The sequence below is a fragment of the Carettochelys insculpta genome, chromosome 5 (assembly GCF_033958435.1).
Source record: "Carettochelys insculpta isolate YL-2023 chromosome 5, ASM3395843v1, whole genome shotgun sequence".
NCBI classification, from domain to species: domain Eukaryota; kingdom Metazoa; phylum Chordata; order Testudines; family Carettochelyidae; genus Carettochelys; species Carettochelys insculpta.
Genome location: NC_134141.1, coordinates 97,077,245 through 97,149,333, shown reverse-complemented (window position 1 = coordinate 97,149,333; position 72,089 = coordinate 97,077,245). Strand labels below are relative to the sequence as shown.

At 43.8% G+C, this 72,089-nt stretch overlaps 2 protein-coding genes and 1 long non-coding RNA gene across 3 annotated transcripts; 2 read left to right on the top strand and 1 right to left on the bottom strand.

The window, feature by feature from the left end:
* The first annotated feature begins 12,654 nt into the window (after positions 1-12,654).
* On the top strand, positions 12,655-13,351 carry HSPB3 (heat shock protein family B (small) member 3). The gene has a single exon (XM_074994290.1). The coding sequence runs from the start codon at positions 12,760-12,762 to the stop codon at positions 13,207-13,209; it is 450 nt and encodes a 149-aa protein (XP_074850391.1). The 5' UTR covers positions 12,655-12,759; the 3' UTR covers positions 13,210-13,351.
* Positions 13,352-29,212: 15,861 nt separating this feature from the next.
* On the bottom strand, positions 29,213-39,487 carry LOC142013767 (uncharacterized). Its single transcript, XR_012645784.1, has 5 exons — positions 39,359-39,487; positions 37,230-37,574; positions 36,018-36,172; positions 33,563-33,711; positions 29,213-33,109 (listed from the first exon to the last, which is right to left on the bottom strand). It is a non-coding gene; the product is annotated as an uncharacterized LOC142013767 (long non-coding RNA).
* Positions 38,642-66,620, top strand: SNX18 (sorting nexin 18). Its single transcript, XM_074995575.1, has 2 exons — positions 38,642-40,538; positions 57,444-66,620. The coding sequence occupies exons 1-2, from the start codon at positions 38,999-39,001 to the stop codon at positions 57,695-57,697; spliced, it is 1,794 nt and encodes a 597-aa protein (XP_074851676.1). The 5' UTR covers positions 38,642-38,998; the 3' UTR covers positions 57,698-66,620.
* Positions 66,621-72,089: the final 5,469 nt, after the last annotated feature.

Genomic DNA, 72,089 nt, shown 5'->3' with positions numbered 1-72,089 from the left:
TGGCTTGCCTGCCAAAAGTGGCATGTGTGCTGGTGGGGGCGGTGTGTGCCAACCCCTGCTCTAGAAACTCATCTTTCTTGGGAAGAAGCCTAGCCAGGCTTGAAAAAGTTACCCATATTCAAGCTGACACCTTGGCATTTTGCCTAGTTTTCCTCTTTCTAACAAATATTTCACATAACTCTCAATTCCTTGTTATTTCAATACAAAACACATCTTTGCTTTTAAAACAGTATTTTTTTCTTGGCAAGAAGCCAAAGTTTTGTTTGAAAAAAAGGTCCATTTTCAAGCTGAAGCTGAGACATTTTCCTTACTTTTGCTTCTCCTTAGCTGCGTCTACACGTGCACGCTACTTCGAAGTAGCGGCACCAACTTCGAAATAGCTCCCGTCGCGTCTACACGCGTCGGGCGCTATTTCGAAGTTAACTTCGACGTTAGGCGGCGAGACGTCGAAGTCGCTAACCTCATGAGGAGATAGGAATAGCGCCCTACTTCGACGTTCAACGTCGAAGTAGGGACCGTGTAGACGATCCGCGTCCCGCAACGTCGAAATTGCTGGGTCCTCCATGGCGGCCATCAGATGGGGGGTTGAGAGATGCTCTCTCTCCAGCCCCTGCGGGGCTCTATGGTCACCGTGGGCAGCAGCCCTTAGCCCAGGGCTTCTGGCTGCTTCTGCGGCAGCTGGGGATCTATGCTGCAGGCACAGGGTCTGCAACCAGTTGTCAGCTCTGTGGATCTTGTGTTGTTTAGTGCAACTGTGTCTGGGAGGGGCCCTTTAAGGGAGCGGCTGGCTGTTGAGTCCGCCCTGTGACCCTGTCTGCAGCTGTGCCTGGCATCCCTATTTCGATGTGTGCTACTTTGACGTGTAGACGTTCCCTCGCTGCGCCTATTTCGATGTTGGGCTGAGCAACGTCGAAGTTGAACATCGACGTTGCCGGCCCTGGAGGACGTGTAGACGCTATTCATCGAAATAGACTATTTCGATGTTGCAACATCGAAATAAGCTATTTCGATGTTGGCTGCACGTGTAGACGTAGCCCTTATGAATACTTGATCTAATTTTAACATTACCTCTTGTAGTACAATGTGTAATCCACAACAGAAGTGTTTTGTAAATGTTTATTTGCTGCTGTGTTTTTCCCCCTCAGACACTAGATGTCAGCACAGCACTCTTCTCTGTAATAGCACTCCACAACCTTAGCTGTTGTCGGGCAACTGTAATTCAATCTACTTGCTGTCATCTTTTTTTTTTTTTGTCTTTGTTTTGTTTTAAAAAGCCAACCTACAAGGATATCCTTGAAGCCATATAAAAATGTGTGCACAAAGAGGCCGTGAGGGTTTGACTACAAGAGAGTCCCTCAGCCCTCTCAAATTCCAATCTCAGTTTTGCACCAAGTATCTGTTTGGTCTTCTGCAATTCACTTCGCATCTGAGTCCCAGGTTCTCCCCTTTGTCAGTTGGGCAGAACACTACTTCATCACCAACCACACAGAGATGTAATCATAGAATCATCAGACTGGAAGGGACCTCAAGACGTCATTGAGTCCAGCCCCCTGCTTCAAGCAGGATCAACCTCAGCTAAGTCATCCTAGCCATGACTATGTCAAGCCAGGACTTAAAATCCTCTAGAGATGGAGATTCCACCACCGTTCTAGGTAATGCATTCCAGTGCTTCACCACCCTCCTGGTGAAGTAGTTTTTCCCTAATATCCAAACTATTTCTCTCCTTCTGTAACTTCAGACCATTACTCCTTGTTCTGCCACCTGTCACCAGTGAGGACATTTGTCGCCATCCTCTTTAGAGCACCCCTTCAAGAAGTTGAAGGTTGCTATTAAATCACCATTCAGTCTTCTCTTCTGCAAGCTAAATAAGCCCAAATCATTCAGCCTCTCCTCCTACGTCATGTGCTCCAGACCCTTAATCATTTTTTTTGCCCTCCACTGAACCTGCTCCAGCACATCCACATCCCACTCTATACCGGGGGAGGGGGCAAAACTGGACACAATACTCCAGATGTGGCCTCACCAGTGCTGAATAGAGAGGAACAACAATTTCTCTACATCTGCTCCTCCTAATGCATTTCAACATGCCATTGGCCTTCTTGGCTACAAGGGCACACTGTTTACTCATATCCAGCCTTTCATCTGCCATAATCCCTAGGTCCCTTTCCACTGCACTGCGGCTTAGCCAGTCAGTCCTGTTTTCAGTTGGAATACCTGGTCGAAAAAGGACGCTGGCAGCTCCAGTCAGCACTGCTGAACTGATCACTAAAAGTCCAGCTGGCAGTGCAGCTAGACTAAGACAAGTTCCCTGCCTGCCTTGGTTTTGCATGGCTCCTGGAAGCAGCTAATATGTCTGTATCCAAGGCATGGGTGGCCACAGGGATGCCACCTGAAGCACCAGTTTTGCAGCTGTCATTGCCTGAGAACCAGAGCCAATGGGAGCCACGAGGGCAGTGCCTGTAGGTGCAGGCTGCATGCAGAGCCCACTGGCTCCTCTGCCTAAGAGCTGGAGGAACACATCAGCTGCTTCCAGGAATCGCCTGAGATAAGGGCCACCCAACTGGAGCTCACACCCTGAACTCCCTCCCATAACCCAACCATTGCCCTAGGTCACAACCCCTTCTCGCACCTTAAGTTATGGCCGGAGCCCATGTCCCACATCACCTACTGCACCCCCATTCTCTGTCTCAGTCCTGTGCCCCCAGCACATTCCACACCCTACAGCCCCAGCCCAGAGCTGCATCTGGCACTCCAAATCCCTCATCCCCAGCCTCATGCAGGACCACACCTCCAGCTGGACACTTCATCCCTCCCTCTTGCCAACTCCCTGCCCCAGCCCAATTAAATGAGTGGAGGGAGGGGAGACCGAGTGACAGAAGGATAGACGATGGAGCAGGCAGGGGCCGGACCCTCACAAAAGAGGTGGGGACTTTGGAAAGAGACAGGAGCTGGCTAAGAGTTTTGTGTGGTTAGAAAGTTGGCAATGCTAATGTCACAGCAGAGCGGTAACGTGGATGATGCATATTTAGACCAAAGATCTAGTGGAGCGGTGAAGGAGATTTCCAAAAGCACAAATGAAAGTTCAGACACTTAACTCCCATTGACTTGTCAGTGGGAATTTGGTATCTAATTGCCCTTTATGGCTATGTCTACACGGCACTGCCCCCAGCGCCACTGCCAGCAGAGCTATGCAAAATGAACTTCTTGGGATTGCAAATGGCGTGCCATTTGCATACTCCCGAAGGTCATTACCATAGCTCCACGAGAGTTCGGCATCAGCAGAAGGGGGCGCTGGCACTGCAGAGGCCCTGTGGATGTGCCTCTTCTGGCTAAACGCCCCCATCGCCCGTCCCTTATGCCTTAGACGTCTGAGGCATAAGGGTCTGGTGACAGAGGGGCTTTTTTGCTGCCAAGGGCACATCCACATGGCCTCTTTACTGCCGGCACCCCCCCTCTGCTGAGATCAAGCTCTTGTGTAGCTATGTTAATAAGCTGTGGGACCATGCTAATGAGCAGCCACTTGCGATTTGGAGGCTGCTCATTAACATGGACCTGCCGGGAAAGCTGTGCCATGTAGATCCAGCCTGCGTCTTTAAAATTAGTCTCTAAAATGCTCTGCTTTTAAGAAAATCTAGCTATGCACCATCCCAGTAGGCATGCAATACCAGCCTCACACACTAGAGAGCAGAGACATCTTACTGCAAAAAAAAGGTTTTAGGGTTGACCAGGTTTAATGACCCAACAACCAACTTTGAGTACACTGGTGGGCTGAAATTTATAATTTTTTAAAAATCAAACTTTGAAAGCCCATGTACCTGCAGCTCCGGGTATGCTTCCAATATTTTAAGCCTGAAAATATATTCTAAGCTCCTGGGAGCTTTGTGTTTCAAATTGTATGTGTAGTCTCAAGATGAGCTTCCTAGCTGACAACAGCCAACAGGTAGGAAAGAAGCAGCTCCTGAGGCCTAGGACAGAGAGTAGAGGAGAAAGCAAGAGAGACCAAGATGAGAAGCGGAGAAGAAAGATATTAGGGATAGGCAAGATATGCTGCTGGACTATTATTAAGGAGGAGGATGGATGATTGTAATAACACTTACTTTACTCCTCAGAAGTAAAGGGAATTCAAATTTGCCCAGGCACTTCGCAGTACTGGCAGGTTAGTTGCGGCTACACGCAAGCCAGCACTTCAACGTTTAGGACTTCAAAGTTGCCATGGGGGAGAATTAGCTTAATGAAGTGCTGCATATGCACCGCAGCACTTCATTAATAATCTCCCAACACCCTACTTACCATGCTCCCTTTAAGTAGGGAGCTAGTGTAGACACAGCCTTAGGCTGTGTGTACACTACCCCTCCCTTTCAAAAGGGGCATGTAAATACAGCAGATCAAAAATGCTAATGAGGCACTGCTGCATTTGCATAGTGGTGGCCACGCACAGCATCGAAAGTGCTGCTTTTGAAATGCAAACTAGTTGTGTAGATGGGGTTCCTTTCAAAGGACGCCCCACTTTCAAAAGTACCCTTGTTCCTGGAAAAAAAAAAATCGGAAGGGTACTTTCAAAAGCAGGGCTTCCTTTCAAAGGAACCACATCTACATGGCTAGCACGCATTTTGAAAGCGGCGCTTTTGATGTGGAGAATGGCCACCATTATGCAAATGAGATACTGATATGAATATTCAGTGCCTCATGAGCATTTTCAGTCTGATGTATTTATATGCCCCTTTTGAAAGGAAGGAGTAATGTAGATGCAGCTTATGGGTATGTCTATACAGCAAAGTTATTTCACAGTAATAGCCCTTATTTCAAAATAACTTTGCTAGCATCTTCACAACATAGCTATGATTTGAAATAAGCCAAGTGCTATTTTGAAATTATTTTGCAAACAGAGGTAATTCCCATTCCATGAGTAGCAGCACATTTAGAAATCTCTCTAAATTGGGGTTGTGTAGACAGAGAAGAGTGTCTTTCAAAATAAGCCATAGTGTGTTCAATGACTCTGTTTTGAAAAGGTCTCTATTGTACTTAGATGCTGTATTTTGAAATAGCTGAAGACTATTTTGAAATGCATTTTCTGTGTCACAGTGGTACTTCGAAATAAGCTATTCCGGAGTAGTTTATTTTGAAATAAGCCTGCTGTGTAGACATTCTGGCTGCATCTACACTTGCATTCCTCTTTTGAAAGAGGCATGCAAATAAGGTGCAGATTTAGATATCTGGGGCCTCATTTGTATATTCTTCTTTCAAAAGAGCTTCTTCTGAAAGAAGAAAAGCAGTGTAGACAAGGCTCTTTCAAAAGTAAACCCAATCTTCGAAAGAATCCTTCTTCCCATAAAAACAGGGAAGAAAGTTCTGTTGAAGATGGGGTGTATTTTCAAAAGGGTCTCGTCTACTCTTCTTTCGAGCTTTGCTGTATATGTAAATCTGCACCTCATTTGCATTTTTGATTTATCTCATTTGCATGCCTCTTTCAAAAGGGAATGCAAATGTAGACACAGCCACACAAATTGACTAAGGAGAAGTACAAACATACAGCTGGAAAATGCTGGGGAGTAATCAGGAAAGCGAAAGCACAAGTGGAACTGCAGCTGGCAAGGGATGTGAAGAGTAACAAGAAGAATTTCTACAGGCATGTTAACAATAAACGGGTTATCAGAGAAGGCGCGGGGCAGTTACTGGATGAGACAGGTATCAGAGGGGTAACCGTGTTAGTCTGAATCTGTAACAGCAATGAAGGGTCCTGTGGCACCTTATAGACTAACAGAAAAGTTTTGAGCATGAGCTTTCGTGAGCACAGACTCACTTCATCAGATGCTGGTCATGACAGGTAACCTAGTGACAGATGATGTAGGAAAAGCTGAAGTACTCAATGCTTTTTCTGCCTCAGTCTTCACTGACAAAGTCAACTCCCACACGACGGTCCTAGACCATGCAGGATGAGAAGGTGCAGGGCAGCCATCTGTGGGGAAGGAACAAATTCTGAGCTATCTAGAAAAACTTGATGTACACAAATCCATGGGTCTGGATTTAATGTACCTGAGGGCAGTGAGGGAACTGAGGGAATTGGCAGATATCATTGCTGAACCTTTGGCCATTATCTTTGAAGACTCTTGTAGATTGGAGGAGATACTGGATGACTGGAAAATGGCAAACATAGTGCCCATCTTTAAAAAAGGAAAGAAGGACAATCCAGGGAACTATAGACTGGTCAGTCCTACCTGAATCCCCGAGAAAATAATGGAGGGGATCCTCAAGGAATCCATTTTGGAGCAGTGGAAGAGGGGAAAGTGATCAAGAGTAGCCAACATGGATTCACCAGGGGCAAGTCCTGCCTGACCAATCTTGTTAGCTTCTATGATGAGGTAACAGGCTCTGTGGATGAGGGGAAGTCAGTGGATGTTATATACCTTGACTTGAGCAAAGCTTTTGAAACAACATTCTTGTCCATTAGTTAAGGAAATATGGATTGGGTACATGGACTGTAAGATGGATAGAAAGCTGGCTTGACAGTCAGGCCCAACAGGTAGCGGTCAATATCTGGATGGTGGTCAGTTTCAAACAGAGTGCCACAAGGTTCTGTTCTGGGGCTGGTTTTGTTCAACATCTTTATTAATGACCTGGATGAGGGACTGGATTGCACCCTCAGCAAGTTTGCAGATGACACAAAAGTAGGGGGAGAAGTAGATACAGTGGAGGGTAGAGAGAGAATCCAGAGTGACCTGGATAAATTGGAGGACTGGACCATAAGAAATCTGATGAGGTTCAACAAGGAGAAATGTACAGTCCTGCACCTGGGCAGAAGAATCCCAAGCATTGTTTTCGGCTGAACGCCAACTGGCTCAGCAGCAGTATGACAGAAAGGGACCTAGGGGCTATGGTGGATGAAAGGCTGGATATGAGTAAACAGTGTGCCCTTTTAGCCAAGAAAGCTAATGGCATACTAGGGTGCATTAGGAGGAGCATTTCAAGCAGATCTAGAGAACTAGTTGTTCTCTATTTCGCACTGGTGAGGCCACATCTGGAACACTGTGTCCAGTTTTGGGCCCCCCAATATAAAACGGATGTGGATGTGCTGGAGCAGGTTTAGTGGAGGGCAACAAAAATGATTAAGGGGCTGGAGCACAAGACCTATGAGGATAGGCTGAGGGATTTGGGCTTGTTTAGTTTACGGAAGAGAAGACTTAGGGGTGATTTAATAGCAGCCTTCAACTTCCTGAAGGGGAGCTCTAAAGAGGATTGTGAGAAACTGTTCTCAGTGGTGTCAGATGGCAGAACAAGGAGTAATGGTCTGAAGTTGAAGAGGGAGAGGTGTAGGTTAGATATTAGGAAAAACTACGTCACCAGGAGGGTTGTAAAGCATTAGAAAGCATTGCCTAGAGAGGAGGTGGATTCTCCATCCCTTGAGGTTTTTAAGTCCCGGCTGACAAGGTCCTGGCTGGGATGACTTGGTGGGGGCTGATCCTGCTTGAAGTAAGGGCCTGGACTAGATGACCTCCTGAGGTCCCTTCCAGCCCTATGACTCTGTGATTCTGTGAAATTAGGCAAGGCTATATAAGAGTGCTTAAGGGGAACTCAAACCATCACTAACTAATTGGACCATACCTCCCATTCACAGTGGCTACGTCTACACTAGAAGCAACTGTTTACAGAAGTTTCTGTCAGAAGAGATGTTCCAACAAAACTTCTGTCAACAAATCGCGCCTACACATAAAAGTAGATCATCTTTTGACCTGCTTTGTCGACAAAAGGGCACCTTGGACCATCTACACATTTCTTTTGTTGAAAGTTTCCAGTGACAAAACATTTTGTGCATAGGTGCTCTGCAAGTTTTGCCAACAAAACCCTCTAGTGTAGATGTAGCCACTATATTTGATGGAAATATTTAATAGGACTAGGAACTCACACAGCTTTATGTGGTTAAAAACAAGCATGATTATGCCTTACAGGATATGTACTGACATTTTTTATTAAAAAAATTCAGCAATGTACCAAGTTGCTTTGAGGGAAAAATGTCTCCTTAGAGTCAGCCCACTCTCACCAGAAAACATTTACAGCTTTTTCTTTTTAAAAAGGGATGGGAACCAATATTAAAATAAATAAAGCAGGTTAATGGACAGAGTACAAAATTAAAGAGCGCTAAACCAGACCATTGGAGAACAGGACCCGGTAGGAATAATAAGACTTGCAAACAATAAATTTAAATGATGTAATGATTTTTAAAGACATAACATCTGTCCTGTCTGGCTAACAACAGCCAACCAAGTATATTAGCTCACACAAGAGATGAAATTCCTCCGCCAGTTGAGTCACTCTGGTTTGTAAAACAGAAAACAGCTGTTCAGTGGAAAATGGGTGAGGTTGAGCAGGACTTCTGCTAACACTCTTATAAACTGCACAGTTAGAATCACGTCCCCAAAACACAGCATTATGTGCTGGACAGAGTGCCAAAAGAACCCCCTGACTTTTAATAAAGAAGCACACTTGTTTCCTTCCTGTGGTAGACATAAACCTTCATTCAACTAAGTTAATATTGCTTAAAGTCAGTCTGAGCCATTAATGATGTCATTAAATATCTTCCTAACAAGCACGTTTGGTTTTACATTTTCTGAAAATAAAATAGCAACCTTAGCATGCGTAATGACTAGGATAACCTCTCCTCTCCAGTCACTCTTTACATGTAACCTGCGCGGAAGTCGTGTGTGTGTGTGTGTGTGTGTGTGTGTGTGTGTGTGAGAGAGAGAGAGAGAGAGAAAAAGGGGGGGGGGGGAATCTTTTGTGGTAGCTCTTGAAATAGGAATGTTCATGTCTTGATGTTTATGCAGTCCATTCGCTTTCAGGGATCACATTTAAGCTTGCTTGCTGTTTTCATTATGAGGAAAGAGGAAGAGACAAGGCAAAGAGAATGCCCCAAAACAAAAGCTGAAAAAAGGAGAGTAAGAGCATCATTTAGTTTGTAATCCCCTGCACTACTGCTACTGAAGGGGGAAAAAAAAACCCCCACACGTGTTAGTCATCAGCTTCCACAATCTATACTGCTTTCTCTCGTCAACCCTCATTACTATTTTTGGTTCTGTGTGCCTTAAATATTGAGTCTGTTCTGGTATGACTATGATCTGAAGAAGTATGTCTGCCCCACGAAAGCTCATCTCCCAATAAATTATTTTGTTAGTCTTTAAAGTGCTACTGGACTGCTTTTTTGTTTTGGTAGTATATAGACTAGCACGGCTATATCTCTGTTGCTTTGCCTTGGTGAACTTTAGTAAAGAGAGTTTGCTGAGCAGACAGCAAAAAGCGATATGGACACTTTTCTTAATGACTTTAAAAGATCTGGGCTTTTTCTTTCACTTCAATTTCATAGTTCCCTTTGGGCTCACTAAGAAAACTACTAAAGGTTTCCAGGGCTTATCTTCTTTTAGGCCACTGAGCAGCAGGAAGATTGCAGAAGTTATTGTCACTCCAGTCCACGCCCAGATACACTTGTGATCCAGGCCACCGATCCAAACCAGCAAGTCTCAGAAGATAAAGGGTGCTGGTACCCAGTAGAATACTTACAATGGTGTAAATGAAGCAGTCACCCCAGGGTCCACAAAGTTCAAGGGGCTAAGCCAGCATAAAGATCACTCGGCGCTAGCTGCACATATGTCATACCATCACCATTCCATCAGCAGCCAAATCCTGCCACCCCACCACAGTGGAGAGGGGCCACTGGGGGAAAGCAGTTTCCAGAGGTGGCTGCGATGAGGCACCCCAGGTGTTACCAGATAGGAAGGGTGAACAAGAAGGAATGGGGGAAACTGCAACACCTGCATGCAAGGAGGACCAGGCATGAGAAACACTTCTTCCTGCCCACAAAGAGACAGAGTGCAAGGTAAAAAATCATCATCAAATTGTCTTTGCATAGCGGGATGGTGCATGGAGGAACTGGGGAGTGTTGCAATGGAAGAATGGGAGGGGGCTATAAAGCCACACTGAGGGTGGGGATAGGAGGTTAGAATAGCCATAGGGGATGAGTAGGGAGACAGATAAGGAAGTGATGGGCAGGGGGGAAGCTAAAAGGACTTGGATGGAGTGATTGGGTCAGAGCTGGGGGAGCTGAGGCTCAACTGAAGGAGGCTGGCGGGAGGCTGAAGTGCTGGAAGGTGCCTGGATCAGAACTGGAGGCATGAAACAGAGAGGGAGCTGAAGGTGTGCAGGGAGACCATGGCAGCAGGGTGCAAAGAGGGGCTGGGACCCTGGATGAGGCTGAGTTGGGGCTATGGGAGAACTGGAGACGAGCACTTTAGAATGGGTCCCTTAACCTATTCTGCAACGTGGGACCTCTATGTCCTTGCTTTGCTGCTGGTGGACCCAAAGCATTAGACTCATCCTGGCAGTTGAAGGTCTTGCTGATACATCTGAAGTGTTGCACCCTGCCAAGAATGTACCACCTGGAGGTCAAAAAGTGTATGAAAAAATGAGACCTGACAAAAACAAACCAGAACTGGACCTTGCAAAGGATGTTAAAGCCAATAGTAAAAGATTCTTTTGTCATTTAAATAAAAAGAAAACTACACAAGAAGAGGTGGGGGGAAGGGCAGGAAGATTAAAGATAATCTAGGCCTGGCCTATAGCCAAACAAATACTTTTCACCACTGTGGTTCCTGGCCCAGTCACTGGCCATGGCCCTGCTAATCTTGCTCTTTGTTGCTGAAGCCCTTCAGCTCCACAGATATCTGCTGTATAACGACAGATATGAATTGCATATCCACGCAGGACTACATATTTCTGAGGGATGAGTTCAGACTGCAACAGGTGCAGAGAAGGGCTATTAGGATGATCAGAGGAATGGAAAACCTACTTTATGAGAGGAGACATAAAGAGCTTGACATGTTTATCCTGACCAAACAAAGACTGAGGGGAGGTATGATTGCTTTCTGTAAATACATCAAAGAGAGAAACACCAGGGAGGGAGGGAAAGTCCCATAGTGAACAAAGGAACAAGTGGATATAAACTGGACCTCAATATGTTCAGGCTTGAAATTACATGAAGGTTTCTGACCATCAGAAGAGTGAAGCTCAGGAACAGCTTTCTAAGGGAAACAAGAAGGGCAAAAAAAGCTTAGCTGGCATAAAATTGGGTTTGATCAGTGTACGCAGGGGACAGAGCAATGAGACAATGGTATGTAGCTGATCTGCAACTGCTAGCAGCAAATATCCCCAACAGCTGATGATGGGACACTAGATGGGGAGGGCTGCGAGTTACAATGAAGAATTCCTTTCCAGCTCTCTGGCTGGTGGATCTTGCCCATGTGCTCAGGGTCTAACTGATCACCATATTTGGGGTAAGGAAGAAATTTTCCTGCGTCAGATTGGCTGCACCACAGGACACAGGCCATTTACTGATTTAAACTATTGTGAATGGCAGATTCTCCGTAGCTTGATGTCTTCAACTGATGCGTTCAGAACTTGGTAACTCAGCCAGCGATATGGATATGTATTACAGGAGTGGGTAGGTGAGGATCTGTGGCTGGCAATGTGCAGCAGGTCAGACTCAATGATCTTTTCTGGCCTTAAAGTCTCACAGTCGGCAAGAAAAATATTTGCAATTTCCCCATGACTTGGGACATGCACTTATTTCAGCTGAATAGTAACAGAGAGTAAGCCGTGCTAGTCTATACTACTACTTGCTACTTGACTGCTTTTTATTTCAGCTGTTAGTTTTACTATAACCATAGTGTCCAATACGCTCCCCATTTACCATGTTGTGAATGGAGCACTGGGGTGTGATGAAATGTGGCTCAGCACATCACACTGGGGTGTGATGACATGTGGAACTCCCTCTGTCCGCTTCATACACAGTGCCCCAGCACATGCATGGGGTCCCCGGCTCAAAGCAGCACAGGTCCTGGGTCCCTGGAGGCCCTGGCTCCAGTGACACACTGGAATATGCAGTTGGGGGGTGGGGGCTAGGAGCCCCTGTCTCTGTGGGAGGGGGAAGGCATTCATGGCAGCATTGAAGCAACTATAGAAGGATCATAGCCATGAATGTGATGATCCTTCAATTGTTATTGGATTTCATTGTACTATAAGCTTTCAGGGCTCGTTTCAGTCTCCTCAGTCTAAGCTACAGACTCTAACTGTTGACTCTGATCACTGGCCCCTCTGACTATACCACCATGACCTCAAACTGCTGAGTCAGAATGCTAGCGACCTTCCAGTTGGGCCAACAGCCCACAAGTGATCTGAAGAAGTGGGTCTGTCCCACGAAAGCTCATCACCGAATAAATTATTTTGCTAATCTTTAAAGTGCTGCATGACTGCTTTTTTGTTTTGATAGAATACAGACTAACATGGCTACCTCACTGTCATTATGTAGTAGTTTCTGTTGACAAACAGAACACTAAACTCCTTTGTAGACAAATAAAAGAAAATACCTTATTTACTCATAACACCAAGCAGGCTAATAAGCAAAGAACAAGAAGTACAATAAAATAAAAATTTTTGCTGCTTAGTGTACGCATAAAGACTGCCAAAGTAACTGAAGACACATGCTCTATAAATAGTGCTGTATTGTCAATGTATAAAAAGATGAGGCATGTCTCATGAACATGAATCATGCCCAATTAAGTGTTAAGCTTTGCCAGTGCTAAAAATGAAAGGCCACATCAACTGATAAGCTAGTCTGGGAGTAAGCATGCAACTGGAAAGAGCTTACTACGCCAGTCTGACGGTACTGCTTTTGGTGGCTATCATAAAGCAGTAACTCATACTTTGGTCTCAGAAATGGAAGAAGGACTAGTTACAAGACACTGGGTGGAAACTCCTGTGCGTTATCAGGAGCAGTTTAGTATTCAAGATCTGGAAGCATGCAAATTGGATCACTCTTTATATGCCTTGCCGGGCCCAACCACGGCTGAGGCGAAAAGTAGAAATGCAACACAATGTACAGCTGCAGCAGAGAAGAACAGCACAGAGGAACTCAAACCCAGCTTTCAGGTCTTACTGGATGTTGTGCAGTTCCGTCCTGAAGATATCATTATTCAGACTTTTGAAGGTTGGCTCCTGATCAAAGCTAAGCATGGACCGAGGATGGACGAACATGGTTTCATATCCAGAAGCTTTATAAGACAATACAAATTACCTAATGGAGTCAAGAAAAAAGATTTGTCTGCTCTCTTCTGCCATGATGGCATTTTGGTCATTGAAATGAAGAGCTCACAGGCAATCAACTAAAGTCTTGTTAACTGTTATTGGTGAGATATTATTCCTAATGTGATTCAGACTATGCTTTGCAATGCAGCCATGCATATGGAGTTGTAGGTTTGTATTTACAATGGAGACAGGAGAGAAGCAAAACTTTGCAATATTTCTTGCATGTTGAGTTTTACTGTTTGATGTGAAATATAAGACTATATTCCTCCAGCTGCATATGTGCTGGAGACCCATGCTTTTTAAACAAATGAAAGCTTGACAGTCATAATACATGAAAAATATTTCATATAATGCTCTCCGATAAGGTACTGAATGTAAAGCTTGTATAAAAATGCCAATACATAGGGGTTACTTTTGTAATGTGTATTCATGAGATGAATAATGAAAGCAGCAGCAGATATTAGTCTAGGAGTTCAATGGAATTATAATTTATGTAACAGACAAGTGCCATATTTTATGTCTTTATATAATATTAACTTCAACATTTCTTGTGGGATGTCAGAGCATGCATAAGTAGCATACATTTGGTCTGCAAAATAAGTTTTGAGAAAGACATTTTGAATTCAAAGTAGTTTCTAAAAATTGCCTGTGAAAGTTCCCTTTAAAAATATAACTGTACTTCAGGGAATATTGAACAACATTATATATACTAAAATAGTTTCTGAAAATACAATGTGTCAAAATGTTTCTACCATCTTTCTACTAATCAGAAAGCCATCTTATTTGTATGGAAAGTTTTCAAATATTTTGTTTTTTAAATCACAGTTCATTTTGTTTAAATATCCTACCTTTTTGCCAACAATAGAATTAAAAATCTGCTCTGTAATAAAAAGTTCAAAGGACCAAAGTCATTCTTGCGTGTTGCTCCTGAATTAAAGGCATTGTTGTGCGACAGATGAATTTAACCCAACGAGTGTAAACAATCATTTGATAACAATCGTATACATGTTTTATTCCGTGACTCTCTTTAGAGCTTGAAGTCCTGATCCTGCAGTTGGATCTCTGGGAGAAGAGGCCTATGCCCAGAGAGCTCATCTGGCTATGGACCAGCATAGGAATTCAAATGCCTGGATCTGGTTGCAAGATGTGGCTCCTTATTAAAAACAGAGTGCCTGTTTCTCCTCTCACTTCCACTAGAGCTATCCCATTCATTTCTATGGAGTCACGCAACTAAGTTTAGACAGAACGTTGCTCACTGTCTAACAATTGGTCTTCAACATTTAAAAACAGATTTGTTACAAATAGTACTGTAAAAACTCAAACCATACTAGCAGAACTGCAGCTGCAAGTGTAACTGCCTCCTCTTATGCACACTTAAGATATGTATGACTGCCAGGCTATGAATAGTAAAGGAATGTAGAGCGGAAAGTGCTAAGCTAAATACAGTTTCTTTCAGATGGCCATCTGCTGTCCAGACAAATTAAAAACATTTTTGAACCAAATCAAATACAAAAAAATTCTGAGTACATTAAATCACATGGGAAAAATCAGATTAACAAAAATGTTGGTACCACAGGCTCAAAGAAGAGAGGTTTTAATTTATAGGGAAAGCACTAGGACTGAGTGTTCGTGCTGCCATGCTATAGAAATGTTTATGTTAGTGATCAATTAAATTTGAAGAAAATGGAAAGACATTTGATCGGGAAAGACAATAAGCCAAATGCTAATTTTTTCCCCTCCAAACTCACACCAATTTCAAAGCAAGTTTGCTTTGTACAAGGAATGAAGGATCCTGTCCAGATCATGCAATTCCCTGCATATGGTCACCCTGCTGCTCCCAAGCACAGTGGATTGCAGCTGCAATTGTTCTCTTTGGCTACATTTACACTACAAAATAACTTTGAAGTTGCCCACTTCGAAGCAAGCAACTTCAAAGTAGAGAGTGTCTACACACATAAGGCAACCCTCCTTTACTTCGAAGGAGGGTCCCAGGCTGCTGGCTAGTTGCTCCCACACCTCCCGCTCCATCACCAGCCATCTCCCGCATGACCACCCAGTTGGTGGCCACCTCCTCATCCCATGGCCATGCAGGGATGTGGGCTGGGGTGGCCTCCTAGCCCCCTGCGGCTGTGGTCTGCTTGGATGGGCTGTGGTGGCTGCCCAACAACTGACCTATGGAAACAGAAGGGGACAGGGGGACAGCCCATGAGTTCTGGATCCCAATCCCAGGGGATCAAGGCTCCCACTCCACCGGCCCCCACCCTGTTCCCCTGCCATCCGATGGCCTGTGGGCCCCATGGGATCCCAGGTATTGAGGGGTTCCCACCTGGTGAGGGTTGGGCCATGTTTGGTGCCCCTTGTCCTTCTCTGGGCATGTGGGCTGTGCGGCTGTTCCCAGGGGTGCCCCTTCCCCAGGCTCTGTGATGTCCTGATCGCCTCATATCTACCGCCCACAACCTCCAGGGGCTTGGGAAAGGCTCAGGCAGATGAGGCTCAGCTGGTCGTTCCGGAGGGGAGGGTGATGACGAGGGTCCGGTCGCTGGAGCCCTCATCTATCCCCTCTGTCTTGGTGGACCGGTCCCCATGAGGGGGCTGGTGGTGCCAGAGGGGCCCGTCTCCCCGCCGGTGTCCACAGGAGGGGGCCGGCAGCGGCCACCAGGTGCTCTGGGGCAGCTACCTCCCTCGGCCCCGGGAACCTATGAGGTTTCCTCTAGTGGGGTCAGCGTGCAGGCTGTGCCCCCAACAGGCTGGCAGCATCATGGGCTTTGCAGTAGGCCTGCCTCAGCTCCCTTGCGTCGATCCAGATGCTGCCCCTGGTGTGGCTGGGGTGGCCTTGGGTAACAACCCCACTGGCCAGCCTGTTGTAGGCCTCCACATTACGCTAGCAGGCACCAGTTTAGCAAAGGACCTCCTCCTCCCCCAGATAGAGCAAGGAGGTCCTTCAGCTCCCGCTGAGTCCAGGAGGGTCCCCTCCTGGCACCCCTCTTACCTGGACACTGCAAGCTCTCAGACTCACTGTCTGGGGCCTCTTGTGGGCAGAGAGGTCCTGCCGTGCTACCATGGTGGCTGGATGGTGCAGGCACTGGCTGTAGCCTCAAGGATTCTTGAGAGTCTGAGTGGGAGCTCGTGCTGCCCCTGCTTGTGGCACACTCTCGGTTTCCTGCCTGGGTTTACTGGGGAGCTGGCTCCTGTCAGGCAGCTGGCAGAGACCATAGAGCCATGGCTGGGCTGGCCAGAGTATCTCCATGTGCCAGTGGTGCCACTGCCATGGCAGATCCCTTACTTGGAAGTAATGAGTACAGAAAGGAATAGTGATTTCGAAGTTAGCCTCCCTTACTTTGCAGTTAACTTTGGAGTAAGGAAAAGCGAGTGCAGATGCTCTCTGCAGGCTACTACAAAGTAGCCCCTTACTTCAAAGTTAACCTGGAGTTATTTTGTAGTGTAGACGCAGCCTTTGTGTAGTACCAAAGGCAGCAAGTTTTCTAGCCAACTGATTCAAACATAAAATAAAAGTCCCTCAACTCTGTCCGTCTCTCCCACATTTGCCCTTTTGGATCCATAGGCCTGAGGAAATCTGAACGAGGTTCCAAGTACAAAATTCAAGACTATATCCACATTCCAAACACTTCAAAGTCATGGCACTTTCACATCCAGAGATTTCACTGAGCCCATAATATAAGTTAGATCATTTGCATATTTGAGATGCCAGTCTGGGTTTAGATGTGTTTGGATCGATGACTTTACACTGTCAGATGTATTAAGACATGAGTTCAGGGCCATCTATAGAAGTAACCAGCTTTAGTACCATTTTAAAAACACCTTGATATGCTTCTATCACTCATTTTACTTTACTAAGAATTTGTAAGATATGATCACTGAAAATTCCAGCGCTGTTAATGCAGAGATGGCATTCATGTACCTAGGGATAAAATATTTATAAAATATGGATTTGGCAATTTCAAAAAAAGTTTCACAAATACGAAAGCCATGCCTGATTTTATAAATAAATTAAGCTCTGACTGTTTGACAAGTAACTAGTTCATAAGCCTGACCTGCATTTGTACACACATCAAAGTAGCTGGCCAAAAAGTAAAGTAACTCCTTTAAAGTCAGCGAGGTTACACTGGTGTAAAACCAGGGTGTCAAGCAAATAGAGTCCACATAGTTGGAAGAATTATTGTGGAAGATCACACTACATCCAGAAGTAATGCTGTAGTGAGTACATCTCACATTAAAGCTACTGCAAATAAAACATACACATCTCCTGCAGCTGCATGTGTTTCTATAGGTCCATGTCTTCCTTCACTGTAATATGCCAGGTAGAGCGCTCTAAGATCAGAGCTCTGGACGCTGCACTAGAGTGTTTTACCTGGAGTCAACGGAGTTGATTGCTAGTAACATGTTTACTCCTTAACTTGTCCATCCTATTTCAAGTGTTGCTAATTCCTGCAATTTTGTCACAAGTCTCATATTATTGGGTGAGTTTACTAGTGCACCAATTCCTAGAACTTTCATTTTAAGGTCTCTTGGGTTTCATTAAAATATAATTGCTAGCTTTTTCTGTTTTGGAGAAAAGCTTGAAAGTGTGACTCGTAAAGGCTCAACCACCAAAAACCCCAATAAAAATCCAGAATTAGAGTTTCCACATGCTTTTATTCTGGAATAGATATTGCAGAATAACTCATGTGTAGATAAGTCCTTATCTAAACAATCATACAACATAAAGTTTGACAGAAAAATTGACCATGAGAAATATGAAAAGACCAACCCTAAAGAAAGGTTGGATCTGATTCTCCACCCGCTTACAACAATGTAAATTGAAAGTGAATCCCACTGAAGTCTGTTGAATTATAGTAATGTATAAGTGATGGTAGCAGGGAATTAGGCCCTTAACATGCCTTCACATGCTACTGTGATGGGCTCAGTAAAAGACTCTGATCCTGCATGGTTAGAATCAATAAGAACTTTGGTTCTGCTCCTGTGCCCCTTGAAGTGTATATAACAGGCAACTACATACTTGGGACTCAAGAAACAACACACTCATTGCCTGTAAGGGATGGGCAATAAGCCCAATTGGTGGCTGGCTAGGGTTAACCTCTGGTGAGCTGCCAGCACTTGATTTACCTGTGTATCAACAGGTATGGCTGTTTGCAGCTCCTGTTGGCTGCAGATCACCATTCGTGGCCAGGGGGAGCCGTGGGAAGTGGCGTGGACCAGGACACCACTTCCTGAAGCTCCCAGTGGTTGGAAACTACGATCTGAGGCCAACAGGAGCACAGCGGACACACCTGCAGACATGCCAGCAAATAAAACTCCAGCGTCCCACCAGGGGTAACCCTGGAGAGCCACATCTGGCCCACAGGGCACTTATTGCCAATGCCTGGCCTACACTGTAGCATTAAGTATAATTCAAGGAAAAAAGTCTAATTCATTTTTGTCCTAATAGTTTATTAAATGCTTTAGAATTAGTTATTTTGATGGATTTTTGCCTCCAGATACTTGGCAAAACAGTTGCGTTTTCTTTCTAAGGGCTGAACGAACATATTTTGAATGTTCTGTCTAATGTTTGCTTTTCTAATATGATTACATGTGAATATGAGAGACATGAAAGGAGATATTAATATTGCTCATGGACAGAAGAATGAAATTTATACATGACAGAATTTCATAACAGCCATAGCTCACGGCAGATTTATGACACACTGATAGGATTGTATAAAGAACTCCGACACTAGTTGTCTCCAAAGCCTGGCCAAGAGTAAGCAATATATAATGCTGTAAGAACTGCAGAGCAACTGTCTTTGAGACTTGTCAATTCCCAGTGGTGAAGGGATTAAATATATAATAGATCAAGCAGTCTTCAAGTGATTTGAAGCATTTTAAAAATAGCTTTCTGAAATCTCAGGTTTGCATTAATGACTAAGATCAAAGGCACAAAAAATAAAGAGCAAAATTCTGCAAGGTCTTAAGCATTCTCAATATCCATGGATTTAATTTTGTATAGTATCGTCTGGAGTCAGGGTATCAGTCTCAGGCTATGTCTACACAATGTTATTCCTGAATAAGCTATTCCAGAATAATTCTTCTGGAACAGTTTATTCCAACATAGCACAGCTACACACAAAATGCATTTCAAAATAGTGATCGGCTATTTCGAAATTGAGCATCTACACACAATAGAGCCAATCTTGAAACAGAGACATTGGATACACTATGGCTTATTTCAAAAGAGGGTTTATTCCCTGCCTACACAGCCCCTATTTTGAAATATGTAATTTAACTACATTGTTTAACCTGATGTTCAAAAGGTGTGTGATTTTTTCTTATTCCCCAGTGCAAGTTAACATTGTAACTGAAATACGAAAACCAATATTAGCATTTAAAATCATATTTTCCAGGAAATTGGCTAGAAGCTGATAAGCTGCTGACTGCTGTAACAACATGAAATATCTTTATGTTTCCATATCACAGTTAAACACACAAATCCACCAACAGATCCACATCCTGATTTTGACAAAGCTATTCATTTCTCATTAACCTTTACAAAATAACTTTTGTACTGCACAACATAACCCAACACAGAAGTCTAAATTTAGGCTGCCTGCTTCACAAATATGCATGCTGAAAAGCAGCCAAATGGGATACAACTGTAGCATTAAAGACTCTGCAAACCTGCTCCTCCAGAGACACAAAAGGGGTTCTGAGACAGGGCCAGTGTATCTAGACAACAGTAATGGCAATAAGTGAGTTAACAGTATCTGAGGTGAAGACAGACTGCAGGTGCATGGCTGCAAAACAGGCATAATGAGGCCCAGAGGAAAAGGAATATCTGGTCCAAGTTGCCTGATTCTCCTCTTCCTTTCACTAATTTTACACTGGTACCATTCGGTTGGATATGGGGTTACACCTAATATGCACTGGTTTAAATAAAAGGTAGCTCTGATCTAGGTCTCAGCTGCCATGGCTCCTACAGAACAATCTGGCAGTACACAACAGACTTCTCCAATTCGCACACAGCGTTCTTCCTTCAGCAGGCCCCTGCTACCAAGGGCTGGGAGGAAGGGAATGTAGGGCCATTCCATCGCCACAGTTCTGTACCCAGCTGGTAGGAGGACAGAGAACAAATCTCTTATACCAATAAGAAGGAGTTTGTGGGAGGGGAAAAGAGGGTTTATAAAGTCAGCCACAGTGAATCCATTGAGGGTTTTACAGGAGTTGACAGCTTCGAGTGTTTATAGAAAAGGAGGAGTAAAATTGATTTTAAATAAATAAAGCCAGTGCACTCTCTGAGACATCGGGTGTGTGCACACGCAATGCCTCTCTATCATTCCTTTTCCAGAATCTCTCCATTCCTTTACAGTTTCCCTCCCCCTGCCAACAAAGAAGCACAGCTCGAAGGCAGGATTTTACTCAGGAGCATAAAAGAGCTATTTTTAGCTTGAATTCCTGGTCCTCTCTGCATCTCTCCCATCCTCAAAGGCCACTATGCCTCTTTAATCCCTGGACTAAATCTAAGTGTTGTCTAACCAGACTCCCGGCACGTTTAGATAAAGTAGTGGCCAAAAGGCCCAATCCCCATCTGCATTTACACCTGTGGAGGGCAGGGAGGTCTCTCCCTGGGAGTAAGGGTACTGCCGGGAGTCAGTGATGTCCAAGACCAGGCACAGACATGATTTAAACACACCAGGCTTCTAAATGCAGCAGCTGCACATGCCAGCCTCAGGCTGCAAGCAAACAAGCAGGTGAAGAGCTTGGGGCTAACAGTGCTGCTGGTGCCCAGAACTCAACTTTTATGGGAGAAGGCATCTGGCAAGCTCCAAAGGCAGCGAATTGAGCAAGAATGTCAGTTGTCGTTGTCCTGCCCAGCATAGTCACTATGGAATTTGCAACAACAGCAGCTGTTGAATTCATGCACTTGCCTCCAAAAATCCCAGGTGCCTTCCCTGTATGCTAAAGGAGATTCTCCCATTGTGTGCCACAGACCTCAGACTCTAACAACAATCAAGCTGGTCTGATTGCATCCTGTGGAGGGCAGTAGCACATTATCCCAGATGTTACAGTTCAGCGGACAGTTAAGAGCTGCTACACTGATTCCAGAAAAACACCCACTGGTGGTGAACATACTATTCTGGTGCTTTGAACTCAGCACTTGGAACACATCAAGGGTCTGGCAACAGGTGAAGCCAGATTTAAGGGCACTTTGGGATGGAGATAGTATCTCTAGCAGCCCTATCCTGCTCAGCTATCACACACTCTGAGGAGCTCAGAACACCCTCTCAGTTACCCAAGCTTTTCATCTACTGAATATGTGCCATGGGAAATTTTTATCTTTCTAGATTTTTACTAAAAAGGCCTCAAAGTCCAAGCTTATTACACTGACACCAATTCCTTTATCAAACTTGCAACCTTCCCAAATAAGGTATCAACACAGTATGACAGGATCTATTTCCCATAAACCCATGCTGATTGGCATTCATTACATTTCTCTCCTTTAATTCTCTATTAATTGTGCCCACTAACAGCCACTGTCTTCTCTTGCTGAGACTGATGCTAGAATGATGAGCCTATAGTTATACAGGTCATATTGTGTAGCCTTCTTAAACATTGGCACAAGAATAGCTTTCTTCTGGAACAGTCCCAGAATTCCAGAACTTATTGAAATCAACATTTGCTGTTCAAAGATATCCTCAGTCAGCTCTTTTACAACTCTTTGATGCAACTTATCTGAACCTGCTCATTTAACAATCTCTAAGTTTAGTGGGTACTGTATTACAGTTCTCTTTCCAATCTATCAGCGTCTCTGGAGGATTTCATATTTTTCTCCAGAAACCCTTTGATTCTGGTTTACAGTTATTACCACCCACTTCACCTTTCTTCTGTTTTGTATCAAATGTTTCACAGCTGCTTTCACATCTCTTAATCAGGTTGATTTTTTTAACCAACATGGTCCCCTCCTTTGGTTGTGCCTTTTTTTGGGCATCTAGTGAAACCTTCTTAAACAACTTCCAATTATCCCCTCCCACTATTATAATTAAATTCACACCTCAGTCTGGGGTTTCTCCTGCATTGCCTGAGATCCAATACATAAACTCTCCAGCGAGCACCAGGGGTGAATGTGGTGCTCTGGACTTCAAGAGTAGCATTGTGCTGCAGTGTCTGTACTGCACAGGCACTTTCTTGATGTCACCCACCGGACAGCTATAAGCACAGCACAGACTATACCCATCTGCCTGGCAACATTGATGAGCAGCATTCGCTGATCCTGAACCACAGCCCTTTGCATAGGGAAGCAGACTACACAGCAGGATTACCCAGGATGTGCCATAAGACCCATTGTCTCTACCACTCCTTCATGGTTGAAGCCCAATGGGTAGTTTCCTTACTGAGTGGAGAGAACCATAGAGCATCCAACTAAGCCTGGGGAGTATAAGCCCCAGAAAAACAATCCCATAACTACCCTGCCCAATATAACCATCACAACCTCTCCCAAACTCACCTTCCTTGCAGCTCTACCCCAGCTAGGCCCACCAGATGCTGGACAAACTGAGGGCTGGGCCCTGCACAGGACAGTACAATAAACTAACTTAGAAAGTGCTGTGCATGATGGGGAGAGCACAGCAACCCTATCCTGGCTTCACTAGAAAACTGTTGCACAGCCATCAGGTCTCTACTGCCTAGAGTGGAACTGATTGCTCATTAGCACCACCCCCTGTGAACAAGGCTGAGGGCCTGGTAGGAGGGCAGCGTCTAGTGTCTACCTATTTTCATGCACAGCTTGAGCTTGTGATGGGAAATAATCAACCTCACAAGGGCACAGCCCAATCCTGTCTGACCCATAATACATGGCTCCTACACAGCTCTGGTCATCAGTAGATCTCAAAGGGCCTGACAAAGGAGAGCAGGGCCATTCTTCTCATTTTAGAGCTGAGCCAAATGAGGCCCAGGAAGGAGAAATGATCTGATCAAACCACTCAGCAAGCCAGGTCAGAAAGAGAGCTTACGTCTGTGAGGGTTGTCCTGTGCCCCACCCACTAAGCCATTTCCAGCACCTGAGATGTTTCCATGAAATCTTGAAAAGAATAAATGCCATGAGACTATTTCAAGCATCTGTTCCTCACCAGCAGACTTCACCTCTGCTGTATTTGGCTAGTCCATGGACACCAAGATATGAAAGGGACCTGAAACAAAGGATGGGATAATTTCAAAGAGCAAACAAATGACAGCAGCAAGAAGCAAAGTTTTTAAAACCAGTTTTGGAAATTACCTGGTGCATTGGTAAGATAGTGAATGCATTATAAATGTGCGAGAGGGATTTAGCAGGAGGCACTGCCAGCACAACACAGCTGCAGGCCTAGTTTGGCTGGCTTGCTGAACTGGGGTTTTGATGCTTATTTCAAGTAAAAAGGAACCAACAAATCAAGAAAGTGACATAAAGCAACGATTGCTTCTCCAGCCATAGCCTGCAACACAGCCCAGCTCATTTCCAACTGCATCAGCCTCCTGCAGTGTTCCCTCAAATTTTTAACATGCAGGGGTGGGATAAATTTTTTCATGTGCACTAAGGCATGTGTGAATGTGCACTACCAGTAAAACATATGCTCTCCAATGTGGGTGCTCAGCTAATCAGCACGGCAGCAACTGAATCTCTCCTGGGCGACCGCCCAAGCGTTCAGCTTACAGGGAGCGCTGGTGTCCTGCCAGGGACAGATCAGGCTGCACTGCAGGTCCCTTCTCCTCAGCGTCCCAAAAGGAGCCTGGGCTGTTTCTTCCACAGCAGTTGCTCTCTGCCCTCATCATTCTAAGCAAACAGCTGCCCCTGTCCTCACTTTTCCCCACGGCTTGGATGGGGATTATCTGTGTGGTATTTGTGTGGTTCAAAAGAAGGATGGAGGAGGGTACAAAGCAGGTACTTGAGAGGGAGATTTAATGGCCACAACAGGTCATTGCCATGGGCACAAACAAGTTTTCCTGCAATGTGTAGATAAAGGAAAGTCCATGGAAGATCAGCTGATCATACAAAAAGTTACCTGAACCCAAGTTCTGTTGCTCAAGAGATCTCTGTCTACCTGCCCCAAATGTCATTGCAGGCCAAGTCATCTTTGTCCTCTTTAAAGAGCCCCTAGCTCTGGCTCAGACAGGCGGCAGGTGCCCCAGGTCTGAGAGCAAGGCCAGTCTCTGCCTAAGACAAGAGACCCTCTTCTCTAACACGTGGAGGATTCTGAGTGGGGAATGTGGCCATATGCCTAGTGGAGAGGACGACCCAAGCTCCCACACTTACCCCCCATATTACGAAGGAGACGCAGACCTCTTTTCCCTCCACTGGGGAGGAGGAGAGGGTACAGACACAAGAAGCCTAGAGCTGTTCACAGGTACCAGAGGTGGGCTGCAGATGGACCAGCATGGTCATCTGATCTTCTGCATGTTGCAGGCCACAGAACCTCATGCTTCCACTCCTGTAACAGACCCACTGACTGAGTTACTGAAGTCCTCAAATCATAATTTAAAGATGTCAAGTTATGGAGAATCCACCCTTTACACTAGTTGAAATCAGCAAGTGACCCATGCTACAGAGGAAGGCAACCCTGCCTACCCAATCCTCAAGGTCTCTGCAAATCTGACCCACTGAAAATTCCTTCCCAACCCCATACATGGGGTCAGTCAGTACATGAGTAATTTGGCAAAATCCTCCAGCCAAATGCCTGGGAAATAATTCCCTGTAGTAAGCCTACAACCTTCTAAATTTTACATGCTAGCATCCTGATTCTGTTTCTGTTTAGGTAGAGCCCACTCTTCCCAGATAGACTCCTAGGCCGTTTCTGTGTATACCACTCTCTCCGGAAGCAGCATGATAATGAACAGCCTGGAAGATGCTAATGAGGTGCAGATGTAAATTTCCAGAAATTTTTTAGGAAAGACAATTTTCAGGAAGATGTGGTGTACAGAAGGAGGATTTCCTTCCAGGAGATCCCCATGGGCTGCGCTTCTACATGGCTATTTTGGAGTCCGGAAGAGCTTCTTCTGGACTCCAGGTCATGTGACTATATGTTAATGAGGCACCGGAAATGTACATCCATGCCTCATTAGCATCTCCCTGGCTGTTCATTACCGCGGCACTTTCGGAGAAAGTGGCATGTGTAGAAATGGTCCTACTGTCCCCAAAAGTTCCGTAAGTCCTAAAAAACTTAAACCCCTTCTCCCTATACTATTATATCATCCAAATTGAGACACTGCAGTTCTTCCTGTTTAATTGCCCTACAAAAAAGCAAAAGCAGAGCAAATTTCCCCACAATCTTCTGTTGTTACGACTCAGTCTTTAGCAGAAGAATCTGTAAGAGTAGGAGGGTAGTTCAGATTCCTTATCCATAATAAGGCTGATCCTGAATTGCTCCTGTAAGTCAATGTTAGCTGAGGACATGCAGCACTTTGCAGGATTTCTATGTATTTTATTATCACCATAGCGTCTCAGAAAAACTCATAAACATTATTGAATTGATCCTCCATAGTGCCTTGTGCGATGGGGAAAGTATAACTATCCCAGATTTATGGATGAGGACCTAAGATACAGAGGCTATGTCTGTACTACAGCGATCCTTCAAAAGAAGTTCCGGAAGATCTCTTCTGAAAGGCTTTTTTTGAAACAGTGCATCCACACACAAAAAAGCTGATCAAAATAATCGATCCACCCTTTCAGTCCTTCAACAGAGAATGGTCACATAGCCCTCACTCTTTCAGTCCTTCAATAGAGAATGGCCACATAGCCCTCACTCTTTCAGTCCTTCAACAGAGAATGGCCACATAGCCCTCACTCTTTCAGTCCTTCAATAGAGAATGGCCACATAGCCCTCACTCTTTCGAAAGAAGGGGCCAGAGATTGAAATATCCAGCACCATGAGGACTGCTTTTTCAAACAAAAAAAGAGCTCTCAGAATCTTTTGGAAACAGGTACTCCTCCTCACCTGGGAGAGGAAGAAGGCCACCAGAAGAAGTGCCCTGTTCTTCTGATTTAATATTGAAAGAATGCATTTTGTGTGTAGACGCTCCATGGGATTTTTCTAAAGAGCCCCGGCTTTTTCAAAAAAACTTGCTAGTATAGACATAGCCAGAGAGAATAACTGAGTTGCCTAAATTCACATCAAAGTCTATGAAAATGCCAGGAATTGAACTTAAATTGCTGACTCACAGTTCAATGTCCTAATCAAGAAGATCATACTTCCTTCTGCCTTAAGCTTTAGTATTCTCAACTTACAAAATCACAAGCATTCCAAGTAGTAACCTATGCAGCAATGACTTCTTATGAGGTGTGAATATCCACCTATTAACAAGTGAACTGAGATAGCTAGCTTGCTTTACAAACCACCCAAGAAATTCAGCGCTATTTTGACATAGATTTTATATTTAATTTTACATGTTTTGATTTGCTAATAATTATGCAATAGTTGTTTTCTATTTTATCAATCTTGAAGACTATTTTGTTAATTTCTCCTAAATTAGTTGTGATTTTTAAAATGTCATTTCAGATGTCTATAGTTTACTATATAAATGGAAATATTTTCAAAAAGAATTGTATAATCATTAGCATTTTTAAAAGCCTAATAACATTCTACTTTTTAAAAAATGCACTCGTACTTGGGCTACAAGTATCTATTACTACTTAATGTATATCATTTAAATTTATTACTCTGTGAGCTTTAACATTTAAAACCATCTAGTGCCCTCTAGTGGGAAATTTGTTGTGCACTGCTAACTTCCAGACAATGAGAACTCTTTCTGTGATTCAGCATTAAACATTATCTTGGAATTAGAGCTCATGGAAAAAGGAGGGAAAACTAATCAAAAATGTTTTCTTTAAAATGTATTTTCCTTTTTTTCCCCACAAATGTCATTTAAATTTTCTAATCAGTTCTAATTATGATTTAAAAGTATCATCAGCATCTTAGACTAACAAAAAATCACCAGGAATATAAATCATATATTTAGTGAGCATTAGGCTCAGTCTGACAACTAGTTGATTTGCTAGCAACTCACATGCACAGATAAAGTACAATCCAGGACTTGTCTACATGGTGCATTTTTTACTTTGTACTAGTGGGGTGTAAATTTCACTCTCCACTAACCTGTTGTACTAAATAGCCCTTGTGGACACTGCTGGTGTGTATTAGAAGTTCCCCAGTATATGTTAACATAGTACTCTGAAATGAGACATTAACAAGAAGTAGGGACCATTTAGAACATGTCAGTAAGGTCCATATGATCCAGTTAGTGTACAGCACACTACTGCAGACAAAAAATTACACTCCTCTAGTGTGGACTAAAAGATCATGTAGATAAACCTTCAATGTGCTTTCCTGTCAGGATCTGATTCAATGATCCTACCAAATGTATGGCTCTCATTGAGGTCTATCAGCAAAATGATGCCTGCATCAAGATGATCCAGATCAACCAGTTTAAAGGAATTGGAACCTCATCTCAACTCACTGGACACCCATCTTCTGTTGCACTACAACAACAGAAGGACAGCAAAGAACTACAAAAATTATTTTGTAAATCTTTTTCAGGCTTGAAAGGCAACTTTCATGTGCACTGGGAATGGATACTGACTTAATTATTTTTGGTAGTAGGGTGTGTATTCACTCACAGTCTCCTATTTCCAGATTACACTATAATGATAATCATCAGAATCCCCATCAGTTTTCCTTCAAGTTCTCCAAAATGGCACCTTTTAGTTTTAAGGTCCTGCAGCTAAGCAGGGCCTCGGCTTCAAAGAGGCCCTTGGTCTTTAATCCAAGGCCCTGATCTTGCAAGGTAGGGTTACCATATTTGACCTTTAGAAAAAGAGGATGCCCCTAAGAGGGAGTGTATCGTTATCAGTATCTACCAAATCACGTTGTATTAATGTACTATATACACAATAACACATTAATACGTGAGTCGGTAAACACTGATACAGATACACTCCTCTCAGGGATGTCATCTTTTTTATATGGTAATCCAATACAAGCATTTAAGTTCATGCTTAACTGTTAGCATGTGAATAGTCCCATTGTGCTTGCAGTTAAGCACACACTCCACTGGTCATAGTAACAGAGAGGGAGCCGTGCTAGTTTATATATTATCAAAACAAAAAAGCAGTCAAGTAGCACCTTAAAGACTAACAAAATAATTTATTAGGTGAGCTTTTGTGGGACAGACCCCCTTCTTCAGATCATAACCATACCAGGACAGACTCAATATTTAAGACATAGAGAACCAATAGTGTTAGAGCCTATTGAAGATAGAACAATTCCATTTGCTTTGGATTCTGTCAATGTAGTTCCCAAATGAAATAGGAGAGATCTACAACTGAGCAAATCCCAGAGATCCCGAATCTCTGTCCCCTGCCAAATGCCACATGACTTTGTGTGCCACTTCTGAGTGCAAAGCCTTTGCCATTTGCAGCATGAGCAGCAAGAAACCAAAACCTGCACACTTAGCTCTCCATGGCACTGCAGCTTGCTGCAGAAAATCAATAAGGCGGGCTTTCTCGAACAAGTTTAACTGTATTGCACAAACGCACCTGAGCTCTTGTGAATTTACCATGAGAAAAACAGTTTTCAAGTAAAATTAAGCCTCCCTTGCAATCTCACAACAGGATTCTCAGATTTTTTTCAGCCATGCGTGGTTGGAGCTCCTCTTGTCAATACCCTTTATCCCAGGAGTGAGCAAATTTTTTATGTTCAGCCCCACTTTTCATCTCTGCAATTAGCAGTCCCCTCCCCCTCCAACTGTTAAATGTAATCCAAACCTATGGAAATTTCGGTTATGCTCATACGAAAAAAAGCCCCTTTTGGCATGTGTAAGAGAATAAATATGTAGAATGTAAAAACAGTTAAATGGTATATACATGTGAATATGCATACATAAAAGCAGTAACATATGTCAACATTTTTAATAAGATGGATGTGCCTGAGACCTAGCACCCAATCGTGCTGTGCCCCCCACCCCTCCTTAGGAAATCTCACCCTCCCTGGGGCCCTCCCCACTTTGCTCATCCCTGTTCTATTCTCTCCTTGTAGGGCTGACTGTCAGAGCCTGGCTGTGGGGATTTTTTCCTTTTTTTTTTCTTAATTTTTTTCAGAGTTCCACGTACAGTTAATTACATATTACTGTGAAACCACTTTGTGTCAGGTGTTTTTTTTCAGATTTTGTTCCGTTAAGCTTGTGGTTAAACATACTTGTTTTTTTACTAATGCTTGTATGTTGGTGCAGATAGTGACACAGTAGAAATTCAAAATAAAATATAGAGATGCAGAATTCAAAAACACTCAGCCAAGAATGATGGACGCAACTGTAATAAGGGTGGAAAAAATAGCACCTTACCATGGATAGGATATTTATAAATGTATGAAACAAATTAAGTGACTTCCATTAAGGCATTTTACAATTACATTATATAAGCACAACAGAATTTTGTACTCAGACATAAGTTACTGAGCCATAAGAATACACTCAGGGAACAAAAATCGAAAAAACTGGCATAGTAACAGATGATTTTTTGGCAAGTCTTCCTATTTCTTTGAAAAACATTGCAGCTGCCTGGTGTTGACAGCTGGAGCCACTCCTTGCAGGCTCTGACTATCAGTCTCAGGAGGCTGCCACTCGTTGAAGTAGAAGAGGAGACTCCACTGCAGTCTCCCCAGGCCTGGTGAGGGTGAAGAACCTTAAAAAGGAGGTGAGGTTAGAAGGACTGAACTATGACCAGTTCTGCTCCAGAATCTGAAGAAGTGGGTCTTTCCCATGAAAGTTCATCACCTAATACCTAAAATTGTTAGTCTTTAAGGTACTACAGGACTGCTTGCTTTGTTTTGGGGACTACGGCCTGAGAGCTGCAGGGGACCCAAAATGAGGATAACAGGAGTTGAGGGGATAGGTGGAGTTTTATTGCTAATGGGTTCTGGGTAGATGGAGTGATTCCTGGGAGGGTGCATTGAGGCTGGTGGTAAGGTAGGCGGTAGTAAGGTAGACAGAGCTTAACTGAAGAGTCTTGGGATGGGACAGGGTTAATGGAGGACTGAAGAAGAAAGAATTAATTATTGGGCTGGAGACACATGTATGTGTGGGGGACAGCTTCTGCAGCAAGGAAAAAAGTCACCTTATCCAGTATGTATGGGATAGTGTAATACGCTGTACTGTTATACGTGCATACCCTGGGGGCGGTTGGGGGAGTACAACATCAAGTGATTGATTTAAAAGCACACTGAATTTTGTTTTCACAATTCTCATGATTTGGGGATCAATCTCATGATTTTGGGGGCTCCTACTCAGTATAGTTGATCTCTTGAAGTTGGCATAACTACATACAGATGTGATTTTGGTAAAGATAATTTCTAAAAAGAAGAAGAATGATCATTTTAAAATCAACAACAAAATGCTTCAGACTTACACAAAGTATCATTGCTTGCTCATTCCAAACAAACAGATGGAAAAGTTCATTTCAGATCAGGATTGTTCCAATATCTTGGTGCTGTTTTGTCCTCCAAGGCAAAAATGTATGTTTAATGTAACACATTTTTGACTGTCATAATTTTGCATTAAAACAAAAAGCAGTCAAGTAGCACTTTAAAGACTAGCAAAATAGTTTATTAGGTGAGCTTTTGTGGGACAGACCCACTTCTTCAGACCATAGTCAGACCAGAACAGACACAATATTTAAGGCACAGAGAACCAAAAACAGTAAGCAAGGAGGACAAATCAGAAAAAAGTGATCAAGGTGAGCAAATCAGAGAGTGGAGGGGTTGGGAGGAAGGTCAAGAATTAGATTAAGCCTAGTATGCAGACAAGCCCCTATAGTGACTCAGAAAATTCCCATCCCGGTTCAAACCACGTGTTAATGTGACGAATTTGAATATGAAAGAAAGCTTGTCTGTTTCCCTTTGAATAGCAGTGTGAAATTTTTTTTCAGTAACACGCATACTCTTAAGTCATTAACAGAATGTCCCATTCCATTAAAATGTTTACTAACTGGTTTGTGGATCTGGAGTGTTTGATGTCTGTTTTGTGCCCATTAACCCTTTGTCTAAGGGAGTTAGAAGTCTGTCCAATATACAAAGCATCTGGGCATTGTTGGCACATGATGGCATATATGAGTTAGTAGAGGAGCATGAGAAAGTGCCCGTGATTCTGTGAATAACTTGGTTAGGTCCAGTGATGGTATTTCTAGAGAAGATATGTGGACAAAGCTGGCAGCGGGCTTTGTTGCAAGGAAAGGTTCCAGGACTGGTATTCCTGGGGTATAGACTGCGGCTGTTTGTGAGGATCCTCATAAGGTTGGGAGGTTGTCTGTAGGAGAGAACAGGCAAGTCACCTAGGGCCTTCTGGAGTGTGGCATCCTGATTAAGGATAGCTTGTAGGTCTTTAATAATTCATTGCAGTGGTTTGAGTTGGGGGCTGTAGGTGATGACCAGTGGTGTTCTATTCTTGGCTTTTTTGGGCCAGTCTTGGAGTAGCTGGTTTCTGGGTATTCGTCTGGCCCTGTCGATTTGTTTTTTTTTACTTCTCCTGGAGGGTAATTCAGGTTTATGAATATCTGGTAAAGATCTTGTAGTTTTTGGTCTCTGTCAGTTGGATCAGAGCAAATGCGATTGTATCTAAGAGCTTGACTGTAAACAATGGATCTAGTTATGTATGCAGGATGGAAGCTAGAAGGGTGTAGGTGAGTATAGCGATCAGTGGGTTTTCGGTACAGTGTGGTACTGATCAGGCCATCCTTGATTAGTACTGTAGTGTCCAGGAAATGTATCTCTTGTGTGCAGTAATCGAGGCATAAGTTGATGGTGGGGTGTAGATTGTTAAAGTGTCTGTGGAATTCTTCTAGAGTCTTTATACCATGGGTCCAAATCACAAAGATGTCATCAGTGTATCTTAAGAAAAGGAGGGGTAGTAGGGGACAAGAGCTGAGGAATCGTTGTTCCAGGTCAGCCATAAATATGTTAGCATATTGTGGGGCCATGCGGTGGCCCATAGCAGTTCCACTAATCTGGAGGGATAAATTGTCCCCAAATCAGAAATAATTGTGTGTGAGAACAAAGTTGCAGAGGTCAGACACCAGACTGGCTGTGGTGACATCAGGGATGGTATTCCTGATTGCTTGTAATCCGTCTTTATGTGGAATATTAGTGTACAGAGCCTCTACATCCATTTTGGCAAGGATGGCATTATCAGGAACTTTTCCGATGTTTTGTAATTTCCTCAGGAAGTTGGTGGTATCTCAGAGATAGCTGCGAGTGTTGGTGGCATAGGGTTTGAGAAGGGAGTCCACGTAACTGGATAGTCAGGTGGTAAGGGTGCCAATACTCGAAATGATAGGGCGTCCAGGGTTTCCAGGTTTGTGGATTTTAGGAAGTAAATAGAATAATCCAGGCTGGGGCTCAGATGGTGTGTCTGAGTGAATGAGGTCCCGAGTAACAGCAGGGAGTTCCTTAAGTAGTTGTTGTAATTTCCTTTGGAATTGCAAAGTGGGATCAGCGGAGAGAGAGCTGGAAAATGTGGTGTTGGAGAGTTGTCTGGCTGCCTCCTGTTCATAGTCTGACTTATTCATGGTGACAACAGCACCCCCTTTGTCAGCTGGTTTGATTATGATGTCTGGGTTATATTTGAGACTGTGGACAGCATAGCATTCAGCATAGTTGAGACTGTGTCTCATTTGGCATTGTTTGTGTATAATGTCAGCCTGAGCACAGTTGCGGAAGCATTGTACGTAGAAATCCAGACTTTCACTACGACCCTCAGGAGGAGTACACATAGAGTTCTTCTTCTTTTGGTGTTGGTGGGGGTGTTGAGAGAGTCAGACTGTTGTTCATAGGTGTGCTGGAAAAATTCCTTTAGACAGAGACGGCGAAAGAAGGCTCCAAGGTCACCACATAACTGTATTAAGTTCATGGAGGAAGTAGGGCAGAAGGAAAGACCCCGGGTTAAAAGAGATTCCTCTGCTGGGCTGAGTTGGTAGCTGGAAAGGTTAACAATATTGTTAGTTGAGCTGTTGTTATTGTGGTTGAAGTATCCTGAGGAATGAAGTAATGTAGAAAATTTATTCTCTTTTCTTTTTGTAGAAAGTGGAAGTGTGTTTTATAAATTTCTTGTCTAGCACTGGTAAAGCCTTGTACTGTAGGGTGTTGCATGGATGCTTGTTTGTTGATGATATTTTCAAGTTCAGAGAGTTCATTTTTGATCATCTTTTGTTTATTGTAAGAGGCAGACTCAAACCTGGGATCTCCAGAGCTTAGTGCAGGCACCTCTACAGCTTGAGCTAAAGGCCGCATGGCTCTCATTTTAGGCTGTAGAGGACACTTATTCTTTCTCTGTGACGTGGTCTCGGTACCACTACATGGGACAGTGCACCCCACCTTCCCTCCCTGCTGCTGCCTGCCTTCTAGAGGATAGGGAAAGGTTCCTAACTCACCTGAAATGTCCTCGCGGGGATTCTGGGGGTTGTTCTGGGAGTGGGAGACTGGCTCTAGAGTCAGCAGGACCTCCTGGCTGGAAGACAGGCATGGTTGAATAGCTGGCCTCCTCCTGCTCCTCTTCCTTCCCCTCATCTTCTTTGGGCACCTTGAGGGTGACATCAGGTGTGTTCCAGCCTTACTCTATGATTACAAGGATGACATGCCACACACACAAAAACACAAACACACACACAGATGGTGTCCCGCTGCTCAGACTAGCTGGGCTCCTCCCAGGCCCTGGTGCAGCTGCTTGATTTTGAGCCAGCACTGTTCCTTCTCTGCCAGCCAGCAGTGGTCTGGCCAAAAACACTGGCATTCTGCCACCTGGTGTGGAGATCCCGGAGAGTGTTCTCCTTCCCCCCAGAGCCCTATGATATCCAGGCTCTCTGCACCGGTCCAGGACGGCACTCATCTGCATCCCAGGGCACTAGGGAGCAATGCCCTAAAGCCCTGAGCTGCAGAGCAGGGAAGTCAAAGGGAGACACAAGCCAGGCCAGAGCTCCAAGGGAGCCTGAAGCACCCAGGGCAATCCAAAAAAGGTAAGAGGATCGCAGCTAACAGGAGTGAGACAAGAACAAACCCAGAATAGCTCAGGATTTAGACACTATTGTCTTGTCAATTCAGCTGATGAACGTCAAGAAGTTCCAAGTTAAAACAGTTAGCAAGATGGCAGGAGTGAGGAACCAGGCAGAGCCTTTGAGATAAGCAGAGATAACGTGCAGAATGTGAAAGCTATCTAAGCAGCTTTAGATACCTTAGGGCCACGGTGTCTAACATGCCGTCCATTCACCACATGTGGTGAACTGGACAGTGTGGTGTGGTGAAGCAGCTTGTTGGAGCCGCACACATGGAGCACCCTCTGAGCAGGCACCCCACCACTTGGTGGGACAAACAAGTGGTGGCGGCAGCAGAGGTGGCTTCTGCTGTGGCTTTCTTGGGCAGCAGGACAGCTCACGTGAGGTGGCTTGGGGCTGGACAGCACACAGGATGGCTCAGGCAGGATGGCTCGGGGCTGGGTGGCTCACAGCGGCTCAGGGGCAGGGACATGTGGCGATCCATTCAATTGCTTTTGGACACCAGTGGCTTAGGGCACTAATATTTAGGTTATGTATTGTTTGCACAAACGGCAAGTGGATCAGCTGATTCTAGATACTATAGCTGATATTTATCTCTGTTGTTCACAACATCCCTTCTCTTCACATCTCCCTAGAAACCTAGTTTGATTTTGAAAGCCAGTGTGGGGGAACATTACCAACAATAAACTCCCTGTGACCCTAGATTTGGTAGAGATCCAGCCTGAGGCCCAGGCAAAGCCACAGACAAAAGCACTGAGCGGACGCTATTTTCCCCCACGCTGCCACACAGGGCGATAAGCTAAATCTCTGCCACAAAGAGGAAACTAATCTATCACTAGCCCACATGCCGTATAAGGCTATCTGCCAAAAAGAGGAAACTAGTATAGCTACAGTGCAAAAAAGGAGAAAAGGTATAAAAAGGCAGGAGCACCCTGCCTGCTGTGAGCCACTTGGGGCAGAATGGACCACCCAGACAGCTTGATTCCCACCATCCAGGGTGCTGGGGGCACTCCTGGGAAGGCAGGGAACAACCTGAGGGAAGAGGGTTGCCCCTGTCTGTTGGAGATCCTCGCCGTGCTTGCAAAATAATTGCTGGAGATTTTATGTCAATACACTAGATCTTTGGTTTACTGTTTGGGGTCACTGGCCTTTATTGAATTGGTCAGCATGTTGGACTAGAAAAAGTTTATCTCCCAGAAAAGAAAATCAAAAACTAGCCCAACTGTTATGGAATAATTATGATATTATTGTGACCTTGGTTCTTCCAGTCTCCTCTACTGCTGTTTACTTACACTATGCACTATTGCACTATGTGTAAATGAGATTGTAAATTTTACAGGTCAATGACAATTTTCCTTGTACTGTAAATAGCTTAACACATTTTTGGCACTGTGCAAATAGCATGTAATAATTTCAGACTGTTTCTAATCAGATAGGTCCGGCAGTTGAGTTTAAATAAAAAAAGCTTATCAACATTTTTTTAAAACGAAACAGATATAATATAAAGTTGCTTTTTTTATTATGACCATTTCAAGAGACTTCAGAAAGCAAGTGAGAAACACACATCTGTTGTGCACAAACACACACACAAAGCCGCAAACCAAACAAACATAAACAAAAATGTAAACAAAGTGCTACTGCTAGCTATGGAAAATAAGCCTAAAGAAAGAGTAGCTGAAGAATTCTCCTCAGAAGGAGAAATAGTTGCTGTAGGAAAAAGGCCCTGTGATAGACTGATGGGAGTGACCTCAGTTCCCTGACTTATAAAGTTCCTGAGAAAGTCTGGGACCAAATTAAAAAGAAGCAGAGAAGAAACAGGAAAAAGCCTAGGAAATACCACAACATCACTGTATAGTCTGGTGGTTCCCCAAAAGTTGTCTTCAGTGCTGAAAAAATCACAAAGATCATCCTTCCTCTATCCTGCTTGCAATTTTCTCTATAGGCAGCTGAGATTTTTACTTCACAGAAGAATCAGGATACCTGTACAACCTGCTAGAAACAGAGGGGAAAAATTTAGTTGATTTTACTAGATAGGCTGCTGCTATATAGGAATAGAAACAGAAAATGGAGGCGGACATTAAAGCTATCTCCATAAAGACAGGCCTCATTTGGTAACAATAGGACCATTTGGAGAAGAGAACCAGGTAGTCAAGAAGCAAAGGATCAGGCTTTAGGAAAGTCATCAGCATGGGGGGGAAGGGACCAGGTAGCAAAAAGTACCAGGAGGGTATGAGAAAGACAGAAGACCATAAGAGGAAGGAGAGATGATTGAACAAAGAGCAAATACAAGCCAGTGATTAAATTCCCTAATATTATTTTTCCATACAAGCAATTGCTGTAAGGATGTTGCAAAACTGAGAATGGTAGGGGAGATACCCCACATGAGTGTGGAAGGGAAAGGAAGGGAAAGGAAGGGAAGAGAAAAGGCCCATAAGAGATTCTTATTAAGATGTGGGCCACACTATGAAGATGTTTGAGGATCCTTGGTATAAAGCCTTCCTTTTCAAATGACAAAACCCTTGTTAATACAATACCACATATGAGAAGATACTGGCTCCTGCTGAATCTTGAGAAGGATTGAAATCTCTGGGACAGGAAACAGAAAAAATCATCACCGCTTTTGCAGGAAAAATATGAAGATGCATGTGAAGAACTGCTAGCAACAAACTGATACAATTAAAGTAGTTGAATTTTTAAACATGTCAGAATTTTAAAAAGATGAAAAATATTCAAACTACTGAAACTCTGTTTTACAATAATGAGATGTTATAAAAGATATAACTGCATTATGTCTAACTTCATTTATTATTTTAAAACTATTTTACTGAAGGTCTGTTAATTCAATTTAGGCTTTTATTACTCTGATGGGAAAATGAAATCCTAGCCAAAGTCAGAAAAGACCTTTTTAACATAAAAATGAGAGGGAGGGTGTATTAGAAAGAGTTATAAAACAGGCACTATCTAGGTAGAAATCTCATTTTAAAAATCCCATTTACCTTTGAGTACCCTAGATTCTTTTAATTTGGAGAACTTTATAAATATGAAATACCTGTTCAGACAGTCATGCTGGTAGTGTATTTTTTGCAATTCACTCAACATAAAATTAAAGCAAGAGCAGGCACTTTAACTTCTGGTTCTCAAGTCACAAAGCCCTGTTCCTGTGATAGCTCTGTGCTGCTGGAGGACGCTTGGTGTTCATTACAGTCCGACACACCGATGGCATACAAACACTATTTGAGACCTGACTGATTATCCCAACAATTGCCTCTCTCCTCTCAAGACAGGATGGGAGAGTTGAGATCAGGTTCCAGTCCAGCTAAAACCTTGTTGAAATGTGTTACTTTCTCTCTTAGCAGGCCCATGAGAACGTGGAGTTGTCAATCTTCCAGACATGCTGCAAAACAAATCATTTTCATCTTGCAAACAGGTAAGGAGGGAGGAGGCTGAAGCGTGCAGTTCTTGCAAGGACAGTTATCAGAAGGGTAGCCATGTTAATCTGTATCCCCCAAAACAACAAGTCCTGTGACACCCGTTTGTCAGACTACATTGCATCTGGCAAAGGGGGGTCTTTGCTCATGAAAGCTTATGCTCCAAAATATCTGTTAGTCTATAAGGTGCCACAGCACTTCTGCACTTATTTTTGCAAGGACAACGGAACTGTAAACTCCAGCCTTACCTCCAATTACCTCCTAAATCATTTCTCTCAATGTCAGAAAAATCAGTAATGTAAGGTGATGTCAGTAAAGAACAAGTGGTCATCTTTTCACATCCCTGTGCACTGAAAGTCACAAGACATCACATTAAGAAGTCGTGTGGCATCTTATAGACTAACAGATGTTTTGGAGCATAAGCTTTTGTGGGCAAAGTGGGTGGTGATGAAGCGGGTCTTTGCCCACGAAAGCTTATGTTGCAAAACATCTGTTAGTCTATAAGATGCCACAGGACTTCTTGACTTTTTTGAAGATACGGACTAACCGGGCTACCTCTCTGACACATGACAGCCCACTGAAAGCCAGGACAGCAGTAGAAGGCACCACACCGCCAGCACTGCCCCATCCCTCCAGTCATTTGGAGGTGGTCAGTTTCACTGACTTTTTGTTAGGAACTCCACCATCCACCCTTTGCTCATGCACTGGGGCGGGCGGGGGCTGCAGGGTACAGCGGTGCCAGCAGGCGATGGCTGGGGTATTGTGTTGGCCTGTGGAGTGCAGCGGAGGAATGAGGGCCCGGGGGAGGGCCGGGAGCCTGGGGCTCTGTCTGTTGTCTCCTAGAAAGATGCCTCCTCACAGGACTCGCCAGCCAGAGCGGCGGCGTCTCCGGCGGGCGCTAAGACCCGGGCGCTCATGCCGCTGCCGCTGGCTGGGGAGGCGCGAGCGGGCCCTGCACCCGCACCCAGCCCGGCCGGACAACAGGGGGCGGGCGGCACAGGGAAGCGGCCCATCGATGGGGGCGGCCGCTCTGCTTTCGGCTCCTCGGCCCTGCCTCTCGGCTCTGGATTAGCGAAACTGGTTACGTGGGACACTGCCCGGCCCGGCCCGGCCCGGCCCCCCTGCGCCCCCGCCGGGGTGAAGCGGGGACTCCGAGCCGCCGCCGCGCTGCGAGGTTCCGCGGGCGGCGAGCCCGGGCGTGCCGCGGAGGGAGCCCCACCGCCGGGGGGAGCCGCGGGAGCCGGGCGGCACGAGCAGGCGCAGGGGGCGGCGCCGCAGGCGGGTAGCACGGGGCAGCGGCTGAGCTGCCCGGGCGGGGAGGGCGGCTCTGTGCGGCGTCCAGCCCCAGCCCCAGCCCCTGCCCCTGCCCCTGCCCCTGCCCGGCCGGGCCATGGCGCTGCGCGCCCGGGCGCTGTATGACTTCAGGTCGGAGAACCCGGGGGAGATCTCGCTGCGGGAGCACGAGGTGCTGAGCCTCTGCAGCGAGCAGGACATCGAGGGCTGGCTCGAGGGGGTCAACAGCCGCGGCGACCGCGGCCTCTTCCCGGCCTCCTACGTGCAGGTGATCCGGGCCCCGGCCGCGGAGCCGCCCGTCCCCGCCCCCGGGGCCCGCTACGCCAACCTGCCCCCCGGCGGCTTCGAGCCCCTGGCGCCGCCGGTGGCCTTCCACCCCCTGGGGCTGCAGCAGCCGCAGCTCCCCCCGCCGGCGGCGGCCGAGCCTTTCCTGCCCGCGCCCTACGGCGGCTCCTACCAGGGCAGCGACGACGACTGGGACGATGACTGGGACGACAGCTCCACGGTGGCGGAAGAGCCGGGCGTGCTGGGCAGCTCCTACCCGGACTACGAGGCGGCGGGAGGCGGCGGCCCCTCCTCGGGCCGGTACCGCCTCTCCACCCGCTCGGACCTCTCGCTGGCCTCCCGCGGCAGCCAGCAGCCCGGCCACCACCAGCCCGGCGGCGGGGCCAAGAGCTCGGCCACCGTGAGCCGCAACCTCAACCGCTTCTCCACCTTCGTCAAGTCGGGCGGGGAAGCCTTCGTGCTGGGCGAGGCTTCCGGTTTCGTGAAGGACGGGGACAAGCTGTGCGTGGTGCTGGGCCCCCACGGGCCCGAATGGCAGGAGAACCCCTACCCCTTCCAGTGCTCCATCGAGGACCCCACCAAGCAGACCAAGTTCAAGGGCATGAAGAGCTACATTGCCTACAAGCTGGTCCCCAGCCACACGGGGCAGCAGGTGCACCGCCGCTACAAGCACTTCGACTGGCTCTACGGGCGCCTGGCCGAAAAGTTCCCTGTCATCTCCGTGCCCCACCTGCCCGAGAAGCAGGCCACAGGCCGCTTCGAGGAGGACTTTATCTCGAAGCGTCGCAAGGGCCTGGCTTGGTGGATGGACCACATGTGCAGCCACCCCGTGCTGGCTCAGTGCGATGCCTTCCAACACTTCCTCACCTGTCCCAGCACCGATGAGAAGGCCTGGAAGCAGGGCAAGCGCAAGGCCGAGAAAGACGAGATGGTGGGTGCCAACTTCTTCCTCACCATCAGTGTTCCCAGTGGCCCTGCCGCTGTCCTGGACCTACAGGAGGTGGAGAGCCAGGTGGATGGCTTCAAGAGCTTCACCAAGAAGATGGATGAGAGCACCATGCAGCTCACCCACACGGCCAATGAATTTGCCCGTAAGCAGGTCACTGGGTTCAAGAAGGAATACCAGAAGGTGGGGCACTCCTTCAAGGGCCTTAGCCAAGCCTTTGAGCTGGACCAGCAGGCATTTTCTGCCAATCTCAACCAGGCCCTGGCCTTCACGGGGGAAGCCTATGATGCCATTGGGGAATTCTTTGCAGAGCAGCCCCGACAGGACCTTGACCCTGTGATGGATTTATTAGCACTATATCAGGGGCATCTGGCCAACTTTCCAGATATCATCCATGTCCAGAAAGGTAACTTTCCTATGTCTGTCTCTCTTATTCTATTCAGTCTCTCTCTCTCTGTGGTCTGAGTGCAGGTTTAGGAACCAGGCACTCTTGCGTGCTAATCCTAGCTCAGTTAGTCTCTGGTTTTTGGTTAAAGGCTGCTGCATTTACTCTGGCAGAACTACCACTGAGTTTAAAGGCAATAGTACATAAGTTTTCTTCCGTACCACGGGCCCAATGGGAATTCTGACTGGGTAAAAGTCACAAGACTGGATCTAAGCCAGTCTTTTTAATCTATAAAATGGGAATTAATTCCTGCCTATGCTACAGGTATATTGAAGGTCAGTGAGTTTGTTGCTAAAACGTTCTGTGGATGATATGGCATAAAAGCAACTAGTAGTATAGTTAATATCTTAAAACAATCTGATTTTTTTAAAGATTGAATCTGAAAACATAACATTGCATTTATAATTCCTTTCATCCCATGTGTCAAGGCATATTACAATTGTTATTTACAAGAATCCATTTAGAAATATTATTTCCATTTTCAAATAGGAAAACTGAGTCACAGAACATGATTGGTTTGCTTGAGGTTTCAGAGTATACCCGTAGGTGCATTTTACACTGCGTGTAAGATTTTGAATTAGATAGTGAAAGTGGCTGGAGTCTTTTCTGTTGTGGCTGGACATTTAGGCCTGGTCTGCACCTAAAACTCTAGGTTGTCATACTTACATCGCTCAGATATGAAAATTGCCCTGAATTATGTCAGTCTTAACTACTGCCTCTTGAGTAGGTATATTACAGTGATGGAGAAATCCCTTTGATCCCTGTAGTAAATGCCTAAACTAAAACATTGCTGTAGTTATGGGGCTGTAGCACTTGTAGTGTAGACATAAACTATGGCTACTCTGGCAGTTGAGCAACTTGTTCAGTGGTGCTAAAAATCAGCCCTGAAAGACAAAGTTTTGCTGCAGTGAGAGTCAGTGTGAACAGCACATTCTCTCAGCAGGAGTGATCTTTGGTAGACCAGGTGAAGGTCACTTTGGGGTTGACAGTATTTTGTCAGCAAAAGTTCAAAGTGCAGCTGCACTACTTGACTTGTAGTGACACGGTATGTGGCTAAAAGCTGTGTAGTGCACACAAAGCCATAATCTGAGGTCTCTCACACTTCTACGATTGTAGTATTTTGCTGCGGTGTTCTTCACAAAAGTTAAATATCTTATTCTTCCTCTTGGTGTCTCAGAGGGTTCTGTTTGCTGTTGTCCTTTTAGTTACCACTTGCAACCTGACATGTGATGGTGTTTGAGATTCTGAATATTGTTTAGTAACAGAGAGAAAGCTGTGGTAGTCTATATACTATCAAAACAAAAAAGCAGTAAAGTAGCACTTTAAAGACTAACAAAATAATTTATTCGGTGAGCTTTTGTGGGGCAAGTGGGTCTGTCCCACAAAAGCTCACCGAATAAATTATTTTGTTAGTCTTTAAAGTGCTACTTTACTGCTTTTTTGTTTTGAATATTGTTTGTGTTTAGACACTTTGGTATTCATTGGAAGGACAGAAACTACCCTGCAGTAGAAGGTCATACACCAGGTGTGGCCAAACCAGGCTCTGTTGTAGTTGAAGTTTGGCTAGTGGAGCTGCTGCCCCCCAACTTCCACACCTCCCACCTTTCCCTGTTTGCTACCTATTGATTAATAGATGAAGTACAGAAATTGATCTTTGTCTGCTTGTTGACTATAGAAGACTACTGGGAAGTGTACTTAATGTTTAAATCACTACTTGTAATTATGAGATTCAAGCTTAATATGTGGATGTTTTCTTTGGTCTGTGCAAAAAAATGTAGATTTAGAACATGGAGCAGCTGAAGGCCCATTAAAAGTGGGGTGGAGGGTTGTTTGCCATCACTGCCTGGTAAGTGAATGGGTATAGCCCTCCCACTTTTAAAAGTGGTGTTGTGCTAGTGCCCTTATTTAGACTAGTGCCAGGATGTTGACTTGTAACATTGAAGGCACCCTTCACTTTTTCTGCCTTCCAGAGTAACAGAATTTGCTCTCTTGTTTCCAGAAATAACTTAATCATGCTTGCATTTCATGCCTCCCTCTCCTGACAGTTTTTTCGCAATCAGCAAAGTGTAGAAAGCAACTTTAGTTACCGTGATCCAATCTGCATTTTCGGCTTTTGTGAGAACACTAGGTTTGTTCTCCTAATAGCTTATCAAAATTGTACCTGAAAATGTGTGGAAATGCTATATCAGCTATTGCAGTAGTCAAAATTCCAAGCATTTTTTAAAAATGTAAATTTATCAGGGAATCTGGAACTCTTTATATTACATACAAGCTAAAACAAGAATCAGTGAGTGAAGTATAGCAGTCAGAGTTCAGTTCCTGCAACTTCGATCAGAATTTTCCTTTTCATTTGTTGTAAATTATTAAGTTTGCAGATGATACCAAGCTGGGAGGGGCTGCAACTGCTTTGGAGGATAGGGTCAAAATGATCTGGATAAATTGGAGAAATGGTCTGAGGTAAACAGGATGAAGTTTAATAAGGACAAATGCAAAGTGCTCCACTTGGGAAGGAACAATCAGTTTCATACATACAGAATGGGAAGAGACTGTCTAGGAATGACTACAGCAGAAAGGGATCTAGGGGTTATAGTGGACCACAAGCTAAATATGAGTCAACAGTGTGATGCTGTTGCAAAAAAAGCAAACTTGATTCTGGGATGCATTAATAGGTGTGTTGTGAACAAGATACGAGAAGTCATTCTTCTGCTCTACTCTGCGCTGGTTAGGCCTCAGCTGGAGTATTGTGTCCAGTTCTGGGCACTGCAGTTCAAGAAGGATGTGGAGAAATTAGAGAGGGTCCAGAAAAGAGTGACAAGAATGATTAAAGGTCTAGAGAATATGACCTATGAAGAAAGGCTGAAAGAACTGGGCTTGTTTAGTTTGGAAAAGAGAAGATTGAGGGGAGACATGATAGCGGTTTTCAGATATCTAAAAGGGTGTCATGAGGAGAGAGAGAACTTGTTCTTCTTGGCCTCTGAGGATAGAGCAAGAGGCAATGGGCTTAAACTGCAGCAAGAGAGGCTGAGGTTGGACATTAGGAAAAAGTTCCTAACTGTCAGGGTGGTCAAACAGTGGAATGAATTGCCAAGGGAGGTTGTGGAATCTCCATTGCTGGAGATATTTAAGAACAGGTTAGATAGATGTCTATCAGGGATGGTTTAGACAGTACTTGGTCCTGCCATTGGGGCAGGGGGCTGGACTCGATGGCCTCTCGAGGTCCCTTCCAGCCCTAGTGTTCTAGGATTCTATGATTAAATACAAAGCAGATTTTATATTTTAACTGTTAGTATTCTCCTAATTCATTTATTCTTATGTCTCATTCATTTTTGCTTCAATTATTTTGAAGGGGCTGGTGGTTGTTTGTTTGAGTTATTATTTTAGTCTCCTTTCCCATCATTTTTATACTTAGGAGTTTGCCCTGGAACGCTTTGGGAACAGTTGGAGAACAAGTAGTAGTATGACATTGGGGATTCATAGACATAAACATTTGATTGGCAGAAAGGGAATGTGATGTTTGTTCAGATGGCCCCAAACTTCTTTTTTAACCTATTCAGCCCAAAATATGGAGGAAAATATAGTTCAAGGATCAGCGTGATCCCCCTTCAATTAGGGGCCGAAAGACTTCTGTCCAAAGACAAGAGGATTTGACATTCTTAATATTCCAAAGGGGTAAACGTTATTAAAAATAACCCCCAAATGTCAAGTATTTGGAGTGCTAATGAACAAAAGGTTAAATCAAATCCAACTTGATGCCCAACAGATTAACCTTACCAACAAAATGGGGCAAAAAACCAGAAAACGTGTTGTGTTCCAGTTGTTTGTTTCTCTCTCTAGTTAATATATTTTTAAAAATTAGCTGACAATAACTGCAGACAAAGTGATTGGAAAAGGACTAAAGAGACTTTCCCACCTTTAGTTCAGTGATCTGTGGGCTGTTTCGGTACAAGTTGAACCTTTTAAATCCGGCACGCTCTTGTTGTATGATGCTGGACCAGAGTACTGGGCTGGGGCTGACCAGCATCTGTGGGACTGGGGCATGGGCCAGAGCAGCAGCCAGCAGCATGTCTGGGGCTGGAGCCCACTATGACATTGTGGGGCCTGAAGCCAGAGCCCTCGCTGACCCCACAGGGCTTGAAGCCAGACACTCCACTGCAGCACAGGGCCTGAGCCCCTGCCTGCCCTGTCACAGTGCAGGTGTTGAAGCCAGAGCCCCTGCCTGCCCCACTGCAGCATGGGACTGGGGACAGACACCCTGCTTGCTGGAGATCTGTGGCAGCCCTGGGAGCATGAGGATGTGGGCCAGTGCCCCGTGGGAGGTTGGGGCCACTTGGGGCAGAAGCCCTAGATCTCCACTGGCCTGGCAAATTCTGTTGTTCGGGACCTGACAGGTCCTGCCCATTCTGAACCACGGAGGTGCAACCTGTGGTATAACGTGAATGAGAACTGAAAACACCAACTTTTTTTAGTTAGGTGTTCACTTTACGGTTTGGTAACCTCCCCTTACATCCCCTCAACCCTCCTCCCCACTGCATTTTGGGAGACTGAACTGTTCTCACCTTTGGATGTGATCCCTCCATCATAAGGTTTGACACACATCAGGAGGAGTTATGAGCACTAAAAAATGGGTATGTGAATAGTTGGTGCCAATTACCTATTAGTGTATGGAAGAATGTCACTTTATGCCACATTCCTGAGCCATTACAATGCAGCTTCAGACTGGCTTGCAGTTTGGAGTTAGTCTGAAACAGGACAGTAGGATCATTCCCTTCCACATAAAGCAATGACCAGTTCTGGTCTGCCTCTGCATCCAGTGTGAGACCTTCATACTGCAAACCCTGAGAAAATATTTTAGTTTATTGAATTACTCAATGGTCCTAACTTTTTTTTACTACGTCAGTGCTGTGGATTTAGGGCTGTCTCTTGCTGTTGTAGATATGCTGGTCCCCCTGAGATATTGCAGCACTCACAGCTCTCGTAGAGAGCAGTTATAGTTAAGGGAACTAGGGCCACGTGTACACTTCCACTTATTTTGGCTAAACTTACGTCACTCAGAGATGTGGCTAAAAAGCCTTTTAGTCCCCTTCCCGTGCCTACCCTCCGAAGCAACATTGTTTTGCAGGTATAAGTGGTAGTGGGCACAGTGCTTTGTCGATGGGAGAGCTCTCTCCTGTCTTCATAGATCATCTGCACAATGGATCGTACAGTGGCACAGCTGCATCGGTACAACTGTGCTGCTGTAAGGTCGGTATTTTAGATATGGCCTAAAAAAGAAGAAGAATGCTAAGGTGTGCTTCATGAGTTCCTTCCTTCATCTAATCTCCTGATAGGGATCTCAGCCTTTTATGTGAACCTGCCCCAGGCATCTCTCAGTAGCCATTCCTATAAAGGCTGCACCTCATCTTCCTTCTGAGGATAGTAACAGAGCCAAATAATGGCAGAAAATTGTCGAACACGTGGCATGAGACACATCCCTCCCCACTCCCAGACTTCTTCAGAGAGCAATACCCCTGAAAAGTGCAGCAAAACACATGCCACCTGTATCAAGTCTCTGCTATTGACTGTAGCATGCCTGGACTACCTGGACTACCTCCTGCTGCCTTCACCAGTCCACTCTGAAGGCAGGTCGATACTACAAAAGAAATTTGACCTAAGATACGCAACTCAAGCTAGGAGATTTGCATAGCTGTAGTTGATGGACCTTAAGTTGAATAGCCAGTGCAGCCACATTGCGGTAGGTCAATGGAAGAAAATCTCCTGTCAACTTCCTGTACTCTTCACAGCAGCAAGGAGAAGCACAGTCAACAGAGGCATCCCCTTAGCTCAGTGATTACAGTATTGGCCTGGCAACCCAGGACTATGAGTTCAATCCTTGAGGGGGCCTTTCAAGGGTCTGGGGCAGGTTAGATTTTAAAAAAGTGTCAGGGATGGTGATAGGTCCTGTTGTGAGTGCAGGGGACTGGCCTCAATGACCTCTCAAGATACCTTACAGTTCTACAGTATATGTGAGTGCATGTATACCCTTAGAGTTTAATTTAGCATGTCCCTACTAGGTACGCTAAATCAAACCTCAGAAGATGAAGTATAGACATCCCCTGATCTGTTGACCTTCAATAAATTGTAGAGGAAACCAGCTTTTGAGATGGAGACGCTTAAATCCATTTTAGCCACCAGTAAAGTCAGCCTTTATTCTATAACTTCCATAGATTTGAAGGAGGCATAGCTACACATCCTTATTTTTTCTGTCTTGTAGAATATTGCTTTGCTGTCATCCATGGGTGAAGCATTTTTAATAGCAGTAGTTGTCTTTTGAATTAGAGCATTTACAAAGGTATTGGTAGACTTTGTGGCATCTGTTTTGTCAGGAGGGGATCTCTGCCTATCCTGTCTTGTAGAATCAGGTAATTATTTTTGTTATCGTAGTATCTAGTAATCCCAGTCATAGACTGGAATCTGATGGGGCTAGGTGCTGTACAGAATAAAATGATAGTCTGTGCCCTGGAATCCTTACAGTCTAAGTGGTGATCACAGCTCCTTCCAGAGGGAAAAAAACAGTAACAACACTTGCCGTTTCAGCGCCTGGAAGAACACAGATGATATGTGGTAGCTAGGGTGAACTAAATTCATGGTCTATTCTGGTCAGTTTCACAGCCATAGGATTCGAAACTTTGTCAGTTTCATTATTTACATCTGAAGCTTCCTAGTGTTGTAACCATGGGGGCCCTAACCTAAAAGGGTGGTGGTGGGGTGTCACAAAGCTATTGCAGGGGGTCATGTGATTGTCCCCTTCACTTTTATGCTTCCTGAAGCTGTAGGAGGTTCCTGGAGGTGGAGATGAGTCTCATCTCCATACTGCTGGGAGCGTTCCAGCCAGGAACTCCTAGCTGCTGGTTCCACCCTGGCTGGGGAGTGAAAGAAGTAGTAGCTATGAATCCCTAGATTGGGTTGGTCCAGAAGTACAGGGGTGGTCAGACCCACCTCCATGAATCTCCTGTAGCTACAGAAGCTCATGGGCTGCTGCCCAGCTTCCTGCAGCACGATGGGGAGCGGGTACGCAGGGGAAGGTCTTAGCCTCTGCCCCAAGAGCGGCTGTTCAGTGAAGAGAAAATCCTGGCCCTCCTCAGGCTGGAGACTTGCAGCTGGAGGCCAGGAGCCCCCAGCCCTGCATATCTGCTTTTCCTTCAATAGTTAGATTGCAGTGGGGGGCTTATTTCCCAGTCTGGGGCATGTTTTTAAAGGCTTTGGATTTCGAGAGGCCCTTGGCACAGCCAGGTGATTCTGAAAAAAGTCAGTCAGTGCCAGTGTAATTAGTCATGCAGTGCAGATTCATTAGATACCATCAAACACAAAAGCCTTATGTCACAAGAGACATGAGAAATTAAGAATTATATACTGGAATTTAAGGGACCATCAATCTGTTCCTAACCCTGATGCAACACATGAACTTGTATATAGATACTGTATGCCAGAGTATGTGTAAAGCCACTGTAGGGCTTCTGCAAGGCATAGTAGCATACTATTTTCAAGAGTGATTAGTTGGTTTGGGTGCCTAATTTGAGACAGTTTGTAGTAGCCAGCTTTTCAGAAGGTGGATGCAAAACATTGCAAAAATTCAAGCCCTTTTATGGTGTGTCAAGTTGTGTTCTCAAAATCTGGGACACCAGAAATCCTTAGTCATTTCTGAAAATGTAGGTCATTGTATGAAGTGGTGTCAGACGATCTAAAACTGTATACAGGTTCTTAAAAGTGCAGCCAGTCTTAGAACTGGGCAAAGAAGGTCTTAAATATTGCCAACCAGTGGGTTCTGGTACATGCGTCAGGAGAAACTCAGTGCAGGAAACTTCAGCATGAAATGAAAATAGAAGCAGCACCAACTGTGGGGAGATTTTGTTTTATTATTAGCACATCACCATCTAAAATGTGGTCTAGTGGATATACCAGTGGACTAAACCTCAGGAGCAGAAGTGAAATTGGACTGACATTGCGTACCAATAAAAACCACCTGTGGGTACCTGGCAGTGTTCCCTGTAAGCTGTGTGCTTGTGTGGCTGGCTCAGGAGAAATTCACATGCCACCCAGCTGGTTAGCAGAGCACCGATAGCTAGGTTTTGTGTTTCCGTTGGCAATGCACATTTGCATATGCCTTGGTGCACCTAAAGAAATTTATTCTGCACGTGGATGTAAAAGGTTAGAGGGAACATTGGTACCAGCATGGACGTGGACAGTGTTAAGTTCTTGATGGAGTAAAGTGTTAAAGCACTGTGTTAAAGTTCTTTAATGTCACTACCCTTTTTGCTCCCTATCCCCAAGCTAGTGGCCCTGGGGAAGTGAGTCTGGGCAGGGACAGCTGCTCTGAGGCCCAGCAATTTAAAAGGGCCTGGAGCTCCCAGCCACCACTGCAACAGCAGCCATGAGGGGCTAGCTGGGGAGTCTGTGACTGAGTCTCCATTGTATGAGGGGCTATAAATGTCCTGCCCTTGCCCCAAAGAGCTTAGATCCTAGAACAACGCAGGGCATTTGAAGAGTGGGAGTGTGGGAAAGACAGAATCACCATCACATGTCTAATTTTTGTTTACATTAGGCTTTTTAAAAATAGACCATCATTGAACACCATCTGCTTTCTACATCAATTGGCTACATATAAATTGAGCTAATGTAATCATTAAGCCTAGAAGAAAAAAATTAGAACCCATAGAACTTTTAAACCCCTCCATCAGTCACCTTTTATTATTTGCATGGTCTCTGAATTGTATCTAGGTGTGAAACTCATTTTACTAACCTTTTGCACTGAAGTGTGGGTAGCAGTTTCCTGTGAACATCACCCCAGCCTGTTGTAACTGGCATGTATGCAAGCAGATTCCTGTCTCATTTGATCATTCAGTAGTGAATCAAAGTGTTAATTTATTAGTCAGTAAAACCATAGCATCTGATGAGTGCAAACTTTTGATGTGGATGGGTAGTTTTTGTTTTTGTTTTTGTTTTTTTTTTAACTAATATGTGCCAGATATTTTGCAGGCACTTGTAACCCTCATTAAATGTTTCTTGAAGTGCAGGCCACTTTCCTCTTCTGAAAGCCAGAACGCCTCTTATGTTTTCCACTTTCATGAAGAAAAGCAGCATCATCTTCTGTTTAAAAGTCTGTGTGTATTTATTTTGTTGGGTAGTTCTCAGGAAGCAAGACACTTTTCCCCTGTGTGATTGAAAACAACTTGCTTCCTTCTCTTTGGCTTAGTTAGACACCTGTAGCTAGCCTGTGTCTGCTGACTTGGGCTGGTTAATTGTGGTGTAGACATCTGTGCTCGTGCTGTAGCATGGGCTCTAGGACCCTGCGACCTGGGAAGGTCCTGGAAGCATTGCTGCAGTGCAAGAACAAATTGTTACGCTGCCTAGGAACTGGAGCTCTCTCTGGACTCAGGAAAAAAAAAACAGTGCTTGGATTAATTGGTTTATTTCATTGGGCTTTCTTTGCAACTGTCAAGACTAGAATTACTATATTTGTAAAACGTCTTCACTTCTGCCATACTTTCTTGCTTAGGACTTTATGCTCCCCAAGGAAGCTGTGCATTTTTCAGTGGAAAAGGGAGTTGAAATTTCAGGTGGATATCATGGTTGCTGAGGAAGCTTCATATGCAGATTCAGATAGCTCTTCTGTGAAGAACGAGCAGGCAGTTTAAAACAAAACAGCAGTCAGGTAACATTTTAAAGACTAACAACATAATTTGTTAGGTGATGAACTTTCGAGGGGCAGACTCACGAAAGCTGATCACCTAATAAATTATTCTTTTAGTTTTTAAGGTGCTATCTGACTGCTTTTTTGTTTTCGTAGGATGCAGACTAATACCATTACCTCATTGTTTACAGTAAGGCTTACCAGTTAACTGGTTAAAGGTTGACATCCCTAGTTGCTTCACTCTGTTTCTTCTTGTGATTGGGAAGAACCTCTCACATAAAAGCTCAGTTGTCCTTCCCCCAGTGGAAGGTAAATCAAGGTTCATATATGTATCCATGGACTACTAATTCTCTTCAGAATTTAGAAAGGCATGCATTGCAGTGTAATCATCTGAGGGTTTGGATCCTAGATGAGAAAAAGAAGTATAAGCCTGTTGCAAATTGCATTTTTCATTTTTATATGATACTGTAAAAGATTTATTCTCTTATGTGGTAGAAATTCTTATTTTAAATGGCTTGTTGTAATATAAGGAAGGGAAGGGAAAGGAGTGGTTTGAGCTAGAGGTGACTATTTTAAATTCACACTACTCACTATTCAAAGAGAAGTGCAGGAAGCCTACCTATAGACTGGCAGATTTCCAGTAAGGGTCAGTTTGGCTGCAAAAAGTTACATTATTTTACTCTCAAATAATCCACCAACCTGCATTGCATAGTTCACTGAATGGATAGGGATAAAAGATCTTTACCCAGGCCTTTTTATTTGCGCAAGATTTCACAGTTGTAATCACTGAAAGATATCTTTGTTAAATTTAGAGTTTCTTCAAAGACCATCATGTTTACTGACTGTCATTTAGTTTGTTCTTGAAAGAGCAGTATTTCTGAGGAACCTTTGTAGCCTGCACAGACTCCTCAGGGAGGATTTTCTACTGAATTTCATTGGTTAGTAGACCTCATAAAGGAGGCATTCAAGAATGTGCCGTTCCTTGCCATTGCCATACTTTTCACTGATACAAAGGCCAGAACAGTCAAGCTTCCCTGATTTTTTTCCCAGCTCTATCACTGTGTGGTTTCTGCCTTTTTTTCTACCCACTCAAAATGTTTCCATTGGTTGTTTGAAATTGGTGTATTATCTTGTTCAGAAAAAGGCACTGACTTGAGTGATAGGTGAGTCCAATTTCCATCTTCTGGACTGCTTTGTTGCTCCACTGACAGCAAAAGTGTATTACAAGTGGCAGTGCTGTAATCAGTCAGCCTGGTTAATGAAAGATACTGTATGCCAGATTCTGTGGAAAGCCACTGTAGAACTTCTGCAAGACATAGTGGCATATTCTTTTCAAGAATGGTGGAGGGGCCACTCCAGCATCTCTCCAGCCACACCATCCCTGGACCGCTGCAGGTAGGGGGTTGCTCCAGCTGTGCTGGAGCACCCTCCCACCTATGGTGGCCCTAAGGCGCTAGACCAAACCTCTGCCCGCTGCTGAGTGGTGGGGCTGCTACAGCCCCTACCAGTTAACCATATGTTTAGGATGAGGCTTATGGGTTAACCATTAACATTCCTAAAATAAACAGTGTTATAGTAAGCAAGCTGACCAGTTTTAATTTGAGTAACTTATCTCTGGCTCATGCTGAAATAGATCTTATTCAAGTTAATTGTCTTGGTCTATATAAACAGAAATTCAACACTGAAGTGGAAAAAATATTTCAGTAATCACAGCTCAGTTGCTAATATAAGACAGAAATGTTTTGAAGAGGACCTTAGTGTCTGACTTTGTCAGCTCTTACAACCAGAGTTTGGTGGGACAGGTTAGGAATACCAGGTGTTGATGATTTGACAGTAGATATACTTTCCTCTATGGTAGTCATGAACCAAAGACCCATCATGCTGTCAGAAGATTTTCATTGCTGCTTCAAGTACTGTCTTTCAGATGTGTATATCCACTCATGTGGTTGATCCCATGATCCTTAACAGTTTGTATTGTTCCTTTATGCTGCTAATGTAGTATTGTTTTACCTTACAGGTGACTGTTTAAGTGGTGAATGATACGTTGTTTGTATACCTTGTACACCCAAAGGCATTACTTGTGTGATAATGACCCTCCATGTAAAAGGAAAAAAAAATCTTTATTTTTGTCTTCAGATGAACATCATAATCATTTCCTTTGTTGTATTTTGAGAATTATTGTCTCTCTCTTCTCTGCTCACAGCCACGGATGTTTGCATCGTATGCCGTTGTACTGTTTCATTCCCCTTTCTTTTGCTGTCTCAGCGCTTCTATGTGTCCCAGATGTTGCTACTTTTTGTTATATGATGTACAGCTGGAAGCACTTATTTCTGGAAGGAATTTTAAATTGTCCCTGTCTTCTTGGCTACTAGTAACATAACTATAAATCTTCCTTATTAAATCCTGTTACGTCATTGCGTTCTGTAGTCTCTTCTTACATTAATAAAACATCAGAACATAAGGTTTTGTTACTGGAACCTGTGGTCCTTAAGCCTCTAAGGGGCATCCACTCAATATCCAGCTGTATAGCGCTGGACCTTGGATTGGGATTTCCATCTGTTTTTCCCCCTTTTTTTCCAATTGGTGATGCCGTTTTTTCTAGTGCTTTTGATCCATGTCTTTGTTGCTATGTGAAGGCTGATCTTAATCACCTAGAACTTGAACTCAAAGCTGGATAACAAGTATCTCAGTTCATTAAAGTAGAAGGTTTAGAAGTAGGAGATGTTATAGTTTTCTAATGGTTGGAATTAGAAAAGAAATAATTTTGGTCATTTAGTCCATCTTTCCTGCTAACAATGCTATACTTTGGCTCAGTGGAGCAAAACATAGAAATGAAGTGGTTGCATATGCTATTAAACACAGAATACATTGAAAGAATGCCAGAGTTGCAAAGTTAAGCACTGATAAATTAGGAAATGGCAAAATTAATATCTTTGCAAATTGATGCAGATTAGTATCTGTGCAATTTTAATTCAGCGCCATTGTAATGTCCCTTCTGCTAATACAGCAGGGTCACAACATTGTGAGGGTTTTGTGTTGAGAACCCTCACGAACGTTGAAGTTTGAGAATATCTGGATGCAGCGCACAGGTGGCCAGGGCACCTCGCAACAGCTCCAGAAGCACCACACAGGCTGCTACAGTGCCTTGTGCTGCACAGCAGCAATGGCAGCACTACATGGGTGGCTATGGTACCTTGCGCCAAGCAGTGGGTATTGTGCTTGCGCCGCTTGGCTGCAAAAGCAGCACTGTGTGGGCAGCTATGGTGTCTCACAGAGTGTGGGCGGCTGCAGTGCCTCATGCAACATGGTGGCAACAGTGCAGGGAACAACAAGCCACTCACAAATAATTGAATTTGCGAATGTCGTGACCTTTCTGCAAATTAAGAACATAAGAACGGCCATACTGGGTCAGACCAAAGGTCCATCAAGCCCAGCATCCCATCTGCCGACGGTGGCCAATGCCAGGTGCCCCAGAGAAGGAGAACAGAAGACAATGATCAAGTGATTTATCTCCTGCCATCCATCTCCTGCCCTTGTTATGAAGGCTAGGGCACCATACTTTATCCCTGGCTAATAGCCATTTATGGACCTAACCTGCAAAAATTTATCAAGCTCTTTTTTAAACCCTAATAGAGTCCTGGCCTTCACAGCTTCCTCCGGCAAGGAGTTCCACAGGTTGACTGTGCGCTGTGTGAAGAAAAATTTCCTTTTATTAGTTTTGAACCTACTACCCATCAATTTCATTTGGTGTCCCCTAGTTCTTGTATTATGGGAAAAGGTAAATAATTTTTCTATATTCACTTTCTCCACACCATTCATGATTTTATATACCTCTATCATATCGCCCCTCAATCGCCTTTTTTCCAAACTGAAAAGTCCCAGTCTCTCTAGCCTCTCCCCATATGGGACCCTTTCCAAGCCCCTAATCATCTTAGTCGCCCTTTTCTGAACCTTTTCTAATGCCAATATATCTTTTTTGAGGTGAGGAGACCACATCTGCACGCAGTACTCGAGATGTGGGCGTACCATAGTTTTATATAGGGGAAGTATGATATCTTTTGTCTTATTATCGATCCCTTTTTTAATAATTCCTAACATCCTATTTGCCTTACTAACTGCCGCTGCACACTGCGTGGATGTCTTCAGAGAACTATCCACTATAACTCCAAGATCCGTTTCCTGATCTGTCGTAGCTAAATTTGACCCCATCATGTAGTACGTGTAATTTGGGTTATTTTTTCCAACATGCATTACCTTACACTTACCCACATTAAATTTCATTTGCCATTTTGCTGCCCAATCACTCAGTTTGCTGAGATCTTTTTGTAGTTCTTCACAATCCCTTTTGCTTTTGACTGTCCTGAACAACTTGGTGTCATCTGCAAACTTTGCCACCTCACTGCTTACCTCATTTTCTAGATCATTGATGAACAAGTTGAACAGGATCGGTCCCAGGACTGACCCCTGGGGAACACCACTAGTTACCCGCCTCCATTGTGAAAATTTACCATTTATTCCAACCCTTTGTTTTCTGTCTTTTAACCAATTCCCGATCCATGAAAGGACCTTTCCTCCTATCCCATGACCACCTAATTTACATAAAAGCCTTTGGTGTGGGACCGTGTCAAAGGCTTTCTGGAAATCTAGGTATATTATGTCCACTGGGTGCCCCTTGTCCGCATGTTTATTAACCCCTTCAAAGAATTCTAATAGATTAGACAGACACGACTTCCCTCTGCAGAAACCATGCTGACTTTTGCCCAACAATTCGTGCTCTTCTATGTGCCTTGCAATTTTACTCTTTACTAGTGTTTCTACTAATTTGCCTGGTACTGATGTTAAACTTATCGGTCTATAATTGCCAGGATCTCCTCTAGAGCCTTTTTTAAATATTGGTGTTATATTGGCCGTCTTCCAGTCATTTGGTACCAAAGTGGATTTAAAGGATAGGTTACAAACCACTGTTAATAACTCCGCAATTTCACATTTGAGTCCTTTCAGAACCCTTGGGTGAATGCCGTCTGGTCCTGGAGACTTGTTACTATTCAGCTTAAATTGTGCTGCTTGTGAATATATTATTCTCTGTGCTATAGCTAAGGATTCTCACATCCTTCCTTTCCCCAACCCTCAACTGTACATTAAGGAGAAAACTATTTCCTGTTGTACCTTATCTCAGTGACTCCTTCCAGTACATTATTTAAAACTGTGTCGCAATCCTGTTGAATTGCGAAGAGAGCCTGATGATGATCTTCACTTTGCCTCAGCTTTTTATATTAGATTAAAATTATTGTAAAGAGTAAAGGTTTGCCCTGGTTTCCTGGTCAAATTTCTTTACCTCCACCCCCATTGTTAACAAGCAGTATACAGGGTAACTGTGGTCATCAGTCTGGCAGTTGCATCTGCATGACTGGACCTCAAGGATTATGGGTCTACTTGTGTGGATGCTAATGGGGCTATACTGAGGTGCTTTGAATCCTTTGGCCTGAAGTGTGCTACATAATTGCAAGGTCTTATAAATGAGAATAAAAAAGCAAATCAGTTTTTGTAGGAATTTAGGCTCAGTTTTAACAAATTGCAAAATTTATGTTAGCGAGTGTCAGTTTGCTTTATGCTTAATGCTGTTCAAAAATAAATAGAACCCCCCAGAACGGTTGCCCAATCCAGCCCAGGAATACTGGTGGGTTGGGGGACATATTGGAACCTGTCCCCAAGCCCTGCAACTTCCTGCTAGCACAGTTGGCTCCCCCACATTTGCCACAGCAGCAGGAGCTGTGGGGAAGTGGAGTGAGTTTACCTGTTTAGTGCATTCCACTTCCTTGCTGCTCTGTTACCACCCTGGTAACCCCAAGGGTGCATCCCTTGAAGGTTGAGGTGTCATGGGAAGGAAAGTCCCGGACAAGTTCTGACATGGCCCTCCCCCAACCCCCCCTACAGCTTGGGCTGGATTGTGCAACCGCTCCAGCCCAGGGTGATCTGGGGGCTGGAAGTTTGAGACTCCTGACATAGAGACATTAATATTAAATGTTGGAATTGTTTGAGGAGAGCATATGCTATAAAGTGGCCATTTAAATAATGAGTGTGTAAGATTACTAAAATGGAAGATAATTACTTGGCTATTCTATATCTCACATAGAAGTATTTTCCACATTGCAACTATAGTATGATTGTATTTCATTAAGCAGTTCCATCTGTGTTTTTTTGGGGTTTTGCACAAGCCCCAGATTAAATAATTTTCTACACTTAGAAATGTCATTGTTTGCAAAGCACTGAAAACAATGAAGATTTAGGAGTATATTCTTCCTGACTCTTGGAAGGGGACAGACTGTAGGTATAGACACATGCTTCATAACTCACTATGCCTCATGTACATGGGGCTTGGTTTTATTTTTTTAACTGGACCAAGATAGAGTGGGTATGAGATCAATTAATTATTTTAGTAGCTGATTGTGAGGTAATACCCACATCTTCATTATCACACATTATGTATGAGAGTTACTGCACCTCTGGAATTGCAGGAGTTGGTGCAGAACATTAGTATTACTTCCAGCTTGGGAGGAGGAATTCCTTTCTGTGGCCCTTGTGGACCTCCTTGATTCACTGCCCTGTTTCTTGGGCTGCGTATTGAGCTCAGACTTTTGCATCAAATACCTACAGTTTTAAAGACAGTCTTAAATTTATGCTTGTTTGTTTTTGTAACTTTATTCCCACAGTTCACAACATGGCTTGGGAACAGTTTCCTAAATTCTTTTGTACGTACATCACAATAGCTAGAAATATCTTAAGCTCTCACAATACTCAACATAAGATTCAAACAGGGAAACAGAGGCTAGGTGTACACTCTCCGCAGAAGATCAAACGCTTAGGTTTGATCTTCTGGGGTGCCATTTCACACAAAATGGTGCATTCTGGAGTCAATGTCGACCCCTTGCAAGCTATATGGATTAAGGAAAGCAAACAGAAGGAGCACTTCCATCGGCATTCTGCAGTTCTAACTTATCCTGAATACAAGCTTCTAGAAATGCAAAATGGCTTATAGGTAAGAGATGCTGCAGATGTAAATGCACATGTGCATATGTGTAATCACAGAGAGGAGACATTAGTGCACTATAGAATTTGGCTATCTTGGAGAAGTACAGTGGTTTAAATTTGTAGCGACTGTGTGTATTTAGTTCAATATTCCTTTTTTGTTCTTTGTACAGGAGCCCTTACCAAAGTAAAGGAGAGTAAGCGGCACGTGGAAGAAGGGAAGATGGAGGTTCAGAAGGCGGATGGTATTCAAGAACGCTGTAACATTATTTCTTTTGCCACGTTGGCAGAAATACATCATTTCCACCAAATTAGAGTGAGGGACTTTAAGTCACAAATGCAACATTTCTTAAAACAGCAAATACTTTTTTTCCAAAAAGTGACACAAAAGTTAGAAGAAGCTCTTCACAAGTATGACAGTGTTTAATGTCCTAACTTTGATTTGTGGACTGTTCACAGTCTGGGAGTGATTTAAGCAGCAGAGTGAAAATCGCTGTTAAGGAGGAACTGTTGCCAACTGTGTGTGGTGCAAGAATGGTTTTGTGTTCCTCTGGAATCCCAGCTGACTCTCTAAGTAAGAAGGAAATGGTTAATATGGCTATATAGTAGAAACAGTACCACACATTGTAATTGTTATACTGTTTATGCCTACACTACCATTGTAACATTTTTGAAATAATGATTATACTATTTGCCTTATTGCTTTTTGAAGTATGATGTTGTAGAGCATACTTTGTAGACCTCAAAAAGCCTTTGGGTCTTAAAGAAGCTGGCTAGATAAAAGCCTGCTTTGGATGCCTTCTTATTCTCCTAGATTTGGATTTCTTAAATTCAGCCTATTCTCTGTTTACAAACTCCTACTAGAGCAGCTTTGCAACTTTGTGCCTTTAGACTTTTGATTTTTCCTTTTCTGGTAAGTCACGTTTTTATGACTGAATGAAGGGTTAATGCCTTTGACAGGAACGGATTATGAAATCTCATATTAACTGAAATAATCAGCTGCCACCATCTAATTGGCACAGCAAGTATTGTCCTATGACAAATGTTGGCTGAAAAAGCAGGATTTAAAATCAGTTCACGCTTTCCTAGAATTGAAAATGAAGACTATTTACTTCCTGTACCAGAACCTTAAATGTACAAGGGAAGAATACAGTATCATTGTATTCTCTTTCTGATCATGATTACATAGTGTGGGGTTTTCTGTTAGAACACATGAGTTCTCCAAGCCTCTACTCTCAATCATCTGACAGAAACAGAGGATTGAAATGCACCAAGGGAAAGTGTATACATGTACACTTGTTTGTGTACTTGATAGCTGAAAACGGTTTGGCTGTTGGTTCAGTGTAAATTCAAATACAGACCCTATATGGTCAGTTGAGGCTCCACTGTGACTCACTAGTTTACACCGTCTCAATTTTTCAGGGATGTTCAATGGCATAAATGGTTGGAAAGCAGTCTTGGCTGAAATGACTAGGAAACAGGAAGCATTTCTTAATATTTATAACACCCAAGCAGAAATTAATGAAACTGTTGTCTTACTTTTTTGTATAATGATTTTTAAACAGTTGAGTGTATGTGCACACACAAATGGTCTTAACATAAAAATTGTCTAATCTAAACAAAGCAAAACAGTCTAAACTTTATCCTTAACCTATCAGTTCACTTTCTATAGCTCACCATCAGAGAGTTTTTCCTCTATCTTTTCTCCTTCCTATAAACAAGAGTGCTCCAAGGAAACAGAATTTAATTTACACCCCCACAAAATACTAAAGAGCAAGTTTAAAACAAACAAAAGCCAGGACACTAGGCATTTGAGGGACATTGTTTAAAATATTCACTGAAATATTAACTATAGAAATCTAGCAGTTCTGGATTGTGCCAACTTTAATAGACCAAAAAAACCCACATTTTGACAAGATTTCCTGCAGAATTATTTTGGTTTAGCAGTGATGGTTTGCAAGGCCATCCTAGGAGAGGCTCTGCTGAGAGCAGCAATGCTGATAAAGAAAAAAAAAATCATTGTTTGTTAAAATAAAAGGACAACCAGTAAGGCAAGAAGTTGTTTACAAGCTTCTGAGAGAATTGCAAACAACCTTGAGGAAATAAGAAGTAACCCAGCGAACCTTTTTAGATTTTAAATAAGAAGTACTTGATGTGGTCATAATGCTTACTCACCATCCTTAACCTTCCTCATCGTACCTCATTGTAGGGGTTGGGTTTTCTGAATAATAGTTGATGTTACTCCCTTATATGGTTTACTACTTAGGACTGTGATGGGTTAGTTTTGGGGTTTCAGCCTGCTTCTTGGTTAAGCCAGATATTACTTTAATTAATAAATAAATGGTAATTATATCAGACAGTAATCAAATTTCATTCCAGATGATCAGTTAAAACTATTCATAAAATTACATTGGTCCAAATAAAGATTTTAGGAACTTAACATACCTAAAATGTTCGTATCCAAGAGAATATGAAGCTGTTATGTGTATACCACACAGGATTATCAAAATGGTACAATTTCCCCAAATAAACTGTCATGCCCTTCTCATTCTCTCAGTGTTAGTTTTCTTCTGTTTTGGGAGGGGGTATTTTTAAATGTGACACTCTAAGTAAGGTTGAACTAAACCATGGCTCTAAGTCTCTTCTGACTTGGGAAGGATTCAAATCCAGGTCCATACTTTGTGGTTTGGACCCATTTTTTCAGTAAATCTTTTGTAACTTTAGTTAATTGGCCGTAGGTTACATGGGACAAAGATAACAAGACTATACTTAATTTTTATTCCTTATTAGGAAGTACCCAAACTCAGTTTAATTTAACTTAGTAAAGAAGCATCATGCTGAATACCTGTTAATTAATCACTGACCACTGAAGGATATGGTCCAACACCAACATGTCCTCTACAGCAAGCTGGATTTATGTTTTTTGATAGGGTCTTTGGATTCTGGGCACTCTGGGGCAGCAACTTTTTAAAATTCAGAAGAATGCAATTAAATAAGGATGAGAACAAACCAAGACAGGAACCTCAGAATAATGTTAAATTCCAATTGCTTTACAGTGTATCTGCATTTTAGTTTTTGATGTATTGATGATATTTTTATCAACACAGTGCAGCTGTCTAAACTAGCAAGTTTTTTTGGAAGATTTTTCAAAAGAAGGGTGGTCTTTCGGAAGATCCCATGGAGTGTCTGCACGCAAAAAGTGTTCTTTTTCTAAAGTAAACCAAAAGAATGCAGCTCTCCTTTTGAATTCACTCTTCCTTTCTCATTTCAGGAAGAATGCTTTCTCAAAAGAAGATTGTGTGGCTGCTCCACAGGGCCCTTTTTTTCAAACGAGCAGGGGCTGTGTGGACGCTTTCTTTCAAAAAAAAAAAAAAAAAAAAAAAAAAAAAAGAACAGATCACTCTTTTGATCTGCTTTTTTGCATGTGCATGCTCTCTTTCAGAAGAGATCTTCCGGAAGGGCTTCTTTCGAGAGATCTCTGTAGTAAAGACATAGCCTGCGTGACTAATTTTATGGTCAGGGTTTGTTAGCTAGCTAGGGGACAAATAATGTTTTTGGTTTTTTTTTTGTACTTCTGTGAAGGTGTTGGAGGTATTGTGAGATTGTGGATAAACATGAGTACTATATAGCTGTTTTAAAAATTACCAGCAGTGAAATATTAAACACTGTTGCCATTTCAGTTGTCATTTTTTGGAGTTAATGACTGTTAGAATAAATAGGGCAATTTGAACTGCAGGGATGCTTGCAAATATGCAACATAAATTCTTAATTTTATATTCTCTGCACATTTTTTAGGTTTCTTTACAGAGCAATATGTTTGACAGACTTTGGAGTGTGGCACACCCCACCCAGCTTGCTGAGGGCCTAGGGAAAGCAATCAATGACAGTTCTTGAGATAAGCATTTAAACTTAGAAGAATGACTCAGGAAAGAGAGAGAAATAACCTTCAGAGCGTCTCAGGTTATCAAATAAAAGACACTCAAGAGGGGTTCACTCCACTGCTACTCCTGGATTGCTTGTACAGCAGAAGCATTTCAGAAAACATTGTCAAAACTGCAAGTATTACATACAAAAATTGGATTATTTTTAGACTGTTAAATGCATATAAAATATATAAATTGTTTTTGTAAACAATGCTGTGACATATCCTGACTTTCCTTTCTAAGACCATGTTTACAATAGCTTATAACTTTTCCAAGCTTTAACTACTCATGGTGAAAGTTTCCACATTCTCCCTCAGCCAGGGTTCTTTTGGAAAACTTCAAGATAACTGTTTCAGCTGTTTATCACAAATGAGGTTGAGGAAAAATATGCAGTTTTGCCCAAAAAAATTCTGTGAACAATTTTGTTGACAAGTTCCAATGCCGCTAATCTTTGAAGAAAGCATTTGAAATTTGGCAGGGATGTGACCCTGGAATCGAAAGTGCCTCTTGTTGTTCCAGGGAAAATCCACCCACGTTTGGGCAAGTTATGAGCCTCTAAATCCCATCTTGCACTTGCTCAGACTTAGTCTGGCAGCTGCATTTCTCTGGAGATTCCCTGTGCCCTTGGCATGTTTCATCTGAGGATGGCGTGGCCTGACCATGACCCCCTGCAACTGCTTCTAATGGCCATACAGTGCTGTGGCATGCACCAAGTGCAGACTCTCCTGTGTTCTGAGCTGCTTGCACGCGCACGCGCATGCGCACGCGCACGCGCACGCGCACACGCACACGCACACGCACACACACACAGAGGTGTGCAGGCACTAAGAAGGAGTAAGTAGTGAGGAATGTTGAGGGTTGCGTTCCACACCAGCTAGCACAGCTGATAGCAAGGTGCAGTCCAGGACTGAGGAGCCTGAGACTGTGGATGACTGAGGGTTGAGAAGCTGTTAGGGCAGAAGACAGGAAAGAGGCTGGGAGAGAGGACAAAGGAGCAGAAAGGCTGTAACCACTAGAACACAATCACCTCAGGGCCTGTGTTAGAACTCACTATTCCTCATCCTCAACATGCTTCTGCTGTTTACCTAGTGTGTAACTACAGGCAAAGTATGTACCCCCTCTCCCTTTGGTAGCAAGGATAACAGCCTACTACCACTCTGTTAGCTCAGGTGGCAGAGAGCTGTGGTATGCAGGTCTCTGGACGGTGGGAACAAAGGGGACAGCTGCCCTGGAGCCTGACATTTCAGCACCTGGAGTCCTAGGCCCTTTAAATTGCTGCCAGAGTAGCACATGGTGTGCTCCAGGTGGTGCTAAGGGCTGGGAAGGAGGCACAGTGCAAACTGGGCAGCGCTGTAGGCTGGCTGCCTGCCCCCCGCCCTGTCTCTTCCTCCACAGGCAGTACTCTTTCTGGGAGCATGGAGCTGACCCATGTGTGGACTTGCCCTGGGGCCTGGCAAGTCTTTTGCTTCTCCCCCATGTCCTGGTGATACTCAGCTAAAGTTTCTAACTCTGTTGATGCCCTGTAGGTTTTTGCTCAAATAATTGGATCTGCACAGCACAAGCTATAGAATTTAACTAGACAGGAATCAGTGGAATTCCACATCAGGGAATTTGTCTTTTGAGTTTGCTTTTATAAAAACCTAGAAAATTATATCAAAAAAAAAATCAACACATTAAAATAATGTTAAATCAAAGGCAGGCACTCACATTTAGGAGTGCCACAATAAAGGCTTCAATGTTAATTGTCTCTCTTGTGCTCACACTTTGGGATACAGCCTTTAATTACCTGATCACATACTCTTTTTGCAAAGAGCTTCTCCTTCATTCAGTGCACAGGATGGACAGTGTTCTGAGTTAATTAGCATTATCTATTTAGACTGCTGCCAGCAGAAGGTGTATATAGGAAATCAGGCAGGAGATTAGCAGAAGAGAAAAGATGTTTCAGGCAGATGAATGGACAACTGACTCTATCCCTGTCAAAGAAAACCTCCCTGAGGCTAAGCAAGTCACCTAAACCAGACGTCACAGTTGACTGCTAGCTATGCATTCTCCTTTATCATGTGCCTAAGATGAGATGTGGGGTCTGAGTTTCAGAAATGCTGAGCAGTTACAGTTACAACTGACGTCAATGGGAACTGCTTTCAGTAGACAACTTTGTGTTATACCACAGTTCCTCTGGAAGATCCCAAATTGGGTCATCAGAATTAATGGACACGTAACCTTAGTTCTGTGCCTCAGTCCTGCATCTGTAAAAACAGAGCTAACACCCTCTCACTTCTCTGGGGTGTGGGTTGTGAAAATAAAATGGAAGTTGTGAAGACAGCAGCAGGCCTCCTGATAGGGTGGGACAAGGTGGGTAGTTGCCCCACGGCTTGGCATTTCAAAGGGGCCCAGCGCTCCAGCCACCACCACTACTACTTTGGCAGCAGCCAGAGCACCAAGCCCCTTTGAACTGCTGTGGCAATACTGCTCCGTGCAGTTTTGAGGGAGCAGGAGGGGGGCCCAGTGCTGTGGTCCAAGCAGCCTTAAGGGCTGACTTGCCTAGGCCTCACCCCTTCCACCCTTGACCCCCACTGCCCCATCTTGCGCCAGGGCCTGCAGTGGCTGTTGACCCTGCTGGCCCTCAGATACTAGTGATGAGCACCAGAGAGAAGCCTGGAAGGAAATCAGTAATTTTATCTTCAGACCAGGGTTTTAATGATGTATAGGCAATAAATCACAAGGCCACATGGTGACGACAAAACAAACTATTGTGTAGCTGCTCATTAACTGAGCAGCATTAAGGCTGTGGGCAGAATAAGGCTGTCTTCCTGTGAAAAATATAGTATGTAATTGTACTGAGGACTAGAGAGCCATACATATGTACAGAGGGCCTGAGTTAAAAACTCACAGCAAACCTTCATTAAGATGTTTTGTGAGTTTTGAGTGTGATGTAGCAATATTAATGTTCTTTTAAAATACAGTATAAGGGGTAAAATATTGTATGGCTAGAAACCTGATGTAAAATATCTGATACAGGTAATGTAATAAATCAATGTATTAACATTTCATAAAATCAAGTCAAGAAAATAAAGTACATTAGATGTGTTTCTTATCAATATATTTGGCTCCCCTCATAGTTAGTGACACAACATGGGATTTGTTTATTTTCAGTATATACAAGAATCAGGTATGATGAAAGAGTGCTCATGTTAGAATCTAGTTTTAGACTTTCCTACAACATTTAGGTAGCTTTCTGAGACATTTATGTGGGATTTGTGCCATGGTGAGCATAGCTACTGATGTGAAAAAAATGTGTGGTTGGGGCACATGGGATCTGACTTTTAGGAGCATGCATCACTTCAGGACAAATCTTAGTGAGACTTGTCCCTCTTTTCAGCCATACCTTTTTTCTTGTTACATTTCACTATGTACCCATTACAGTTTTTGACTTGTAAAGGGAGTGCTTCTTTTGCAGTATTTTAAAGTATCATTTTAAAGTAATTTAGAGTATTTTGTCATTGTATGTAGGAAAGTCAATTGGTGTTTTAATGTGAGAACTTTTTCATCATACGTAACTATTGTATATACTGACAATAAATGATGTACATGTTATGTCACTAACTACAAGGGGAGCCAAGTATAACAAACCTAATATATTTTATGTTCTTGATTTTGTTACATATTAATATATGGACTTATGTTACCTATAGCAGACATTTTGTATCGGGTTTCTATCTGTATAAATGGGTCACTGGCAATATTCTCTGTAAACTGAGCACTTGGGCAGCCACCCAGCAGAGATTTAGGTGCCACCCACCTGATTGGTGGAGTACCCGCAGGTGGCAAGTGTGTGTTTCTGTTGGTGGTGCCTCTGTGCAGGTAACCAGATTTATTAATACAAATGAATGGAAAAAAATCAGAGGGCACATTGGTCACTTGTACCCATTTTCTGAACGTTACAAAGCCGCCTTATGTGATATGAAAGGCAGTCTTCACTCTGTCTCCAATGGGAAGAAGGTAAAGCTACAGACTTTGTTCCGTAGCGTCCTGTTCCTCTCTGAAATGGGAACAGTCTTAACTGAAGTATAAAATAGTTCCCCCTCCAGCCCAAAGCTCTCTTCTGTAACTATTGAGAATTGATAATCTGCTTTGGCCATTCGTAGGAAATCTAATGTTGCTGTGTGACATTAGACTCCACAGCAACATTTTTTTAAAAAAGTTTTACATATTTTCTAACAATAAGTCCAGATATTTATAGAACATAAAAAGATTGAGTGCAAAGATTAAAAAAAAAAATAGAAGTCATTCCGACTTTTATCTACTTGCACAATTGCCTTTGGGATTCTCACTTTTCTTTATAAAACTGATCTGCACATGGGGAAGAGGGGAAGACTGTATGAATAATATGGACTTCAGTGAACGGGAGTGGGGGTATAAATTTTGACTGGCAAGAGTCAGTCTAGTTGCATTGCTGAAAATGAATGAATGTTCTTGCCATGGAGTTTACCCCCCAGTCATTCTGTTTGCAAAGTGACAACAGGATCTGTACCTTCATCTTCCTCAAGAACCAGCGTGGGCTTCCGTTACCAGTTCCTACAGTACAGCCTGGGGCACAGGGACATCACAATGGGGGCCCTATGGGTAGGTATGGTGTGCAGCTAGAAACTTGAGAACCTGAGCCATATCATCCCAACTGCTATGTATGGCATGATAGCTTGAGCCCCACTAGCATTAATCTGCCTCCCTGGGCTGGGTGGTTCACTCCCAGCTGCAGCATAGGCAAGATACGATCATCCATCTACTGCAGGAGTCATAGGCTGCTTGCAGCAGACTTGCCAATGGCTTATGCTTTCATGGATCCCTCTGCCCACCACTTCCCTGGATAATTCCATAGTACAGAGTGGCTCCGTGGGAAAACGATTAATTTTTCCATGGTAACTCTGGTAATAGTTCCAAGGTAGTCCCTGGAGGGATCTCTTCTAGGACCAAAAGGAAGGAAGGCAGAGGCAGCACTGTGCACAAGATATCCAATCACAGAGGTCTCCTAAAAAAACAACGTGACTACTCCAACACTCCAACATCTTTGTGAAGATATTTTACAGTTTCCAGTAAAAGAAATGAAGACACGTAGTGACTGTTGACTGTAACTTTCCTTTCATACCAATTGAAGCACTGATCCTGTAAATATCTGCTTTGGTTTTTAAAGGTGCATTCTGATGGCCACAGTAGCTATGTTTTGAATTTCAACTTCAGTATATGCTCTTCTGCAAAATAAATAATATTCAACTTCTAAAACATGGTCATAAATGAACCTGGCTTATTCAATCTCTCTCACCTTGGCTTGCCAGCAAGCTACATTATTACAGACTGAAGAAATCTACCAGACAATAACTAAATGAGTGCTAACTACACTTTCAATTTGTGACAGTTCCTGAGCCCAGTTGGTAAATAGCAATGTATGCAATGATTATAAAAAGTACTTTTTTTTTTGGCTTGTATTTATTTTGTCAAGTATCCTGTTGAGTGCCTGTAGCAGTAGTGGAAATGAAATATATATGCCATGTACCATTTCCATGCTGTGGCCAAGACAGTTAAAATACAGAAAAGGAAAGGGGTGGGAATTGGTTGAATGAAACTTCCTGAAATGTTGCCAAGAGACTGGAGAAAAGATACTCCTCCTTGGTTAACTACATTGGATGAGAGGGTTTTTAATCGCACTAATGTTAAATCAACTAAAAGGAGAAATGATCTGTCAGATGCTCAGTCCTTTCAGCTCTGCCTCCTGAACTAGCCTTTTGATAAAGATATAAGCAAATATGTTGTGTGAGTAGTTTAAACTGTTCCATAGGTTATATATACACACAAATGTTTGCAAAGCTCAGGCTAGCTAAATGCCTGCATTTAGATTAAAAAGTAGGTCATTGGCCTTTTGAAGTGAATTTTGGGTGGTATGAGGAAGGCTGAAGAAATGGGACAAACTAAACCTGTGGTAGAAATGAGGCTTGTTCATTAGCTTGCAGCAAATCGTTTGTTTGCAATTGTTAGCTCAGAATTAACAAGTTTCAAAAGAATGCTTTATCTTCCCAGAGGGATGCAAGCCACTCAACTATTCAACTCTTTTCTCATGTTGATATATTCAGGGAAATGTGTAACTTTCCATGGTCAACTGATTAGCTCCCCAACCACACACATACACAATGATGGAAGAACAGATGCCATTGATTAAGCAATTACTCACCCTTTGCTGAAACCACCCTAAGGAGCACATTTGCACAGAATGATAAGTACTGCATATGCTGTCCTAGCCCAGAAAAACTGCTTCGCCTTCCAGCTGGAAAAGTGTTCCCAGGTAGGGCACATTAGGGCAGGAATATAAAAAAGTGTTCCCTGCAGGTAGGAGGAATGAGGAAGTGTTTCCTCTCTCTTCTCTAAGCAACAGGCTACCAGTTCTCTGATCAAGGGCAACTGATGATGCAAACTACATCTTCACTACAGGGCGAGTACGCTCCTGTTGACCACCCTTTGTGGAAATGGCTTGGGACCCCAAATTAAGCTAAGATAATTAAGCTACATCGACTACCTAGATAGAATTGTGTACCTTAATTTGACCTTCCACTGTAGTGTAGACCTACCCTAACACATAGGAAGACTAGAGTCCTTACTAGGCACAGACGTTAAAGATGAACAAAATAGAGAACCTGCACTATATGAGGTATAGTGCAGGATTACTTAAGAATTCCCTCCCATTGACTTCAGTGGGACATATTATGGGTTAAGATATTGCCCAGTTTGCATAATAGTGGCAGAATCTGGCCCAAGAGCAGCAAAAAGATGTTTTTCCAACTGTGAGTATGGCCAACAGTCTGAAAATAAAGGTGTCCTCTTCCTGGCTTATGTCTCATTAGTAACTCTGGCCCAACAGAGGGCTTCTTATAATGCTATTGAGGAAAAATATATTAAGTCAAAGATCTTTTTCAATTGGTATTTAATTAATATTTTACAGGTGGTACGAGATTCAAAAGAATCCAGCTTATCCCACATATTTTTGTTAAAAGGGTGAGGAAAAGGAGGTGAGTAGGAGCACTTTTTGGGTCCTTAAACAGGTATGATGTGGAAGTATTACAAGCAGCAGACCTCTTGGATAAGAGGGTGCCATTTTACACTTCTCTGATTCTCTTCATTAAGCTACATTTTTATATCTCAATAAATATTCAAGGGGTTTTGCAGATCTGCCTCTGATTTTTGCCTCTCAAGTCTCGTGTGAATATTTATAGGTGAAGTAATGTTTCAGGGCTTCATAGCTCCAAATGCGTGTCTTTCTGGATTCCCTCATTATACAGGCTTAGTCAATCTCAGCAGACTCTTTTAACTGACAGTAGTTCATGTATTTAACTAAAACTCATCAGCAACAATAAACAAGGAGATAAGAGAGCTGCTAAACTTTTTGCTTATCTCAGTTCTAGTACTTGGATCAAATTAACTCTGCCCATTACTTGGGAAGACAGACATTTCCATTATTAGTAACAAACCTTGTATAGTACACCATTTGGTCCAAGCTACCATGTAGTGCATGCAGAGCATGCCTATGTCCCAGATGCTAGCAGCTAGAATGAAGTGCTGTGTAGCTCAAGGCCATTTGATTATTCCACCCGCTCCCAGGCAAATAGAAAATATTCAAGTATTTTCCATGTTATTTTAAAACGACAACCGTACATTTAGCTGTAATGACCGAGATCAGCACTGCCCACATTGTCATTCATGTGATTTGTTAAACTTCATCTCCACCAGAACTGGCAGTGTTTTCTGAATCTGAGTAAAGCATAATGGGAGATTCTGATTTCAGCTGTTTCTATAAGAAGGGGCGAGGTGGCTATGAGGTTTCCTAATGGACGAAGAGTCTTTTTTTTTGTTCCAGGTTATGGTGTGAATCTATTCTGGGTTATTAGCAGTGGGTTTTTTTGTGCCTGTACCCAGCACCTGGGCAGCTCCAAGCACAGGATTGGCTGGAGGTGTTGGGAAGCCAGCTGAGTACCATCTCCTTTTTAAAAAAAAAAAGTGGACTAGTCATTAGTAACCAAAAAGTGTTTCTCCACAATGGCTGTTCTGAGTTTAGTGGTCCCAGTCCATTTTCTACAGGACATATACTTATCACAGCTACAAAGGACTGAATGGGTTTGGAGAGAGACTGATCCTGAAATCTTATTCAGGGAAGTGTGGAGGCATGTTGCCACAGAGAAGCTTGCACTGTAAATAACACAGTAGTTGCTTAATACAACTACTTATGGGAATTTAGGTCACACCTCCTTGAAGATTTGGAGTCAATTGGAAAGTGAGATTTTCCTGACTGCTCACCTTTTGCAACCAAGAGATTCTGCTTTTGGGGTGCTTGAGCTTTGTGGAGTGTAAGGTTTCATCTAGTGCAATAGTCTCTGATAAGTTCTACTTTTTCAAGTCTAAGATGGCAAACACATTCCATTATTTATTTTCTTCCTCATCTCACCACCCTGAAGTCAAGCATTTTCTCAGGTTATCTGGCTTTCAATGGTTAAAAATTACAATTAAAATGTACATTAGTTTCCAAGTGATAAAGAGTTAATAATTATAACTATAATTCAAATAGTTATAGCAGCAAAGACCATTATCAACCTGGCTCCAAATCAGAAAGATGGGTATACGCGCTGAGGCACGTTTAATGTTGGAACTCTTGCCAACTTGTTCTTTGAAAGCTTTGTCTATTTACCTTGCTATCCTGGCCTATGCTCAGAAATTAAACTGCTGCCAAAAACAGTGGCAGGCAATGGGCCTGCTATAGGGTAGCCTCCTCCAGAACTCCCCCCCCCCCACATCAAGAGGTCATTCTGCAAACCCCTGGTCATCAATCTCCCCACAAAGTCATAGCTCCCTAATTGAACTCCTTATTGGTCAGTCTTGAAGGAGCTTTCAGAAGAATTTCACACAACAAATTAAAATGGTAATAACATTAGACAATTACTCAGCTGGCCTCTGTCTATTCCTTAGGGCATTGAATCCAAGACTACTCCAGGCAACCTTATCTATTTCAGACTCATAGATCCTTCCTGTCTCCACAGTTCATGCAGGTCTCAAACCCTCTCAATTCTGCTGTCTGATATGTAGAGAATCAGCTGATCTCTTCTCAGGTGTGCCACCTTAATAACTAAGGAAAATTAGCAAGCCAGTTGGTAGGATTGATTATGTGGCACCCCCAATGACCCATTATCCACACTGACTACAAAACTTGGCTTTGCCCTCGCAACATACTGGAGTTACAGCCTCTTAGTATTCTTTTTTGGTATTCCAATTTATGCATCCTAGGCTTGTCTGCATCCTTTTAGTCACAGCGCTCTACTGGCATTGCATATTTAGTCATTGTCCACCATGACCCATAAGTCTTTCTCATAGTCACTATTTTCAAGGATAAAGTCCACCATCCTGCCTGAGGTTTCTGTTCCTGGATGTATGACCTTGGCATTGGCAGTATTAGATCACATGTTGTTTGCACTCAGCTTATCAAGTGATTTATGGATGAATCATGAGTCTGGCTTCCCTGTTTCAGACTCCTTTTCTTCTGAGGTCAGAGAGTGGCAAATATAGGTGTATCCTCCATGTACAAACTTCCCTGGAAAAAGCCTCCACTAGGGTCCACCGAGGAGCCGGCATCCCTCTGCCTAGTCTTGCTTCGGGGATCCATGATAGTGCTATGTGCTGAAATTCACAATGTGAGGTTCCATCTTCCTTCCCCTCAGTTGGGCTATCCAAAATGACCCCCACCCCACGTGTCAGTCTGAAGGGCGTGCCGGTATGCAGGGGACATTGTAGGAGGCTGAGTATGGGAATGCCTTGACATGAGACCAGCAGATTGAGAACAAGTAATAATGGGTGGAACAATGAGGGGATAATATGGTGGGACTGGGGTCTGGAGAGAAAGTTATGGTGGGGTCCAGGACCTGGAATGAGGAACAACAGGGCACAGATGTGGTGGGGTTGAGGATGTGGGCAGGGGGAGCAATGGGGTTATGGGGACTAGGATATGGGGCAGATGAGTGGGGAGCTAGGCAAACAGGAGGCAGTTCATGAGATAGATTGAGTGGGGGTTGGGCATGGTCAGATGGAGCAGACCATTAGAGAAGGAGCGTAAGGGGGCAGGAGTCCAGGGGCAGAGAGCATGGGGGTCAGGACCGAGAGCAGTAGGAGGGCTAGAGAAGGAGGCTGACACTGGGGCATCAGGTATCAGATGGTGTGGGAATTATATGGAGAGGTGAGGGCCCAGTTAGCAGATGGGCAAGGGCACTGGGGACAGGAAGGCTAACCAGAAGAGTAGGACACAACCCAGTTTGCCACAGGCAACCAATGGCTTAGCCTGACTGTGCCTCAAGTGGCCTCTGTGCATCGAATGCTTGAGCAGGTGTCACAGACTGAGACAACAGCCACTAGGGCAGGCAGTCACCCTTTCTACCCTGCATGCCGACAGGCTTCAGAGGGATAGCTGTGCTGCTCTACTCCAGCAAAAGCTAGGAGTCCAGGCCCATGTGCAGGGATTTATGGTGGTGAGTGTGCTTTTATTTCTGTCAGTGTGGACCTCCCTGGTCCCAGCAGGGCCACGCCAGGTTCACCTCACCACACCCCCACAAGGCCTGATGATCCCTTCTCTCCCTCCCTCCCCCCAGGCTCTCCAGCTGGCTCTGCCTCCTTGCTCCCCCTCCAGTCAGCCCCTCTCCCACAGCAACCCTGCTGCCCATGTCCATGCCCATGTGTACAGGAGCCCCCGCTGCCCTACTCCTCTCCCCACCCCCTTACTTGCCCTGCATGCCAGCATCCTGGCAGCCCCACGCCCGGGGCTCTCCTAGCTGCCCACAGTCCCATGTGTGCATCAGGGCCCTCCTGACAGCATGCAGG

Excerpts from the sequence above, each read along its gene's own strand:
- HSPB3 (XM_074994290.1), top strand. The coding sequence starts at position 12,760 with ATGGAAGAAGGACTAGTTACAAGACACTGGGTGGAAACTCCTGTGCGT.
- SNX18 (XM_074995575.1), top strand. The coding sequence starts at position 38,999 with ATGGCGCTGCGCGCCCGGGCGCTGTATGACTTCAGGTCGGAGAACCCG. Across the intron at positions 40,539-57,443 it reads TATCATCCATGTCCAGAAAG|GAGCCCTTACCAAAGTAAAG; the intron begins GTAACTTTCCTA and ends TTCTTTGTACAG.